Here is a 70,094-nt window from a genome sequence, read left to right as displayed (position 1 = left end):
CTAGAAAGAGCAACACTGCCATACTAGAAGGCAGGCCAGTGGTTGCCAGGGGCGAGGGGTGAGAGTCACTAGGAAGGGCCCCGAAGGAACCTTTAGGGTGAGGAAATGTTCTCCATCCTGATGGAGGTGGTGGTTACCCCACTGTACACACTTGAGGCTTGACAACTGGTGACTTTCATGGGTGTGCATGACGCCTTGATAGAGCCGACAACAGCAAAACTATCCATTCATGTACTTGTTGAACACCTACTGTGTGCCTGGCACTGGTCTAGGCACAGCAGTGGACAAAGCAGACAAGATCTCCTTCCTCATGGGTGCGGAGAGACGGCAGATGAAATAACCACAGGAACTATAACAGGCAGTGCTGCTATGGGGAACTTCAAAGCTGCCTGGGAGACAGGCGAGCCGGCCCATTTGGAGGCCTTCAGTGACCTGTCCCCTCCCCATTGCTCCCTCCCAGCGGTCTCCCTTTTTAAACAATTTTTATTGGAGTCTAGTTGATTTATGGTGTTGTGTTAGTTTCTGCTGTACAGCAAAGTGAGTCAGTTATTCATATACGTATATCCACTCCTTTTTTAGATTCTTTTCCCATATAGGTCATTACAGAATATTGAGGAGAGTTCCCTGTGCTCTACAGTAGGTCCCTATTAGTGATCTATTTTATATATAGTAGTGTGTATATGTCAATCCCAATCTCCCAATTTATCCCCATTCCCCACTTTAGCCCCTGGTAGCCATAAGTTTGCTTTCTACATCCGTGACTCTATTTCTGTTTTGTAAATAAGTTCACTTGTACCATTTTTTTTTCAGATTCCGCATATAAGTGATAGCATATGATAATTGTTTTTCTCTGACTTACTTCACTCAGTATGACCATCTCTAGGTCCATCCATGCTGCTGCAAACGGCATTATTTCATTCTTTTTCACGGCTGAGTGATATTCTATTGCGTATATGTACCGCATCTTTATGCATTCGAGAGGTCTCCCTTTGAGGCTGTTCCCCAGTGGCCCGGGGTGGAGCCAGGCTCTGGGAGTAGGGTCCCAGCAGGAGGAGGTGCCAGCGGGAGGAGGCATGTGCACACCCGGGCACACTCACACACACATACCTCTGGGCTCTACCACACACGTGATAAGAGCTGATGCGAATCAGTCCTCCCAGCAGCCCTTGGAGACAGGTCATGACCCCATTTTACAGATGGGGACCTGGGTAGTTGCCCCACCTAAAGACGGAGCCTCACCACAGAGGGCCGGGATCTGAAGCCAGGCTCTGGTGTCTGGTGTCTGTGGCTCTTCGTAGAGACCAGCAGGTACTGGGGCCACCGGTTTCCAGTGTCTCCTACCCATCCGGAGGCCCTGTGTCCACACGTGTGCAGCACCTCAGAGCTTACAAAGCTGTCTCCCAGCCTGAGATGAGAGTAGGGTGGGTCGATTACCCCTGTTCTGCAGAGGAGGAAACCGAGGGAGAAGGATGGTTATGGGTCTTGCTCAAGGTCACGTGGAGGTTAATGGCACAACCAGGGCTAGACTCCACTTCCCTGACTCCTGGTGCATTGCTCCGGCCCCGCCCTCCAGGAGTGCTGAGCGGCTGGTCACTGCCAAGTGCACCGTCCTCCTGCCGAACAGACTCAGCTGGAGTTTTCTGGAGAGCTGCGAGCAGAGGGAGGTGTGAGTGGGCAGTGGTGGATCAAGGGCACTGCGCGGGGAGCCTTTCCAAAGATGCGGAACGTCCAGCCTGGTCTTGGGGGGGCTCTGCGTTGGAACGGGAATCTGAGCCAGGCCCCGGTGAGGGGCCGGATGTCCCGGGTCCTACAGTCATTCTTGGGACTGGCCCTTGTGGGGACGCAAGCACAGCAGGTGTACCTCATCCAGGCCCATCTGATGGTGGCGGCTTTTCCCAGCCAGGGGAACGGGGACTACGGAAGACTCTGGAATCTGGACCCCTGAGGGAGAGCAGGGTCAAGGCCTGGGGCGAGAGGAACCCAAGCAGACTCTGTGCCCCTGTCGGCGGGAGGGCCACGTCCCCTTGGCACCTGTCTGGAGGTGAGGAGTGCCGGCCTCGGAAGTGCGGCTTCCAGCCCATCCTTGCTCTCTGTCCTCTGCAGGAGGCCGTGCCTGGCCAAGCATTGTCTGCAGGTTTAAAAATAAAGGCATCTTGGCCTGAGCCCTGCTGGCAGAGGGGAGGAGGGGGCAGCCCTGGCCCAGGCCCGAAGGGCATGTGGCTGGAAAAGGAGACCTCGCCAGCTCCACCACCAGCAAAGTTGGGAGTGCGGGGGGTCCCCGGAGAATGGCCGGCCCCTCAGCTTTCCTGCCATGAGAGGCACAGGAGGGTGGGTGTCTGGGTGCTGGCTGCTCTCTCCTCAGCCACTCCAGTGTGCCTCTCCCAGATGCTTCCTACAACCTGGGGCTGCTGGGGTACGCTAGCACCCCACTACCCTCTTTCCCCTACCTGCTAGCAATGATAGCTATGTCCCGACAGCCCTGGTGGGGAAGGCACTATTATTATTACCACTGGACAGGTGAGGAAATCAAGGCTCAGAGAGGTTTAGTGACTTGGTCAAGGCCACACAGCTCATCAGTGGAGGAGCCAGGACTCAACAGAGTTCTGTCTGACTCCTGAGCCAGGACCCTAACCAGGTGCTGCACTGCCCCTGGCCACTCCGGAGCTCCCTCGCTCCCCGTCTCTGGTCCCAGCACAGCAAAGAAGCTTGCTATTCCCCCTAGGCGGCCAGGGGACACAGGGATAGGGAAACCCAGCAGGAGAGGGGAGAGGAGGGAGGGAACCAACAGACAAGGAGCGCTGGAGAGTGCCAGGCGCTGGGGGTGGGGTGGGGGTGACCTTATTACATTCTCACCCCGAGCCCTTGTGCAGGGGGACCATCTTCATTTTGTAGATGAGGAAACTGAGGCCCAGAAAGTCCATCACTGTCCAGATGGGATTTGAACCTAGATCAGCTTCGGCCCACAGCTCTTTTCCTCACTCCTGGTGTAATAGGAATCTCAACGAGCACAAGCTCCCCTCACCCCCAACAGGGTTGCAGGGTGAACCCAGAGGCACTGAGGATGTGGGCCTGGAGTGAAGAGTGGGATGGGGGCACTGTTGCTAGGGAACCAGCTTCCCTGCTCCTGGAGGGACGGTGAGGAGAGAGACAGCAGGTCAGCCGTTCTGGGAGCCCCGGGGGGTCTGCTTCAGTGCGGGGATGGCCCCCACCTGAGAAGCGGCAGGCAGGGCCCAGCCCTCCCCTGGCTCCCGGCTGACAGCCACCCCATTCCAGACAAGATCCGGTGATTCCCCCATCCGCCCCCCGAGGCCTCTACCAAGGTTGGCACACCGCTGCTGGCACCGGAAAGCCACATTCCAGAGGCCCTCGCAACTCCCTGCCAACGCCAGAGTCTTGGCAGAGCAGCAGAGCGGGGGCTTCTGAGAGGGGAGAGGGCTGCTGCGGTGGGGGAGGACCACGGGAGGGGCTCGGCCATCCCTAGTTTACTCACCGCCTCCCCAACCAGAGCAGGCAGGGGTCACGGCACAGCCCACAGACTGGGAGAACTGGGCTGAGGGCAGCCTCTCAGACAGGATGCTCTTGAACAAACATACCCTTTTCAGGTGGCAAGGCACCTCTTACTACCTCCTATAAAAGGTTCTCCAGGCACAGCTCCAACTTGCTGTGTGACCTTGGCCAAGACACATACCTTTTCTGGGCCTCAGAGACCCATGAGAGGACTACAGCAGGTAAATTTGGAGGGCGCCCTCTAGAAAACAGCTTTAATTGTGCCACGATGTTAGGCTGCAGCATCCTCCCTGGTCTCCTTGCTGTCCTGTCTCTCTACCCAGATTCTCTTAAATCTGTGAGTCAGGCACGTGGCTCATCGTCCTGGGGGAGGGGAGCGCCTCTCACGCAGGGCACGTTACCCTGGCTTCTTCTCCATCTGGCCCCCGTTGCCTCCTTTGCCCGCAACTGCCCACCCGTATCCCCGCTGGGCGTGGTCTCCTGGCCCCCCGGCTGCCCCAACTCTACAAGTTTCTTCTCTCCAAGGCGTCCGCCCTTGTCCTTCCTCCGGCCTGGAGGTCCTGGCACCACCCAGATCTTCCAATAGCTCTTCCTGGTCATCCAAGACCCAGCTCAAATGTCCCCTCTAGAGAGGCCTTCCCTGCCCCCTTTCTCTAAACCCGGGCCCTCTGCCCACGTTTTGCGATCACATCTCTGATTTCTTTCCTTCATAACGTGTGTCACAATGGAGACGATCTTGGTCACTTGTTGTTTACTTGCTGATTGTCCTTTTTCCTCTGATCTGTTTACTCCGGGAGGGCAGGCTTATCTTCTTTCCCAGCACTGGGCCCAGCACAGAGCAGGCGCTCAATACGTCTTTTCTGAACAGGGTGATGAGACTTTGTGTTTCTTCCAACACATCCAGGCCCCTGGTTTGTCAATGTGAGCCCCTTCCCTGGGCGCTCGCTGCTGCCTCCCTCCGTGGCGTTACCCCCCCCCACCCCCCCCCCAGGGCTTGTGGTAAAGTTCCTGGAGACTCAGCTCTGGACCAAGCAGGCTGAAGGGCTGGGCAGGACAGGAGGGAGAGAGGGAACTAGGACTCATGACCCCTGATCTCCTGGCTTCTCGTTCCCCAAGAGCAAAAGCGCAGCCCTGGACCTGGAAAACCCCTGGGTCTGGCTGCTGGGCAGGCGGTTCCGGGGTGACCTCATCGCCTTGAAAGGAGGGCAGCAGGGGCAGGAAGCAGAGGACGCATCAGATGGGCTAAATTTAGAGCATTTGATTCAGCCCAGGCAGGACAATATTCCTGGAGTCCCCATTGTTCGTGAGGGGCCAGAGGGCAGACTGTCCACTGAATGGCTGGGTGTGAGCCATGCCAAGATGTCTGGGCATGCAGGGGTGGGGGGGGCGGCGGCCCCCTCCCTGCTGGAGGAGAAGCCAGGCCAAGGGGCGGCAGGGCAGAGCCAGGTGGGGTGCAGACGCTGGGGGTGCTGCCCTTGGGATGAAGGACCAAGGTGGGAAGGAGGATCCCTCGCAGATGAGAAGGGAGCTCTGGGTAGCCCTGATCGCAGCTGCGCCGCCGTGCGACCCTCTCAACAGCCAGGACAGCCATTAGTCTTTCCCACTGCTCCGCCATTTTACAGCCGGGGTGGGGCTCCGGTTTAAGGAATGAGCTGCCGAAGGCCACAGAGATGCCCTGTATCCTGACTCCCATCCAGGGTCCACAGCAATCAGCTGTGTCCCCAGCCTGCGGCCCTCCCACCGGGACAAGTGCCCTCTCCCCAGCATAGCCCTCTCCCCAGCAGGCCGGGCAGCCACAGGGGCACAGGAGAGGGTGGCTCGGCCTGCGCAGGCTCCAGAACCTGTTGCCACGGCAACATGGGGTCCAGGCCTGCCCTGCTCTGGAGATGAAGCTGAGGGCTTCCCTGGGCTAGCGGGCAGTGTGGGCTGGGGCTGCCTTCTGACCCCACCCCCGCCTGCCAGAGCCCGGGACCGGGCCAGCAGCCTGGACTGATTACACTGGCTAAGCCGGTGATCCTTGAGGGTGTCCTGTTTCTGAACCCACGCCTCATGTCCACACCGCGGCCGGGCAGCCAAAAGAGGGTGGGGATTGTCCCTCGTTCACCGCCACCCTGGTGGGGGAAGGCTCAGCAGCCCAAGTGTCCAGGAACCTTGTGCCCCCGTCTAAACCACAATCCATCCTGCAAGTCCTTGGAGGTCCAAGTGCCTTGGAAATGGGGGAAGGGGACCAGAAGTTCCGAGAGACCTGCTCTTCCCCTGACTGTGACAGGTGACGGGGAAGGACCCAATGCTTCGATGCTCAGAACTTGGCCCCGGCTCTCCGTCCTCTTCCCAGCTCAGGGAGCGCTTTGGAAATGAAGCCCACCCAGTCCACCCTGCCCCGTGTCCCAGGTGAGTGAACTGAGGGTCTGAGCTAGGAAGAGGCTTGTCTGAGACCATGCGTGGGATGGCAGCTTTGCCCATCCTCCTGGGCTCGGCCCACTGCGGGTCTGCGGGCACCAGATCTCCGCTGCCTGCAGCCCCGCTGCCCTGCCCGGGGCGGTGGCTCAAGGCTGTTCACTGCTCCTCTTGATTTCACGTCATGACTCATGTTATCATGTTCTCAGGAGCTGAGTAACCACCTGAGTTATTTATACCCTGGCTAAGCAGGCTTCCTTCCCTCCTCCCAGAACTCAGGCAGGCAGGACGGGTGGGGGTGGGGAGGAATCTGGGAGGGGGGATGTGGACTGGGAAAAGACAACTGAGCCCCCTCCCACCATATCCCCTCCCCTGGGGTACCACCCCCATGAAGCGCCCAAAAATAGCGGTGACTATCCCAGCACAACAGGATGGGCCTGTATCTATGGCATCGATTTATAGGTATTATGATGGTTTGGGGAGGGGGGAATTCCTTTCCAGAGCGAGTCACCCGTCTGGAAAAATAAAGAAGGAAAAAGCTGAAATTTTTTCCTTCCATCAAAACAGGAAGGAGCTGGGAGAGGTGGGGGATGGACGGAGAAATGATAGGTGGAGGCCGAGATGCATCCTCTACCCTGTGGTGGTCTTCTGGGAGGGGAAGCCCCCCCGGATGTCTGCACACAGGGCCCCAGTGACCTTGGGGGCTGGCGCTGAGTGTACCCCCATGTGGGCCATCTCCGGCTGCCCGGGGCATTTTCGTCCTCCCTGACTCCCAGGCCTGTGTGCTTTCATGGACACACACGGATGCCCACATGCACACAGACCCGTGTCCTCCCCCGACATAACACAGACACACACACGCCCATCTCCGCACGCACCCCCCTCCCGCCCGCCTCGAGAGCCCACAGGAGAAAAGATCTCACTCTGGGTGGGTGGAACTTGGGGAGGGGTCTGCCTTTCTGACCTTTGTTTTTCCCTCCCCATGAGCACGGCCCTGGGAGTCCTGTGACTTAAGTTCAAATCCTGCTTTGCTCCAACTCTAACGGGCGGGGTGACCTTACAGAAGTCAGTTGCCCTCTCTGAGCCTCAGTTTTCTCATCTGTCATAAGGGTATGGTCTTCCCCATGGTGCGTCCCGCTGGGGCAACCTGTGGGGAGCGCCTTGTCCGAGTGAGGGGAATCACGACCACAGCTCCCGTTCACCCAGCGCTCTCTCTGTGCTAAGCACCTACATTCCGTCGCTGCATTAACCGCAGGACCAAAGGTGGAAGGTTCCAGAATCATCCTCATCTATGGCCCGGGGGGGCAGGGACTAGCCAAGGGTCACACAGCTGGGATGTGGTGGAGGCTGGTTGTGAACTCTGGGCTCCTCAGAACGGTTCACATCCGAGGAAGAATGAAGGAGATCCCGAGCCCCGAAGCGTGGGTGGGGGAGGAGGAGGAGAGGGAGGAGGAAGGTGGCCCAGCTTCGTTGGGCCTCAAGTTCCCACTGGGTCCATTGATGACAGCTCCGTGGCTTCAGCAGGGTTGAGCTGGTGGCCAGGGAGCGTTATGCCCGCTGCCCTGGTGGTTACTATTAAGACGATTAGTCACTCCCGCCGGACTGCCCTCTGTTTGCTTGTTGACTTATATAAGCACCGCCTGAGGGTGTTTGTGCGGTTGTCCCGGTCTCTCTGTCTTCCACCCGCCTGCCTCAGCCCGTAAGCCCCTCAAGGGCAGGGGGCTCCAGAGAGGTGAGCTGGCAATGCAACAGCCAATGCCCTGTGAGGACAGCTCCGGGGCACCACACGGGCACGTCTGAACCTACTCCCCACAGCCAGATTGTGTTGGGACCCCATTAAGCAGATAAGCACGTTGAGGTCTTGGCCTGTCCTCCAAGCCCAGCACTGGACTGGCCCAGGACGGCTACCCCAGCAGGTGTAGCTCAGAAGCCCATAGCAATGGTTTACATCTGGCTTGCCCGCCTCCTGATCATGGGAATCGGGGAAGTTGTGTGATCTCTCTAGGACTCAGTTTTCTTGTCTGTAGAATGGGGATAATATACTTTGCTCTCCCTGGATTGTCAGGTGGTTCAGGGGTTGAGCAGTGAAATCACGATGTTGGACCATTTTGGACCCATGCTTTAAGTCAGTGCTCCTCAAACTATGCACACGGGTCACCACCAGGGGTCTTCTTAAAATTCAGATTCTGACTCAGCAGGTATAGGGTAGGCCTGGCACTGTGCATCTCTAACAGGCCCCCTGGGAATGCGGCTGCTGGTTGGTGGGCCTCATGTGAGGAGCAACGGTGGAGGTCTAGACCGCGATGAAAAAGTACTAACCGCACTGCGTGTTAAAGCGCGCGGTGCCGGGCACTGGGCCGGCGCCTTCGCAACATTTCTCCCGTTCCATCCTCGGAGGAGCCCTGCAAGGCGAATGTGGCTATCCCAGACTCCAGACGAAGAAACTGAGGCTCAGAGAGGTCGATGCCCTGCCCAAGGACACACAGCCAGTAACTGACACCTGCAGGGTCTCAAAGCCAGGCCTGCGGGGCTTACCCAGCAGGGTCCTTGTCTATCAATCCAAAGCCTTCCCTACCGCACCCAGCACACCCCCACCCCCCGGTGCACAGTCCCTGCCCTCAAGAAACTCGCCCTGGTGAGGACCTAAGACACACCTAAGGACGTGGCAATAGCCTCGAGTGGCCTCCAGGCGGTGGTGGGAAGGGACAACGTGCTAGGGGAAGGGAAGAGAACTCACCCCCAGGAAAAGCTCCCAGTGGGCAGGCAGGCTGGGAGAGGAAGTGGGGGAGACCTGGGATGGAGAAGAGCATGAAAGGCACCGTGGGAAGGGACACCACGAGTAAAGGTGTGATTTGGGGTAAAAATAAGCCATCGGCTATTCCTCGTGAACCCCAGGCTCACCCGGCCCCTTCCCTCCCACCCACGTGCTTCCGGCCCTCTCCCATGGAACCCCCTTCTAGAATCACTGCCCTGGGGGCCTTCTCCACTGCAGAGGAGGGCCAGGGGTCCCTGGAGTTGGCAGACTGTCACCCATTTCTGTCCCTGACTCACTGTGTGACTTCGGGCAAGTCACATGATGTCTCTGAACCTCAGATGTCCCTTGTGAATGCCCGCGGCTTGTACTGTGGGGTCAGGGACTTGAACGTCGAAGCCGTGTCAGACCTCCTCCCAAAGGGAAGCTTCCTAATGGCGGTGGTGGGAGATGGGGATGCGGGTGGTAAGCTGAGGCGAGGGAGAGAGGAGGACCAGGACAGGACCATGCATACCGCCCACGTGCATTTCCTTTCTAGCAGCCTCTAGGGTCCCCTGCCCGGTACGGTGGGCTGTCATTCATGAGGCTCCTTCAGCAAGGGGTCCAGACCAATGCCCCCCAGAGAGGGGTGGAGCTAGGCCAAAATCTGTGGGTAAGCGAGGGCAAGGCTCAGGTGAACTGGGCACTCGGGTGTTTTCCTCTTTGCCTGGCTGGCAGACGGGCGTAGATATCCAGAGAGTGATGCTGGCACAGCTGCTGAGGTTCAAACCCCAGCTCTGCCCTCACTCATCGCTGACCTTGCAGAGCTGCCCAGGCCTTGGTTTCCCCATCTGTAAAATGGGGGTGATCACGGCTCCTCTCTTGAGGCCTAACTGAGTGAATACACCTGAAGGGCTTGGAGCAAGCTGCCAAGAAAGTGAGTGCCATGTCAACATTTGCTCTTATGAATATTGATGAAAAACTTGTGACTTTTACACAGTGGCTGGGTTCCCATTCTTTGGACAGGCCCTTTATGTTTTCTGTAGTTCCAAATGTATTCCTCTGGAAAGCTGGTAAGGGTCTGTGTGCTGTCCTAGCTGGACCCCCACCAAGGGGGGCTGCCTGTTACCTGCCTGTCCCCATCCCTTCCATAATTCCTACTCAAATCTTCAGCACCCGGCAGCCAGGACACCCTGATTTGGAGAGGGCCGACTAACCCAGATCTTGCAGGCAGTTTCCCGGCCCCGGGGTGGTGGGCGGGTTCTGGGGGCCACGGCGTCCAGCCCTGCACAGCCTCCTTCATCTAGCTTGTGAAATTTGTTTACTTTTCTGCGTGCAAAGTGACATGAAAAGCTGGGCGGCTCTGATCCGGGCCACACAGGGAGGCATCATGTAACGGGGAGATGGCAAAAGTGTGGGTTTTGGCATCACAGCCCTGGATTCAAATCCTGGCACTGTGACTTCATTGCCGGGTGACCCTGGGCAAGCTAGTATCCCTCTCTGAGCCTCAGTGCCCCCTCCCCCAGGTATGAACACGATGACAAGAGCACCAGCCCTCCAGGAAGCAGGTAAGGACACAGCTAGCCTTGTGCCTTTGCTGCTAAAATGGTAAGAATTGCTGTACTTCCCTCAATGCTGTCAGTTCTGGTAAAGCTGCTGGCCCAGGGCGAATGCTCCGGAAGTGAGGCTGTCACGATTATCAGGGTGCTCCAGGCCCAGCAGGTGAGCACCCAAAGGTGCAGTGAGAATGACCCTTCTCTAAGGGAGAGCCAGCCAGGTCCCAGGTGGGGTCATCTCCCAGCCTGTGTGGCCCAGCTCCCCTCACCCTGGGGCGCTTCAGTCCATTTCCAGCCAGCTGCCAGGACAGGTAGATCAGAGCTGCCCGTCCAAACATCCTCTTCCTTGTCTGGAGACTGAAGGAGCTAAAAATGCATTGCCTTGGCCCCAGGAAAACAAACACGACGCTTCCCTTGCCTTTGTATACAGGACACGAGGCCCAAGGCTGCAGAGCCAGTGTGGTGGGCTCCTCCAGGCTTCCCTAGGCCTGAGGAGGTGGGCGGGGGGGTCTGTCTATCTGCCTTCCTGGGGTCTCCTCTGCCTCCTTGTTACTCAGGGCCACGGCGGCCAGGGCCTCACCAGGGCGGGGGGGGGTCTCTAACGGAAGTGGTGGGGCCCTAGGTAGGGACATTCCCCCCTCCCCCCCCCACCCCCGCCCCAAGGTGACATGCTTGTGGCCTTCCCAGCTGTGCGCTCCACTCCTAGCCCTGCCTCTGGAACTCACAGGTGGGTGTGTGCGTGCACAGACGAGTGCAGCTTGGAGTAATAATAGTGATCACAGGGATAGCCGACGACCTACTTGGAGTGCCCATTCCTGCTTTCAACACAGGATGTGGTAACTCATTTGACTCCATAATTACTATAGTCATCCCCATTTTACAGATGAGGAAACTGAGGCTCAGAAAGGTCGAGTGACTTGTTCAGGGTCACAGGCTAGTACATGGTAGAGCGGGGGCTTTGAACCCAGGCAGTCTTTGCCGGGAAGCCTTGTCCCTCGCCCTCTCTAAGCCTCAGTTTCCTCATCTGTGAAATGAGCACATGTGATGTAATACCTCTCTCCCTGGGTGACCGTGAGGGTGAAGCAAGGGCAAAGGCCTTGCTGATGGGGAGTCAGGGGACCGGCCAGTGAGGGGGCTGGGGGAGCTGATGGCAGCTACAGGGCGTGGGCGTAGAGGATGCACTTTGCCATCATATAACCTGGGCTGGGGTCTCGGGCCATTTGTGGCCTGGCCTTGGACCGTTCCCAGTTTGGAGGTCCAGTTCCTCTTCTGTCAAGCTGGGAAAAGCAAACTTGCCTGGCGCGGGTGTTCCCAGGGCTCCCTCAGCAGAGCGGCGATGCCCAGGACACATCACCCCCACTCTTCTGGACTTGAGGGCACAAGTCTGCCCGCGGGATCGAAGCCAGCTCTTTCCTCAGCCCCTGGCCCCCAATCCCATGGTGTGAGATGCTTTAAACGGATGAGAGCTTAGATTGCTCTAAACACAGTCCAAAAGCCCCCCAGCCTTGGGCAGGCCCCCTCCAGCACCTAGCTGAGGGCTGTGGCCCCTCGGTTTTCCACGTGGCTCAGACCTACTGGGAGTGGAAGGGGTGCGAGTTATGGGAGTGTGCCCCCCACCGACCCTGCAAAACGTGCTCCCAGCCCTCCTGGAAAGCCTGATTCCTCAGGGGTCCCAGTGCCATAGACGGGTTGGGGTCTTCCTGGGTCTGTGAGGGCAGTGCCCCTCAGATATCCTGCGCATCTCAGTTTAGAGGCTCACGTCATAAGCTCCCCCGCCAACTCTTTCCACCCTTCAGGTGGGTGGAACCAACAGGCCAGGAAGAAACAGGCAAGATGTTTACTCATTCATTCATTCCTTCAGCAGACATTTATTGAGCAACTATTGTACGGTTGGAGCTGGAATGGGTGTCAGTCTAGTGCTAGACCCATATGCGGACAATGACAAATGTGGAAGACATGCTCTGGGGACCCAGAGCAAAAAGCACCAAGTCCGGGGGCTCTTCCTGGAGGAGGTGTCGGCTAAGCCGAGCCCGACAGGAGGAAAAGGAGGGGGCGTTCTTCCCCCACCCCCAACATTCACAGGGCGTCTGCAAGGAGAGGTGCTACAGGAAAGGGGTTCTGCTCAGCATGGCACTCAGGCCCAGGTGCCATGTGGTTCCTGCCGCCTCTGCTGTCCCAGTCCTGCCGCTTCTAACCAGTGCGCAAAGCCATCTCAATGTATGTCTACCTCACTCAAGAGGCTGGCGGTCCCAGAGTGCCAGGACTGGCTCTCCTTCCCCTTTCCATTTCCCAGTGCTTCACACAGGGCCCGCAGACCGTAGGTGCTCGATGCTGCGGCTCCCAGGAGCCTTCCCTCATCACATGCCCCCTGAGGCTGAGCTGTGTGTTCCCTCTTTGTGCTCCTACGGCACTTTGTATGTGAGTCAGAGCTCCTATCGGTACGGCACTCTCAGCTGGCAAAGTGCTTTTGCAGGTGTTCGCGTGTTTGATGCTCACCGAAGCCCCGTGCAAGAAGTGTCATGGCTGTCACCGTCAACGCCGCCAGGACACAGCACAGCATGGTGGCTTGAAGCAAGTGCGTGGGCTCTACAGCTGGACTACTTGGGTTCCAGTCCTGACTCCACCACTGTGTGACCTTGAACTCTGTGGCTATGTGACCTTGAACAAGTTGCTTCACCTCTCTGTGCTTCGATGTCTCCATTCATAAGAGTAAACATATCTCATTGGAGCACTGAGAAACCACATGCAGAGTAAGAAGAACACTACCAACCATAAGGACACCTCGATAATAACAGTGGTAGCTCTTGTCAGTTATAAATAAGGATACAGAAGAACAGGGTCAAGAACACCTAGCTGTCCAGTGGAGCAGGGTTTTATCTCGAAGTCTCTAGACTTCAAATCTTGTGTTTGGGGATTATCTTCCTATCTCCTCCACCCCATCTCCCTTGTCACCCTGTCTCCTAATTTATCTGTTTATGCATCTGTCTGTCCTTCTGCACGGGGGCTCCTCCAGGGCAGTATCAGCATCATGCGGTCTCCCCAGTGCCTGGAACAGTGTCTGTTACGGTGTCTGAGGGAACACGCCAAAGCCTTGTCGAACGAATGACGTACCCCCGTGTGCCAGGCCTCCTGCTCTGTGCTTCCACATGGATTACTTTGTCCGAGCCGCCAGACCACTCTATGAAGTAGATAAAAATCTTTCTACAACTGTATTGAGCTACAATAAAGCACTTATCAGTCTAGATATGTGTGAATACTCGTGAACTCATCATCACCGGCGAAGATGGTAAACATTCCCACCACCCCTAAAAATTTCCCTTGCCTCTTGGAAGTCCCTCCCTCCCTCTAATTTACTTGTCTCTCCAGTGTATAGGGAAGGAAATCGAGGGACTGAGAAGTTAAACTTCCCAGAGACACTTGGCCAGCAAGTGGCCATTGCATATTTGAACCAAGGTGACCTGCCCCTGGCCTGCCTCTTGGCCACTGTGCCATGCTGCCTAGGCAGCAACGGGCAGAGGGCGGGTGCGTGTGGCTGTTTGTAGAGAGGCCCTGCTGGGACATCCTCCCTCCCTGCTGCCCCTGCTCAGGCCCAAGAAGACAAATCATGAAGAGACGGTGAGTGCGCCTGTCTCAGTGACTAAGGGTGTGTGCACATGTGAGGAGCAGGCTGCCGCTGCCCCGTAGGGATGTTTGGGTACAAAGGGCAGATGACACAGACAGCACAACGGGACCAGATAAAGGTGTCCTAAAGCCAGGGGCTGGGCCATGCGGCGAGTGGGTCTCGTGGTGGGTGCTGGGCTCAGCGTGCGAGCGTGTGACTCTGTGACTGTCAGCGTATGACTGCTGAAGGAAGGGACACAGCAGCTCCCGGAACTGGCGGGTGGAAGGCGTTAACTGTGTGAATGCTGGCATGGGTGGGGGGTCCTGGGTCTCCAACCTGTGGACTGAGAGAGGTAGTAAACACCAGGGTGACTGGAGGCTCATGATGGCGGCCCTGCAAGGATGCTGCAGGGTTGTGGAGGTTTGTGTGACTCTGCAGTTCAACAAATTCAAATTCAACCAATGCCAGCAACGCCTGTTGTGTGCCAGGCAACCAGCTAGGAGGAGGAGACGTGCACCCAGCTTTCTGCTGAATGGTACTCGCTGCAGGGTTTGTGTGATCACCTTGTGGCTTTTGGGGGGCTGGATGCTTTTTGCCCTTTCTGCCATTAAGTCCTCACGATAACCCTATCCCACTTTGAGGCGAGACGGAGGAGCACAGAAAGGAAGTGACTTGCCCAAGGTGACCCAGCTACTCAGCACCAGGGCAGGATCTGCAGAGCCTGAGCCCTTCACCACCATGCTAGCACCTGTGCTACGGTGTGCAAACGTCTGGTCCTGGAGGTGCGGCCTTGCACTTCTGCAAGCCAGCGGCCTTGGAGACACCCCTGCCCCCCAGCCACGTGGGCTAGAAACCAGGCCACAGACACTGTGCCGAGGGGCCCAGCGTTTGGTTGCTCCTAGTTCTCCCTTCCCGGGGACCATATTCCTGGGCGGAGGGGCTGCTGGGCTTTTGGAAACCCCTAGGCACCCCATCCTCGCCTCAGGCCCTCCCTGAGCTCCCGCCCCCCTTCCCCCCTCCCGGTACTGACTCTCGGCCAGAAGAGGAAAGGCTGTCTCCACCCACCTCTCGCACTCTCCCTTCTCCTTTATAAAGGCCGGAACAGCTGAAAGGGTGGCAACTTCTCCTCCTGCCGCTGGGAGCAGCCCGCCTGCCTCCCCGTGCGCCCGCAGCCTCCCCCGCTGCCTCCCTGAGGGCTCCCCTCTGGCCGCCAGCGCCCTTCTTTCATTCCCGAGATAGGGATATTTTGCGCGCACACACAGACACACACGCGCAAAAAGGGGGAAAAAAGCCCACCCTCCAGCCTCGTTGCAAAGAGAAAGCCGGAGCAGCCGCAACTCGCAGCCCGCAGAGGACGCCCAGAGCGGCGAGCGGGCGGGCAGACGGACCGACCGACTCGCGCCGCGTCCACCTGTCTGCCGGGCCCGGTCCAGCGCGCAGCGGGCACGACGCGCGCGCGGAGCAGCCGTGCCCGCCGCCCGGGCCCCGCGCCAGGGCGCACACGCTCCGGCCCCCCCCCCCGGCCCGGGCGGGAGTTTGCACCTCTCCCTGCCCGGGTACTCGAGCCGCCGCTGCAAAGCCAACTTTGGAAAAAGTTTTTTGGGGGAGACTTCGGCTTTGAGGTGCCCAGCTCTGCGCTTTCCGACTTCGGGGGCCTTTCCAGAAAATGTTGCAAAAAACCTAAGCCGACGGGCAGAGGAAAACGCCTTTAGCCGGCGAGCGAAGACGAACCATCGACTGCCGTGTTCTTTTTCCTCGTTGAGGTTGGAGTCCCCTGGGCGCCCCCACACGGCTAGACGCCTCGGCTGGTTCGCGACGCAGCCCCCCGGCCGTGGATGCTCGCTCGGGCTCGGGATCCGCCCAGGTAGCGGCCTCGGACTCTGGTCCGGCGCCCAGGTCCTCCCCAACCCCCCAACGACGGAGCCCGGGCTGGGGGCGGCGGTGCCCGGGGGCCATGCGGGTGAGCCGCGGCGGCGGCTGCAGCGGCCTGAGCGCCTGATCGCCGCAGACCCGAGCAGAGCCCACCTCCCTCCCCAGCCCCCGCCCCCCACCCTGGCCGCGGGGGCGGCGCGCTCGGTCCACGCGTCCGGGGCCCCGCGGGGCCGGGCCCGGAGTCGGCATGAATCGCTGCTGGGCGCTCTTCCTGTCTCTCTGCTGCTACCTGCGTCTGGTCAGCGCCGAGGTGAGTTGCGACGGCGGCTGGGGCTGCTTCGCTTCATTCATTACCCCCGACCCCTACCCCCTGATCGCCCCCTCCTTTCGCTGCAGTGAACTTTGGACCCGTGCAGCCCCTGGGTCTGGCGCCGGGCGCTAGGTGACCTCCGAGGGCTGGGACGCGAGGTCCGGGGACGTGCCCGGCTCTAAGAGGAGGGGGCAGCGGTGCCTTTCTTTCCCAGGGGCGATCTCAGATCTCCGAGCTTTGGGGCGTCAGGGGAAGGTGTGTGTGGTCCTGTCTCCCACCCCTCAGGAACCCGAGAATAAGCCCCCTTCTAGCCCAAGGGAGAGGGCTGGGGTGGTGCCGAGGCAGCAGGCAGCGCGTCCTCCCGAGCCCACTTCGGCTACAGCTTAGGTCCTGTCCAGGACCCGGCTTGCACGGGAGGAGCGAGCTCGCGCACCGGTGGTGGCAGCCACGCCAGTCTTCGGCGGGGGTTTCCGTCCCACCCTGGCTCCAGCTCCCGGCCGAGCTGGGTGCCCTCGGGGCCCGTGCAGGTCTTGCCCGGCCCCAGAGTGCGGTGCACGAGCAGCCGGTGTCTTGGGCGCAGTGGGTGCCGAGAGAGGTTTGGGGCACTTGGGATTAGGGGAGGAGTGGGGGTCTTAGGGAATCCAGCCACCAGGGCGGTGTGTGCCTGAGGTCGCGCCATACCTGCGCCCGCACCCTGCGAGAGAACGCACCTCTCTCCCCCGCTCGCAGGGAGCGGAGCGCGCCGCCTGTAAAAGCCTAGCAGAGCTGGGGTGTAAAAACGTCTGCGGGAGCTATCAGATTGTATTGAGTCCCCCGCACCCCTCCCAGCCTCACGTAGCAGTGAGTTGGCAAGTCTACCCGGAATCCAGGTGGGAAAGGGGGCGGGGCAGGGAGGAGGCGCGAGGTGCCGGGGAGAAGAGGGCAGCGGGGAGTGCGGCGTGCCTGGGTCCCGTCCCGCCTCTGCTCGGCCGCGGCAGGGAGCCCGCACCTCGCCCGCTCCCGGGGAGGGCCGGCCCCTCTCGGCCTCCTACGAGGCGCAGGAAGGAGGAGGCGGCGGCGAAGGGGTTAAGGTGAAGAGCTCCGAGGCCGCGGCCGGGCCTTGGGCCGCCGCCAGCGCAGGTTGTTTTGACCACGGAGGAGCCGTCGCCGTCTCCTTTTGTTCTCGGGGCTCCTCGAGGGCCGCCGGCCGCCCGCCCTGGGGCCCCGCCCTTCCGCGGCCACCCCCCGCGGCCAGCACCCGGGAGGGAGGACGCGGGGCTCAGCCCGGCAGCCTACAGGCCCCTCCCGACGCCCCCTCCTCTCCGCTCCCGCAGCCCCCCGGGCCGCGTCCAGCTGTTGCGAAGGGGGGGCGCCGGCCGGCCCCAGCTGCCGCTTTGCCTCGCCGCGGGGTCTGGGGGCTGGGCCCGGTGCCAGGGCGTCCTGGGAACGGCGGCGTCCTCGCCGCGGCTCTCCGCAGCCCACCCCACCCGGCCCCCCGACTCGCTCACTCACCCCACGCATGCACACTCTTGGCCGGAGGCGATGCTGCGCTCCGGCGGGCGGGCGGGTGCGCAGAGCGACGGGCACGCACTACCGCGGCCGGGTCGCGCGCCCGCCGCCGCCACGCCCGTGCACACGCGGGGCACACGCGCGCGCACCGCATACACACGTACGCACGGCCCCCGAACACGCAGCCTGAGCACACGTGCGCGCACACCTACGCACGCACAGAGGCACGCACGGCCCCTATACCCCCAAACACCAGGTGCCGCCCGCGCGCAACAGGTGAGCCCACCGTGGGCCTTGGAACCTAGTTATCTCTGCAGCGACCCCGTTTCCTTCCTGGGTACTATGTGGGAATGGAAACAGGGACCCTCCCGTCAGGTCCCGGCTCCACAGCACCCACTGGATTTTGCCCGGTCAGGTCAGCTCTAAGCCCCTCAAGCATTATCCTTCTGTGATTGTTTTTTAAAACCATACTCATGTGGCCGAAAATGGGGGGCGCTGTGATGTCCAGAGCGTTTCTCCCTTCAAATAAGCCCTTCATTGAACCTCCAAGACTGGAGGACCCTGAATGGTTGAGGGGGTTTCCCACCCCTGACTGTTCTATCCTCTTTGGGGATCCCCGCAGGCTCTGGAGAGGCTGGGTGACAGCTGGAGAAGGGCTTCCCAGGCCTGCCCTTTCCATTTCCAGCTTCATCCAGCACCTCCTCCTCCTTTTCCAGAGCTCCAGGGCTATGTGTGTTTGGTGGGGAGGCTATGGCATGGAAGCTGGTGCCTTTCTCCTCACTTGAATCACAGCATCATGGCCTTCAGGAATCCACAGTTGTGTAGTGCTTCGCAGTTTACGAAGCAATTTCCTGCAGAGCCTGAGTAAGCCTCAGGAGTCTCTGAGGGAGGAGATCTAAAGGGAAAACCTATTGACATGGGAGCCAGTCCAGGAGGGCTTGCTGGTGGAGGTCGCCTCGGGGTTGGTCGTGTCCTTGGCACGCTTGTACTGAGCTTCAGGTGGAGGCCTCAGCAGCTGGGAAGGAGGGATGGCGAGCTCTGCGGTGGGGCCTGGCTGAGGGTCGGCTGAGGACCATAAGGTTCCATCTCCATCAGCTGAGCTGGCTTCCGGGAGGGTGACTCTCCTTGTCACGTGATGTCTCTGGCCTCTGCACCCTTCTCCCGAGAAGTGAAGGGGCCCGCAGACCTTCAATCACCCAGCTTCTTTCTGGTTTGCTAATGGCCTTAGGTAGTGGGAGACTGACTTGCTGCAGGTTAGGATCAAACAGAATTTGGAGGCTCTGGTGCAAGACCTACGAACAGTGTGTGTGTCTGTGAGAGAGAGAGAGATTGATTCAGCAGGAATGTAAAAGAGGTGCTTGCCATGGGCCTCATAAGTCCCTTTCAGAGTCTGCCCTCACCCGCCACCCCCCCCCCCGCACTGAAATGCCCTTCTAGCACAACTGTTTTCATTTTCTGATTTATTTAGTTGTTTATTATATGTTTCTCCTCACCGGAGTATAAACTCCACTAGAGAGCTTTTGTCCTGGTCACCACTGTCTCTCCTGCTTAGAACGGTGCCTGGCCCATGGTGGATAATCTGTAAATATTTTTGGAAAGGACAGTGAATCCTTGCGGGGGGCGGGGAGGGAAGGACCAGACATGTGTCTAGGGCTTGCTAAGTGCTTTATAAACGCGGCCTCATTCAGTCCTCCCGCAGGGCAGGGCCGCCCGAGGCATCTTCACTTGAGTCCCCCTGCATCGCTCCCTCCCCCATCTCCATCTTGAGAGACAAGCACTTCTTTCTTTTCCATGTCTTGGTACTTGGACTGCCAAGATTAGACTGGATAGAGAGAAAGAAACAGAAGGAAAATTAGATTGCAAAGGTTCTGGGTATCTGGAGCTGGGCCTCAGTTTCTACCACCTTAAAAAAAAAAATGAGAAGGTTGGATCAGCTCAGAGTTCCCCAAGAGCAGCAGAATTAACTGGCCTTTTGAAAATGCAGATTCCTGGGTCCCACTCGGTGCTGGGCGTTGGGACCAGGGCTGGCTGGGGTCAGTGATTGCGATGCGCTGCCAGGATTGTAGCGGCTGCCCTGGCCTCTCTCTTCCTGGTCTGACAGTTTTTCTGCTGGAGGGAGACGTGGGAGCCCAAAGGGGCAGTGGGGACGGCGGGGGGGGGTCCCAGGAGCAATAAGGCAGCGAAATGCTAGGTGGGAAAGGCTAGTTCTAAATGGCTTCCGTGGTCTGCCCAGAGAAGGCTTCTTTAGAGGGCTTGGCTTTGGCATTGACTCTAAATCAGGCCTGCGACTCCCAGGCAGGCGGGCGCTCTGAGGCCTTCTCGTCTGCCAGACACTGACAACGCCCCTGCTGGCTTGAGCCAAGCCTGTGTTGTCTCCCTCAGCTGAACGGCAGGCAGGCCGGGGAGTGTATAGCTGTGTGTACAGCTGGGGCCCAGGCAGAGGGTGGGGTCCAAGCCCCTCTAATCTGCCAGCCTGGCTGGAGCAGGTAATTCACCTGGCCTCAGCTAGCTTGTGCCCTTCCTACCTTCCGCAGCTGGCGTTAGGGGTGGGGTGGGGAGGAGGCTGTTTGCCTTGGCTCCCACAGCTGGCCGTGCCCCAGCTGCCTTCTTGCCACGCCCTCGCCCTGCCAGGAACCCCAGGCCTGAGATCTGGGGCAGCTTCATCAGGGTGCCAGGCCTCCTTTCCTGTCTCCGAGGGGGAGCTGCCCACCCTAAGGAGGCTTCTAGAACCTGTGCCCAGGAAACCCGGGCTGCTCACCCTCCCACACCTCGAATAACCTCTGACCCCCAGCAGGTGCCCATGTGAGTCTCTCCCAGGGCATTGCATCCTGGAGCTGACCACAGGCTGAATTTGCCCACCTCTCGGCCACCCCCAGCCCCGGAAGGGACCCACCCACCAGCCCACACGGCCCCAGGCAAGTGCCAGTGTGGGGCTCAGGTGTCATTTCCTGTGGCCCGGCACAGGGGATGATGCAAAGCCTCATACTCTCCACCTACCCACTATCATCTTCAAAAATGTCCTGCACTGCAGGCCCCGCGCATGCGTGCTGCTCGCTGCTGCCCTCAAGGAGCCACACTGAAGGAATGCATGGGGATCACAGCAGGGCTCATTAACTACCCATCTTTTGCTGGCTGCTCTGCTAGGTGAGATTCCGCCTCCCAATAACGCCGCCGAGGTATTATTAGCCCCATTTAAAAGAGAAAGAAGCGGAGGTTGTGTTCGTTTCTGCTGTATAACAAAGTGAATCAGCCATATGCATACATATATCACCATATCCCCTCCCTCTTGCACCTCCCTCCCACCCTCCCTATCCCACCCCTCTAGGTGGTCACAAAGCAATGAGCAGATCTCCCTGTGCTATTCTACTCCAATAAAGATGTTAAAAAAAAAAAAAAAAGAAAGCAATTCCATTTATAACAGCACCCTAAGAATAATATATTTAGTCATAAAATTAACAAAAGGAGCGTAAGATTTATACATTGAAAAGTACAAAGCATTGTTGAAAGAAATGTTAAAATATCTAAATAAAAAGAATGACACCCATGTTCATGCGTTAGAATAGTAAATACTGTTAGGATGGCATTAATCTTCAAATTGATCTACACATTCAACTCAATCTCTATCAAAATCCCAACTGGCTTCTTTGCAGAAGCTGGCAATTCAGAATTCAGCGTTATGCAACCATCGCCCGTTATTTAATTTTAATTAGAGTAATATGCACCCAAATAGAAATATAAGAATTTTAATAACAGCCCTATTGATAAGAGCCTCAAAATGGAGACAACCCAAAAATATATCGAGTAAAACGTATAAATAAATTGTGGAATACCTATTTAATAGAATGTAAGTGAATGAACCACTACTAAATACAGCAACCTGGGTAAGTCTCACAAATATAATGTTGAACAAAGAAGCCCATTACCAAAGAGAACATAGTTCAGAATCAGACAAACCTACCAGTAATGGAAAATGGGACAGTGGTCACCCTTAAAAGGAGATGCAAGGAGAGCACCTCAGGTGCTGGGATGGTCTGTTTATTTCTCAAGGTATGTGTTTACTTTGTGAAAATTAATTAAGCTGTATACTTATGACCTCTGTACTTTAATGTGTGTATGTTACACTTCAATAAAAAGTTCGACTTAAACAAAAAAGAGAAGCTGAGGGTTTAGGTTGTTAAAAGCCTGACTCCGAGGACCCAGGTTTCCCTGGCAGCTGAAGCCCTTGCTTTGTCTACTACAGAGCTTTTCCGTCTCTTCACTGTGGATGTTTGGGACCAGAGAATCCTTTATTGTGGAGGCTGTCCTGTGCATAGAAGGACGGTTTAGCGGGCTCACTCGCCTCCACCTACTAGATGCCAGTAGATTCCTCTATTTGTAACCACCAAAAATGCCTCCAGACAGGACCAGTGTCCCCCGGGGGCCCACCCACCCTGACCTGGGCCAGCTCCCCAGGGCCCACCCTGACTGAGAACTGCTGCTCATGAGCCCTGCAGGGTGGGGAGCTGACAGGAGCTGAGGTTAATGCCCCGGCAGCTCCATGGTGCTGCGAGAGAGGCGTCCACTCTGCTACTTACGAGTCGTGTAGACCTGTAGCTGTTTACTGAATTTTTCTAAGCCTCAGCTTCCTCATCTGGAAGACGGGAATACAAAAAGCACGAGCCTCGTGGGGCTGGTAGTTGGTACAGCATTTAACTCGGTGCCTGGCCTGCAGTGAGCACTTCACAGACGTTAGCTGTGGTATTCGTGTCAAATCCAGGGGCTCTCAGGGTGTTCTGGGCATCCAGTGGCCAAATTACTGAAAGCACTTGCAGGCATGGCATCTCTGCTTAGAAGAAAGTGGACTCTTTAGGAGGCAGTGTGCTCGGGGGTGGTCCTCCTGGTGGAAGAGGGGGAGAATCATACAGGAGACAACTCCAGAGACAAGGGGAGAGTCCCTCATGCATTTTACCAGTATTTATCGAGCACCTACTGTATGCTTCTCCCACCTCTCCTGTCTCTATCCTGGCCTCTTCCCCACTCAGCCTGGGAGGTTGTGGGTTTGTTTCCATGAGACGGCGTCTCCTTTGCATCATAGGCTGGGTCTGGGGCATCTGCTAGGTAGGCCCGTTTGGGAGTCTCCCTACTCCGCCTTTAGCCAGCTCTCCAGGGGGCAAGGAGGTCTTGGCACGAGTGCTATGTGCCATTTGGTCCTGGGCCTTTGGGCCCCTCTCCTGGGGGGTTAATTGAATCATTACTCCACAAGCAGCCTGGGAGACCTGGCCGGGGACCCCGCCCTGGGCTTTCCTCTGCTGCTTCTACCGCGACCCCCAGGCAGCATTAGAATTGAATCAGATGTCTTCAACCCCCCTCAATTTGCAACTGAGAGCCAGGATCAGAGAGGGGCGGTGGCCAACCTGAGTTCACGGGGAGGTTAGTAGCGGTAGAGGTAAAATCCTGCTCTTTGGACGACCAGATCTGGGGCAGACAAAACCCTCAGGGGCAGTGGCCTGCCTTGGGCTTCACTGGAGACCGGCCAGCTGCTTTCCGTTCCGTGGGTTGGGTCCTGTGTCCACATTTGGAGACCACCAAAGGCGTGGTCTCTCTGGGTTGGAGGAGGCAGGCCACGTGGAGGTGGGGGAGGAAAGTGAGGGGGCAGCTGAGTTGACATCCCTCCCCATCTCACACACACATCCCCTGGTTTCCCGGCTGTGCCGTCGAGGACCCCAGCTCCCAGCCAAGCTTACTGCTAGATCCCCACCCCTCTCTCCCTCATACCTCCCGACCGCCCTAGGCACCAGGCAGGCTTATAAGCTCCACATGCGAATGAAGAAACTCAGCTCAGAGCTCTCAAGGAATTTGCTTTAAGAGCGGACAAGGCCACACGCCACCCTGGCCCTCTGGCTCCAGGGCTGACTCCAGTGGCCAGGCCCGCGTGTGGTGGGACCCCTGGAGGAGGTGTTGAGAAGTGATGAGGAGGCGGAGCTTTGGGGGAAGCTAGAACCTAATCAGTCACCAGGCTCCTAAAAGACCGTTCGGGGAGCACCCCCGGGACTGGCCACGAAGCAGGGAGAGGGCGGCGTTCCTTCCTCGAGGCAGCCTGTGGGAAGCCTCTCAGCACTCCAGTCTTTGGAGTGTTCAGTGCACCAGCTCGAGCGGGGGCGCCTCCCTTCTAAATCCAGGGAAACTGAGGCACAGACTTGCGTAACCCAAGGTCAGGCAGTAGTAAGTCAGGTCTGCTGAAACCCTCCCCAGGGCTCCTCCCACAAGGCGGAGCCCTCCTGTGTGTTTGTGTGTGCACGTGCAAGCGTTGAGCATTTTCTTTGCCCCGAGGCACAAGAAAGAGGCCCTCACCTCTTTTTCAAGACCTTTGGCATCAGCCCCTCAGGTCTCCCTGCCCTTGACCATGGGGGACGGGGCCGTGACATTCCTATTAGGGTTGCTCTCATGTTATTGTAGGACCTGTGATTTCCCTGGAGGAAGCCCGGCTCCAAATGGGGCCTGTTAAAGTGCTTATTAAGTTTCAAGTGTTTTGGGCAACAGGCCAGAGGGGGTCTAAAAATAGGGTTTGGTTGGGCATGTGGCACCGGTGAGCTTTCAGGTTTCCCCGCTGTATCTGAGGATTCCCTTCCCTCCTCTTTTGAGTGAGAGACTAAACAGATAACGCTAGTACATGTGGCCTCCTGAGACCGTCCAACTCTTCAAGCATCTATTAAACACCTTGTGTACCCAGGAGGCTGGGGGTACAGGCTCTGCCATCAGAAAGACTTGGATTTGAATGCAGGTTCTGCTGATAATCGGCTGTAGGAGTCCGACAAAGGATATCGCCTATTTGAGCCTCTGTTTTTACCTCTGTCAAATGGGGATAATTCGATATTCCCATGACAAATGCTGGCTGCCTTTAGCTGTCAGGCGTGGAGGGGAAGCGGAGAGAAATCAGACTGTTGGAGCCTCCAGAACCTGTAGTGTGATGCGGAGACAGATACATACGATCAAATCTAACTTAAAGCAGGCTGAGGTTCTGTTTGGGGGTGAGGGATGCAGATCTGAGCTGCATCTTAGAGCTTCCGCAGGTGCTGCTCCCGGGCCTTTGTGCTCCTGGTTGTCAGGCCTGGAATCTCCCCCCGACCCTGCCTGCCCCCGGCCTGGCTGCCCATTTGTCCGTGGCCAAGGGGCCCTATGGGAACTTGCCATAGGAGGGAGTGTGTGTGTGTGTGTTGCGGGGAAGAGGGCCACGGCTGGGAAAGCCCTTTCTCCCAGCTCACTTGGCCCCCCTGTGTCTGCCTGGCAGGGGGACCCCATTCCCGAGGAGCTCTACGAGATGCTGAGTGACCACTCCATTCGTTCCTTCGATGACCTCCAGCGCCTGCTGCACGGAGACTCCGGAGGTGAATTGAACCCTCGTCCCCTGCTCCGGCCCTCCGCTGAGTCCTGGGGAGCCGGGCGGGCATCCCCGCTGCCAAGGGGGCAGGGCATCTGGCAAGGGCATCCCCACTCCCTTGGCATCCAGAGACCCAGAGGCCTGTGGCAGCCCCACAGGGCTCGGCCACACCTGTCCCGGGCAGGGCTGAGTAGGCAGACGGGTTGCTACCTGGGATGTGGGGTGTGGCGGGAGAAGCTCCCACATGTGGCTCTGGCGGGGTGCAGAGGGCGGGGTGCCGAGAGGAGGGGGCAGGGAGAAGGTACCCAGGGCACCTGCCAAATGTGCATCCGGGTGTGGACTCAGCCGGGGGGTGGTGGTGGTGCCAGTGGGGCCCTCTCCCTGCTCCTCTGGCCGAGGGCCCAGCCTCCAAGGTCTCCGGGGGGCACCTGGCCCATACTAGTGGGCAGCCCTGCCCTTGCCCAAGAGCGCGCTCGGTGCATGGGCACGTGCTTGGTGGCACACACGTGGCGGGGCTGGCGGGCTGGGTCGGGAATGTATTTATAAACGCTGCCTTCAGAGCAAATTCCATTCTATTCTAACCTCTGGCCTGTTCCCTGGAGCCCTGGTCGGCAGCCCCCCTGCACCCCCAGCTCCCCTTCCCTCTGGGGGTTTTGTCTCTTTGTCACTTTGTAATCCTTGCCCAGACTGCTATCTACGGGGGACAGCATTTCCTGCCTTTGTTTCCTCTCCCCGTTGGGCCCCTGGCTCCCTCTCAAAAGCATTCCCGGGCCCTTTCAAACCCGCCTGTGCTGGGGGCTGGCGAGGCAGGCGGGAGGGGGCCCCAGCTGGGCCCACCTATTGTTCACCAGGCCCCCCGCCCCACGTCTCCCACACCTCCCACCCCATGCCCGACTGGCCAGCCCTGGTCAACACAATAGGGCAACTTCCAAATTTAGCTTCTCTGCTGTTTCTTCCCAAGGCCCTTGGCCCTCACCCTTGGGCAGCCCCTGTGTACCCCGGGCGGGAGTCGGTAGCTCCGAGATGAGGTCTTCAATAGCGGGCCTGTTTCAAGGCAACCGTGTGGCTATTTTTTCCTAATCAACTTAACCTTTCCACAAAGCACATCTTTTCCCCATCTCCTCCCCACCAGGGACATTCCAGAGATGGCAGAGAGAAAGGAAGGGAGTGAGAAGGACGGACAGACGTGCTGGCGCAGGAACAGTAGGCTAGATGGAAAGGCACCAGTTATAGCACAGGCTCCTCCAAACAGGACCCACCGGGAGCCTGCACGGATGAGCGGGAGCTTTGCCATGGGCAGGGCCAGTGGGCTCGTGGGCTGGGGAGACCGTGGGAGCGTGAGGTGCTGCGTGGAGGAAGCAGGAGCTGGTCCTCAACCCCCGTAGTGTATTTGCTGGCGCTTCAGCCATCAAGAGATGGAAGGGGCTGCCCACGCTTCGGTGAGGAGCTCCAAGTCTTCTGCAACCCTCACTTCCCGCAGCTGCTTCCGGCTGCCCTCTGCCAGTGATGCTGAGATGAGGGCCACCCAGGATAGAGAAGGGATCTGTGGCTTGTGACTTTAGGAATAAATGGACAACTTAGGGTAGAAGTGTGGCAAAAGGTTAGGGGGAGAGGGAGGAACACGGTGAAAGACTGGGGGCTGGAGAGAGACTAGGGCCGAAGAGGGGGCAGGGCAAGGGCTACCCCAACACCCACCACCCCGCCCCACCAGGCCTGGCCCTTCACCCCTGGCTCTGCCTTCAGCCTCCACCCCCGTCCCTCTCCTTCCCTCCCTCTTCCCCGCCCAACTGGGCCATTGTCCGGGGCTCCAGAGGGGCTGTGTCCGGGGCATGCCGGTCCCCCCTGGGGATTCTGGGAATTTCTCCATTCAGCACTTCCTATGGGAACGCTGGGTGGAGGGGCACTGGAAACTGGCCTTCGGAGTTCTGGGTCCTCACCCTGCCCTGGAGGCCAAGGAGGGTTCTCTTACAGTAGCAAAGGGGATGGGTTATTTTTAACTCCATTGACATGGGTTCTGTCCAAATATGTGGTTGAAGGGCCCGGAGTGGAGCTGATGATCTCTTGGCGATGCAGTCAGGGCCCCACCACCCTCTGAGCACCCTGGCCACGCTGGGGTTTGTCTGGAGGGGCCCCTCCTCAGAGCTAGGACCCTCGGGTTTACAGGGAGCCAGAAGGGGAGACTGTTTTCTGGAGTGGCGTGCCAGCGGGGGGATGGGGAGGGAAGCAGTCCTCCCGCCTGCCCTGGAACCCACATCAGAGGCCCCAGAGCCGTGGTCGAGCCAGCCAACAGTTTTCAGCGTGTGTCTGACCTCCCCTTACAGATGAAGACGGGGCTGAGTTGGACCTGAATTTGACCAGGTCCCATTCTGGAGGCGAGCTGGACAGCTTATCCCGCGGGAGGAGGAGCCTAGGTAAGACTGAGGGTGAGAACGGTGGCCTCTGAGCCAGGGAAGAATTGGGGATGCAGCCAGCCCGAGGCCGGAGGGTCTGCTCCTTCGTCCTGACACCTAGGACCGGGTGGAAGCTGAAAGAGCACAGCCACCCTTAAATACCCTCTATCGAGGGGCTAAGTCATCATCCTCCCCTCCCCCAACACACACTGTTTTCTGAATATAGCTCGTTAAAACCTCATTGGTGGGGCTTCCCTGGTGGCGCAGTGGTTGAGAGTCCGCCTGCCGATGCAGGGGACACGGGTTCGTGCCCCGGTCCGGGAGGATCCCACATGCCGTGGTGCGGCTGGGCCCGTGAGCCGTGGCCGCTGAGCCTGCGCGTCCGGAGCCTGTGCTTCGCAACGGGAGAGGCCACAACAGTGAGAGGCCTGCCTAGCACCAAAAAAAAAAAAAAAAAAAAAAAAACCTCATTGGTTCATCAGTTCAACCTTAGAGGTAGAGATTATTAACCCCATTTTATAGAGTTGAAAACTGGGGCCCAGAGAGGGTAAAAAAAGCAGCTGAGGTCACACAGCTAGCAAGTGGTGGGGCTGGGATCCTAAGCGGCTCTTCTTGCTTGAACCCCGTGCCGCCGAAGGGCTGCATGTCTCCTCTAGGGCGAAGCGCTGTGCCTATGACAGCAGGCTTGAAGCAAAGGAGGGTGCAGGTCACTGGGTCCCCCAGAAGCTTTCTTAGGGAGGCGGTGCCCCTCCTCCAAGCCCCTCCTCCTCTCTGCCCACCTGCAGTCCCCAAAATTCTGTAGACCGTGGCTGGGGGCCCCCGCCACATAAGAGTCAGGTGGCCCGAGTTTCACTCTTTGCTCTGTGAATTTGGGCAGCTAATTTAGCTCTCCGAGCCTCAGTTCCTCTATATGTGAATAATGACAGATGACAGTTGCCCCAGCATTGACTGTAAGCCTGCTGTAGGCCAAGTTTCACTTACTTCTTTGATCGGCAAGTACAGTAGAGGAACTGTTATTTTCCCATTTCATAGGTGAGGAGACTGAGGCTTGAAAGAAGCAAAAACATAAGAATAGATTACAGTGTAAACAGCAATGTGAGAGTGGCTACAAGATAATACACAAGTAAGGGCCACATGCCGGGCAAACTCATAAGTGTGCGAAATCATCGAATAAAATGGTTGAGGGCTGGCGGGAGGAAACTGACGTGTACCCCACCCCAGCGCTCTCGGAATGATCTCACTTGATCCTTACAGTGGTTTTGGGGTGTAGATCTCATCATCCCCATTTTTATTTATTTATGGGGCGGCATTGGGTCTTTGTTGCGGTGCACAGACTTCTCATTGCGGTGGCTTCTCTTGAGGCAGAGCACGGGCTCTAGGCTCTCGGGCTTCAGCAGTTGTGGCGCACGGCATGTTGCTCTGCGACCCGTGGGATCTTCCCGGACCGGGGCTCAAACCCGTGTCCCCTGCGTCGGCAGGCGGACTCTCAACCACTGTGCCACCAGGGAAGTCCCTGATCATCCCCACTTTGCACGTGGGGAAACTGAGGCCTCAAGCGTGTCAGCAGCCTGCCCAAGTCCCGTGGCTGGTAACCCTCCATGCTGGGGTTGAAGGAGATGGGACAGGCCAGCGTTTCGGAGGGCGAGCAGCCCCAGAGGGGCTCCGTGCTGAGCTTTGCGGTTGGTGGGGCTTCTGGACAGGCCCACCACCCTGATGGAGGTCCCCGCCCCCTCCAGGTTCCCCGACAGTCGCTGAGCCAGCCATGATCGCCGAGTGCAAGACACGCACCGAGGTGTTCGAGATCTCGCGGCGCCTCATAGACCGCACCAACGCCAACTTCCTGGTGTGGCCGCCCTGCGTGGAGGTGCAGCGCTGCTCCGGCTGCTGCAACAACCGCAATGTGCGGTGCCGCCCCACGCAGGTGCAGCTGCGGCCCGTTCAGGTACCCAGGCCTCGGCCAGCCCAGGGTAGGGGGCGCGGGACTCGCTGACCAGGCTTCCAGGGGGCATCCAGAGGCCTTCCTGGCGGGCTCCGGGGCTCCGTCCAGAGAGGGCCGATCTCGAGAAGCTCCCTCCTGACAGGTGTGCAGAGGCCGCCCATGGGTCCGCTGAGGCCATCCAGGCTGCGGTGACCATGAGCCACAGACAGGCCCCCGGGGTGGGGCCGTGTGTAAAGGATGCTGCCTCCTCCTTTACAGGGATCACATCCCCAAATGTCCCTGGAACAGACAGGTCCACGTACATATTGGGCACTCAGAACGTTCTGGGCAGCTGTTCAACTTCCCTCAAAGATCTCCCCTATTCAGGGCTCTCAGTTTTCTTCAATCCACACAGAGAGAGGCTCAGCTAGTTGCCCCAGCATCTTTAACACCCGCCCATCTCCCTTTGACAGGTCGTGTCTTTAGCAAGGAGGGCAGAGAGACCCCCCCCCCCCCCCCCCCGCGCAGGCAACAGACCCTGCAAGAGCTGGGGCAGCCCCTGGCAGAGAGCCAGAATGCGGAATCCCGTCCCCTTTCTGGAAAGATTGGGTGTACACTCTGACTCAAGGGAAATTTTAGAGTAGAGGCCGTCCTGGGGAGCTCCTGGTCTCACACGGGGCAGGGCCGGGCCGGAGACGTCTCAGCTGTCTTCTGACTTATGTGGAAAGGTTTCTGCACCCCTGGGGGCAGCTTCGCCCACACACCAGCTCAGGCTGGGCCGAGCTGCTGCTGGGCGGTGGGCACGCTTCTCCAGGGCTCAGGACCGGCTTGGAGCTCCCTACCTACGCTTGCCGAGTGCCCTGCCTGCCTCATCACACACCCCTCCCCTATGGTCAGCCGTGGCCTTGCCTCGTGCCGGCCTTCCATCCCAGGCCTGGGCCTTGGGCCCAAGATTACCAATGTCACTTTCTACCCCGGCGCCCACTGTCATGGTATCTCCTGTCCCCAACGCTGCCAGCTCTGTGGATGGACACCTGACAGCTGACCTCCCCCTTCCCGCCTCCCTCCTGGATAAAGCCTCCCCCCACTTCCTTCCAGACAACCATCTCCCCGCCTCTGCCGCAGCCCCTGACCTTGGCTGGCGCTCAGGGAATGAGGACACCACAGGCCCCACGCTTAACCGGGAAATGCCTTTCTCCCTCTCTGGGGGATCTGAGGGGGGCTGCCGGAGACCAGGTCAGGAGGGCTTGTTTTGATGGAAAAGCTACGAGAAGAGCAGAGGGCAAGGTCCTGCCATTGTTTGGGCCAAAGCCTCTACCCTGCTGCAATCCAGGCTTTCGAGGAAAGATCACCGCAGGGGATGCTGGGGGGTAGAGCGTGCAGGCAGCTCTCTCGGCCCCTGCCTGGGTGGTCTTACGGAGGCGCTTTGGTGGTTCTGCCTTCCAGGTAAGAAAGATTGAGATTGTACGGAAGAAGCCAACCTTTAAGAAGGCCACGGTGACCTTGGAGGACCACCTGGCGTGCAAGTGTGAGACGGTGGTGGCGCGACCCGTGACCCGAAGTCCCGGGAGTCCCCAGGAGCAGCGAGGTAACCGCCCAACCAGGGTCTGCCTCTCATTGCTCAGCCCCCTTCTTCTGTGGCAGCTGCTCGGGGGCACGCTGGGGGAATTGGATCTGGCGTGCCCCTGCTTAAGTTCACCTGAAGCTTTCCATGTCGCTGATAACAGTCCAGATTCCTCCCCTGCCTGGGAGGCGTTATGTGAGGATGTAGCCCCCCGGTTGGCCCCTCTGGCCTCGTTGCCACCCAGTCCCCCTCAATTACGCCACCCCAGCCAGGCTGGCCTGTTTGAGTGGCCAAATAAGTTTCTGCCTCATGGCCTTTCTTTGTACATGTCACTCTGGCTGAAATTCACTCCTCCTGGCTCTTCACAAGCCTAGGTCCTAAGGTCAGAAGTCACCTCCTCCGAGAAGTCTGCTGGCCGCCCCATCCAGAGCGGCCCCCATCCCAGTCTTGCTACCGTAGCCCCCTACTTTGTTTTGTGAGTGCGTGAAATGGTGGGAGGAACCATGGCCTGAATGAGAGAACACCCTAAGGCATATGTCGTAACCAGATATTTGACGACTTGTCCTGGGGAGGAGAAATCAAACTAATTCCTTGTAGCCTTGATGAGGGAGTTAGGACCAGTTGGGGGGGGAGAATCACCGGAGAGAGATTTTAACTACATATATGCGAAAGCTGGTGACCAGTCAGGGGTCCAAGATGGAATTGTCTGCCTTGTGAGGTGGTGAGTTCTGTGTTCCTGGAGGTATGCAAGTAAAGACTGGGCCACAATGTAGCAGGGATGTGACAGATAGGGTTCAAACACACGGATAAGTTGGAACTGGAGTTCTGTTCCTGTCCTTAGATTTCACGAATTCACAACTTCAGGGGCAAGTTTGACTTAAAGAGTTGAAAGGGACTGAAAAAATGGTCCAGTTGCCTCCTCTACATTTCATGGAGGAGGTGCCTGAGGCCCAGATAAGCTGAGGTCTTGCCCAGGGTCACACAGACAGTTGCAGGTAGGGGCATGGCTAGAATTCAGGTATCCTGAAGTTCTGTTCTTAGCTCTTCCCTCACCCTGACAGCTGTCACTGGCTCTTAACTTGCCTCGTCTTTTTTTTTTTAAGGATTTAAAAGTTTTAGAGCTAGAGATGATCTTACAAGTCAGTCTTTCAGTGTTACTAATGGGGCTGCTGGAGCACAGAGAGGTTAAGGGACTTCATGAAGGTAGCACAGCGGCAAAGTTGAGCCTGGAACCCAGGTCTTGGAACATCTAGTTTTGGGTTCTTTTGACTGTATCTGCTGCCTTTTCTCCCTCGAGGAGAAAAGTAAGGATCAAATGAGACTCATTAAGTTAATAGGATTGGATGAGCATAAAAAAATCATGCAACTGACTGTGTGGATTTTCAATAACTTTCTATGGTTAGGGGACAGGACAATCTCACTGTCATTTCTTACTAACAAGCCTCCTGAAGACAGGGCCATCTCAGCCTCTTCCTCCTGTTCTAAGAGCTGAGTGACGGATGACCTAGGAAGGCTGAGAATTTGACAGCTTCAAACTGACACGCTGTAAATTATTTGTGGAGTTAATATGGAGAATGACTGCTGTTCAGGAAAAATTATATTCTTCTTTATGTTTAGAATGGGGTTCTTTTCCCTGCCTTTGTTTCACGTGATTTTCTGAACCAGTTTCTTAGGAGGCACGTTCGACCACTTGATATGTAGGTCTTGCCATTTTAGTTTCAGCATTTTGGCCCTGGGTGACAGACAGTTCCTGTGGCCGCTGGTGCTGTGGCACGTGTGATAGTCAGTGTCAGACCTCCTGGGCTCAAATCTCTGCCCTGTCACTTATGAGCTGAGTGATGACCTTGATCTTGCTCCGGCTTTTCCCAGCCCAGCGTCCTGCTGATGGCCGTCTCTGGCCCTTCAATGGGCCTGTCGGGCAGCCTCCCTCAAGGGGGACCTGGGACCCCACTGAGTCCCTAAATTTCCTACTTGCAGCCGTGAGGTAGCTGCCTCATGGGAGCCTGTGTCTGTGAGGTGGGAAGTCAGGCATTGGCCCCAAAGTAGCTGGGTGGGCTGGGGAGAACTCTGAGGGCTCCCAGGAAGAGGCAGGTCTTGAGCTTGGCAGAGAAAACCTTCGTTGCTAGGGTGTCTACCTAGGAGCCCAGGAGGAAGGGAGACATAAGTGCTAATCTTGACCAAGACTGGCAGGCACTGTGATTTACAGCCCAGTGGTTGAAAGCATGGATTCCAGGGGCAGATCCCTGCATTCAAGGCCCAGACTTTCTGCCTCAGTTTCCTCATCTGTCAACTGTACAAACCTATACCTGCTGTGAGGATAAATAAGCTTAGAACTTTGACAGGTGCATGCTAGCTGGCGATTTCCATGTATTATCTCCTAAACCTAGGGGGCCAGGGCTGCTGTTCTCAGTTTTAAAGATGTGGGAACTGAGGCACAGAGAGTGTATGTGACTTGCCCCAAAGCATACAGCTAACACCTGGGAGAGCCCAGTTTGGACCCAGGTGGTCCGGCTCTCGGAGTGGCTAGGGCCAGGCAGACGACAGGTACAACGGAGGGAAAGGCCCAGGTCAGTGGTGGAGGGGTGTGGTTATGCCCGAAGCCTAGTGGCTCCCCCATCCCATGACCGGAAGAGGCTGAGGTTGGTGGGAGGAAACCTCAGTAGGGGGTCAAAGGAAGGAAAAAAGAAACAAGTGAATAAGAGCAGCTGCTATTCACTGATCACTTCTCTAAACCTAGTGGCTTAAGACAATAGTCATTTTCTATGCTCTCTCCCGTCTGTGGGTTGAGCGCACTCAGCTGGGTGGTCCTGGTGGCATCTCTTGCAGTTGCAGTCAGTTATCTGGAGGCTGCACTAGGAGAGCTGGGCCTCTCTCCCTCTCCCTGTAGTCCAGGGCCTCTCCTCCCCACGTGGCTCCCACATGTGGCAACCCCAGCAGGCGAACCAGACTTCTTATGTGACAGCACAGGGTTCTCCAAAGTGCAAAGGTGGGAGCTGCCAGGCCTTCTTAAGGCTCATGCCTGGAACCGACCAGCACCAGTCTGCCTCCTTAAATTGGTCAACAGATCCAAGTCCAGTCCAGGTACAAGGGGCGTGGAAATCAGGGTCATATCACTGGGGTAATGACAAAGAACTTGAGGCCGTAGTTTATCTGCTCCCCTCCGTGTTTGCCAGCATATTGTCAGCTATTCCTTCCACCAGCCCTATGAGGTGGGCGGTTTGTTATCCCCATTTCACAGATGGGGAAGCAGAGGCACAGAATGGTTCAGTAATTGTCCCTAAGGTACAGCTGGTGAGCGGTGGAGTTGGGGTTTGAACCCAGGAGGTCTGGCTGGGTTCAAATCTAGACTCCCCTCCCACCCCTCCTCTCAGCCCAGAGGATATGGGGAGGTCTGTGGCGGGCCTTAGTCAAGGGGATAGACACCCCCAGATCCCCGCCAGTGTTCATCCACCTGCTAACCAGACCTTTCTTTCTCTCAAGCAGCCAGGACGCCCCAAACTCGGGTGACCATTCGGACGGTGCGAGTCCGCCGGCCCCCCAAGGGGAAGCACCGGAAGTTCAAGCACACGCATGACAAGAAGGCGCTGAAGGAGACCCTCGGAGCCTAGGGGCATCTGCAGGAGAGTGCGGGCAGGTGAGGGCCCGGCGGGGAAACTGAGGCCCAGCGCCCTGTGTTCCTTCTCCCTGGCCTGTGGCTTTGGCTGAGGAAGGGGTGGGGGGAGAGGCATTTTCCCGTACAAAATCCAGGCTCTAAGCCTTGATCCCCTCTTCCAGTTATCAAATGGAGTTTTTCCACGGCACAGGTTGGGTGAGGGGCTTTAGGGACCCCTGCCCAGCTGTGTCTCAGTATGCCCTAAGAGAATGGGAGGTCTAAACGTCAAATCTTCCAGCCCTGAGCCCTGCTGGAAATCAGGGGCAGCTGGTTGACCCCAGCTCCCTGCCCCTGGTTGCCTGTAAGAGTGAGATAGAGCCCTAGGCTGTTTCTGACCCCCATGTCCCTCTGCTTGGCCTACAGGGTTATTTAATATGGTATTTGCTGTATTGCCCCCATGGGGTCCTTGGAGTGATAATATTGTTCCCCTCGTCCGTCTGTCTCGATGCCTGATTCGGACGGCCAATGGTGCTTCCCCCGCCCCTCCACGTGTCCGTCCACCCTTCCACCAGTGGGTCTCCCCTCAGTGGCCTCCAGCGTCTTGCCCAGAAGCTCAAGAAGGAAATGAAGGACCTGGACTCCATCGCTGTCTTCCTCTCCTGACCTGGAGAAAATGGGATGAAAGTGCAAGAGAGACTGATGGGGTCGCTGGTGGGGGAAAGGAGCTTCCTTCCCCAGCGCTGTGGACTGGCCTGAAACCCTGCGCGTGGGCCTGAGGACCTCTCAGCGTGGCCTGCCTGCTCCCTGGACCCGCAGCCAGCTCTGACGGGAGCACCCCCAGGCAGGCCAGGGCACTCGTACTCCTGTGGCTGAGACCGTGTTGGAGAGCATAGACTGGAGAAAACCCCCTCCTGCGATGCCCAGGCCCGGTCATCCGCCCTTGGTTAGCTCTGCTCACAGTGGCTTCTTTTCATTTTATACGTTTGAATTCTCTGAAGATGCGGACTCCTCCAGGCAGGTGTGGCCAGAGCACCAGGCAGCCAAGTGCCCTCTCCGACGGGTTAGAGATGAAGTTTGCTCCGGAGGTGGATGGAGATGGTGACCTGGGCATGCTCTGCCTCCTTCCACTCCCCCTGTTCACTTTTTCCTCTGTTTCATCTCTCTACCTCCGCCCTGTGTCTCCTCCTGTCCTGACCCTTCAGTCTGCTCCGCCAAGGGGCTCTTGGACCCCTTCCTGAGGCCGCAGATAACCCCAGTCACTGCTCTGTAGGACAGAAGACCGGGGCCCAGGGCAGCAGAGGGCCTGCCTGTCGTATCCCAGCCCAGCCAAGACTGCCATGTAAGGTTGTACCGGGTGTGCACTGCACAAGGGCACTGCATGCAGGGAGCACAGGTGACACACAACCGTAGACGTGACCAATTTGTATATTTATTATGACAATTTTTTGGCAGATGGAGGTAAAGTGTCTTGAGGAAAGGGATCCTTTTCCTAATTGACACAAAGGCTCTGTGTGGACTGGCTGTGCTTCTGACCCAGCCCACGACTTGGAGCGGTCAGACAGGACTGAGCCCTTAGTGGGGGACAGGGGAGCAGCACTTGTCCCTGTGGCCTCCATTTCCCCAAGTCCTCAGCTCAAGCAGTCTCCCCTTTAGGCAGGTGTGAAAAACCCAAGAGAAAGTCTCCAAGGGTAGGGGATAGCCCTTGCTCCACCCCTGCACACACCCCTCTTCTTAGATCTTTTTGAGTTCCATCTCTGGTGGCTCCTCCCAGGAAACCAGCTCTTGGGCTGGGAGTGGGGGAGAAAAGGGAAAAGATCCCCAGGGCCCCCTAGGGGTGGGGTCTGAGCTCCCACCTCCCTTTCCACCTTCTACTGCACTTTCCCTCCTCCCCCCATCTCCTAAATCTGCTTCCTTCAGTTTGTAAAGTCGGTGATTATATTTTTGGGGGCTTTCCTTTTATTTTTTAAATGTAAAATTTATTTATATTCCGTATTTAAAGTTGTAAAAAAAAAATAACCACAAAACAAAACCAAATGAATCCGCTGGAGATCTGTCTGTTGGCACTGCATGTGACAATTACCCTTTGCGCATTGGCAGGATTTGCCGACAGCTTACGACGGGTTCCTCTCGCTCTGGGAGACTCAGGCGCAAACTCATGCGCGCGCGCACGCGCCCCCACACATTCACACATGCATGCGCACACGCCGGCCCGCTGCTCTGAGGGAGGCCTCTGTCTGGGAGCCGGTGAGAGCCAGACAGCCCACTCTGTATGGCTTGGTCCCGCTTGCAGCTCCTGATACCTGGACCCCACGTCCCTGTGCTTGGCACTGGCAGTGACAAGAGATGGGTTTCTCCAGCCTGAGGGTCTCCACAAGGGAAACAGAGCCTCGGCATCATGGGGTGGGACTGGCTGTGGGGAGGGGATACCCAGCGTGGGGAAGGCTGGAGGAGGTCCTGGAGGAGCAGTGGGGTTTAGAAGGAACACAGCTGAAAGTTGGGGCTGGGGTCTGATCTTGGCTCAGCCCTTAGCCAGCTGTGTGGCCTTGGGCAAGTCATAGCCCCTCTCTGGTCAGAATACCATCTGAAACAGAAGAAGATGGCCAGGAGATCTGTGGTCTCCAAGGTCGTGCTGTGTGGTTCTGTGCTTCTCCTCATCCACGAAGACTTGGGTCTGATTCCATGAAAAAGATGCCAGATGTATTCTGGGGCTTACCTGCTGGCAGACTAGCGCTGATGGGGAAACCTAGGGGGTGGAGAATCTGACTCATCATACGGACAATCTAAAACTAAAACCATTTTGCCCCTGGAAGTAGTGAGCTCCCTGTCACTGGAAGTATGTAAGTGGCAGCTGGGTGACAAGTTGGCTGAGGTTAAACTGAATAACATTTGGGCTCCCCGTGATTGATTGATTGGTTGATTGATAGACTCATTCATTCATTCATTCACTCACCTTGATCCCCTACCATGTGTCTGTCTCTACCAGGGGCTTTTATAGCAATTTGGTGTAAATTCACCCTGGGATTCATAGCCCTATGCTTGAGGTGGTGGTGGTGGGCAGTGCCAATCAGAGGGATTTACCTGAAAACTCCTACCCCCTCCTGCCCGACCTGTCTGTAGGACCCTCCCTATTCCCCAAACCCCCAGTGTTCTGGGTTCCAGGGCACTAGAGAAGGCTCAGGCTGGGAGGAGGAGGGGATGGAATTTCGAGGGCAGCTGGGGGGCCAGTGCATGTGGCATCTTGGCATCTGCAAACAGCTGTGCTGTTCCATGGATGGCTGCAGGAACTTCCTGGGTGAAACAGGCAGAGCTGCCTGCATCTTTCCCTTTCCCAGACACCATCCCAGGCGGGTGCCAAGCCGGGCGGCAGCAGCGTCCAGCCTGTAGGCCTCCAGGGTCCTGGTGGGCCCTCTCTGGGTTTTAGAACCACCAAGCTAAAATGGCATTCTTCCAGAATCCCTTCTGCTGGGAACAAGGCATTCCCTTCTTCATCCCTTTTTCTGCCCTGCTGGCTGTAATACAGGCGCGGTGTCTGGCACTTAAGCAGCCATCTTGAGCACTGAGGTGAAAGCCAAATGCTGAGATTGGCGGAGCACAGTGGGAAGGGCTGGGGTCCCTGGCACCCGACTGCCTAGCTCAGGAGTTCTTACATAAGAAAGGAGGAAATGTCTGTACTTGAGCTACTCTTATATGGGGTTTTCAGTCCTTCATAACCAAACCCAATCCTAACAGACAGCCCCATTCACTCTGGGAAAGAGATGATGTGGCCCCCTCGCTGGTCCATTTATCTTCCACAATCCTTGGGTGCTTAGCATCATGTTATGAACTCTCCTTTATTCAAGGCCCTCTCAGATGTCAGATCTCATTCCCCCCTGCCCTCCCCACCCACCCTGCCCGGCCCAGGAGCCTTCTCTGTCCCAGCCAGCAATCCTCTCTCAACCAGAGCAGAACTGTAGCCCTCTCTGGAGGCTTAGCGTCGGCTGTCTCCATAAAATAACAAAATAATGGCCTCTTTCGCTTATAAAGTAAAATATCTATAACCTCTTAATACTCTCAGGATTGTTTTCAGGAATGGAGGAGAAAATGAAAGGCAAAGTGATGGCAAACAGGCTTAGAGAGATTAAGTGACCTGCCGAAGGCCACGTAGCTCCTGAGTGGCTGGATCCCAGCCCCATCCTCCTCTGCTGACACCACATCTGGTGTGTTTCCACTGTTTTGTAGCATCAGACCAGGAACCCCAGAATCCTAACACCTGTACAGAACCTGGGGTATAGTCCCGATTCAGGCACGTAATTACCATGTGATCCTAGGAAAGTCGCTGCTCCTTCCAGATCTCCGCCTTTCCTTCGGGCCTTCGTGCAAGTGTCAACCCACCAGTGAGGCTTGCCCTATCTGACCTTTCCAAAAGAGCAGGCCCCTGTCCCACAGCCCCCCTTTCTTACCCGCTTTATTTATCTCCATAGGACTTATCCTCTTTTGGCTCACTCTGCAGGTTTAGTCGACCCCTGAACAACACGGTTAATCCACATATAACTTATAGTCAGCCCTCCCTACCTGCCTTTCATCCACGGTTCCTCCTTATCCGTGGACTCAGCCAACTACGTGCTACTGTAGTATTTACTTTGGGAAACTATCTGTGTATAAGTGGACCCACACTGTTCAAACCTGCATTGTTCAAGGGTCAACTGTACATCTTTCCTGTCTCCTCCCTCCCCCCACGGAGTTATTTTGTTCACCTCTCTGTCCCCAGAGCCTAGAAGAGTGCCTGGTACATAGTAGGTGCTCAATAAATGCCTGTTGAATGAATGAACATGAAGGTCTGTCATTGGAGCAATCAAGTGTGTCTGCCCCATGTCTCAGCTTGCCTGGCCGATCTTCATCGCATATGCTGTGGTGTGGCTGGGAAATTGCACTGACTACAGATGAGATATTTCAGCTTCTCAGCCAGCTCCATGCTTAGTGCTGCATCTCCCTTGATTGGAAGATCCTTGAGAGCTGGGGTCACGTCGAATCCATCTTCCAAACTATCCAGCCCTCGCCTCTCTCCACATCTACATCTCTCCATCCATCGATCCATCTGTCCGCCCACCTACCCTGGCATCCATTCACTCATCCATCCACCCACCCATCCACACACCCATCCGTCTACCCATCCATCGACTCTGCCATCCACCCATCTCCCTCCTTCCTCCCCTATTTCTCACTTTTACCATGTCCCAAGCTCTGTACTTGCCACCTCATTTTATTACCTTCCGAGGAGTGTGGTGCCAGTGAAGAGAGCAGAGGTTTAGCACAGAACACGACTAGCCCCATCCCAGCAGCGCGCACTAACCCCACTGCATGGCCTTATAGAGCAGCGGCACAGGTTAGAGACACTAGAGCCAAGCACTGCTCCTGGCACGTGCCTCAGCTCCGTCAATGGCAGGGGCGTTATTAACTCTCAGCAAATGGCTGATCGTACTCCAATGCAGTGGAGTAAAGGTGGAAACAAAGAAAGAATGAGCACAAAACTACACAGGGATGAAAAGTTCAGCTGCAGCCAGCGCATGCATTTATATTCCAGGCACTGCCCCATTATTCTACTCAATTAACCCCACAATCCTTTCAGGCAGATATTATTGTCCTCCGTTACAGATGAGGAAACAAAGACTCAGCGAGGTTCAGACCTCCCTCCCCACTGCTCCCCGGGGCATAGTTCTTCCACAAATGGCCACGGTCCCCTTGGGGGAATGTTGCAGGGAGATTCACGGGGACAGACTTGGAATGTAATGTCAGGTCCTTTCCTCACTCAGGGAGCTCTGGGTCTGCGAAGGGACTCCGGTTTGGGATGGGGGAGGGACCACACATGGTCTCCTGTCAAGTCAGACCTGGTTACAAAAGCCTTAGGTCCTTGTGGGTGGCTGATCCATTTTTACCCTGGAGACTTTGGGATCCATTAGCCCCACTCTTCCTCGCTGGTCAGACCACTGGGACCACCACCCACTCCTGCTGTGACGGTGATGCACCCGCCCCACCCCTGCCAGTCATCGCTGCCGTGGCCTCTGCCCTGCCCCCCACCCCGCCACCCCCAGAAATCAGGATTCGGATAGCCGGTAGGACCCCCAGCTAGACGCTGAGGCCTTTGAAGGCTGTTGGGCTGCCTCGGCATCATGGTTCTTACCCTCTTGGTGAAGGAAGGCACGATGGTGTTTGGGAGCTTGCTTAGGAGCCGCAGGTCACCCATGGTTGATTCATACAACTCTGTCTCTACGTTACACCTCGGCATTTCTGTTATCCCTGCCTCAGCGAGCGTGGGCCGCCGCTGAGTCAGGCTTCCGCGTACCTGCCAGCCGATAAGTTAACCCTGGAGATAATTAGAGCCACTCCAGCTGATTGATCAGCCTGACACCCTGAATCCAAAACTGCTGCTTGGTACGGCCGTATTAAGTTCAGCTCAGTCGTCCCATTCACAGATCGTCTCCAGATTTCCGATGATATGTAACAGCAAAGCTTTGCCCAGATTTTGATTTGGGGGTGATATTCAATCCTGCCCCATCCCACTGACCATCTGGGGACCCCACTCTGATCTGAAGACACTGAGGGATGGTGGGACACAGGGAGCTCATTAAAGGGGCCCCGGGCAGCGCCAGCATCATCAGAGAGCAAGGAGAGGCTGCCTCAGCCCACAAGGGGGCTCAGTGAGTATGGGGGTTCGGGGGGGGTGTTCAGCATCACCCCACACCCTCCTGCATGGCTCCATGCGAAGGCTGAGCTCACTCTTTCCCGGTCAGGTGTCCATGGAGCAGAACTGGTGAAGCCACGGCATCAGCGAATGACGTAACTTGCCATGCTGCTGGCTCAAATTTTTGAGTGTCACCTTTGGCTGTCTCACCCTTATGGCTGCAAGAATTGAGATACTTTCAGGATAGAAGTCCTCGGGTTTTGATCTGGCTCTGGAGCCAAGGATTTAGGATTTAGGAGATCATCTTCTGTTTCTTCAACTGTCCAGCACTGTAGGAAACAGCAGCCCATTCCCACAGTCTATTTCCTCATTCCTCACATTCTCTTCTAAGGCCAATGGAGTCTCAGTCTCAAAACCCCTGCTCTCAACGGGCTCTCCATTCCAGGTGATTCCTGGTGGCAGATTGGAATTCCCATTTCCCTCTGCATGCCGTAGGATTCCAGGTCTGCTCTGAATTTTTAGTGTCTCCAGTCCCAAGCAGTCCAGATAACCAAGCTCAGCTTCTCTAAATATCCTCCAACATCCATAGCCTGTAACACCTCCTGGCACCAGTTTCTAAATAAGGCAACATTCTTAGTTGCAGGCAATAGAAACCAACTCACGTTAACTTAAGCAGAAAAGGATGTTCAAAGAACAGATACTCAAAAGGATAGTCGAAGAATGTCGGGTGACTCATGAAATCATGAGTGAACTGGAGAGCGGAGCTTGTGGTATACGAAAAGGATCAATACTTCCAGACGACCCATGAGGTCAGCACTCCAGACACCTGCTGAATGCCACAGCCCCTGTGACCTGCACGTCCCACACGCAACACCCAGCCCTGGATACTGCTGCCCTAGGGGCTCAGCAGGGAGGGGCTCTCTGCTTCTTGGGAGGACGAGTTTTGTTTTTAAATCTTGGGTTGGCGCATCTGATGGGTGAGCCTTGAAGGCCTCAGCTGTAAGGAGTCTGAGAGTGTGGGTGGCTGGTGTTTTTAGTTTCTATAGAGGGGGGTGGTCCACGGGCCTAAGACCCATGGGTTCAGAGAGTGGGTGGGCAAAACACTGAAGCAAACCAAAAGTCAAATGTCTGTGTCTCATTCTACGCGACACTTCATTCGTCTCTTCCAGGCTAGCGCAGGAGGAGTCTGCCTGCCCAAGACGCTCTCCCCTCTGATTTATTATCTCGATTTGGCCTTAAACTTGAGGACAGAGAACTACAATTATTTCACTGACTTCGGGATCCCCAGATCCTGTCACAGTTGCAGACACATCCCAGGCTCACAGCAAGTACTGCTGGATAATTGGATGAATCTGTCCCACGGACCAGGGTGGGGTGAGTGAGAGGCCCCCCTCAGGTGCACAGTTTCAGGGAACGCCCAAAACTTAATGATCAAGATAAGTAATATTTCAACACGAGTTTAAAAAATTTTATTGAAGTACAGTTGATTTACAATGTCATGTTAATTTCTGCTGTGCAGCAAAGTAATTCAGTTATATACATATGTGTACTATTTTTCATATTCTTTTCCATTATGGTTATCACAGGATATTGAATATAGTTCCCTGTGCTCTCCAGTAGGACCTTGTTGTTTATCCATCCTAGATATACCAGTTTGCATCTGCTGACCCCAAACTCCCAATCCTTCCCTCCCCCGCGGCAACCACAAGTCTGCTCTCTATATCTGTGAGTCCGTTTCTGTTTGGTAGATATGTTCATTAACAGAAAAAAAAGTTTTAATCAAAATGAATGCAAAAAAATATCCATGATGAGCCAAATATCAAATTTCAATTAAAGGGCTTCCCTGGTGGCGCAGTGGTTGAGAGTCCGCCTGCCGATGCAGGGGACGCGGGTTCGTGCCCCGGTCCGGGAAGATCCCACGTGCCGCGGAGCGGCTGGGCCCGTGAGCCGTGGCCGCTGCGCCTGCGCGTCCGGAGCCTGTGCTCCGCAACGGGAGAGGCCACGACAGCCAGAGGCCCGTGTACGGCCAAAAAAAAGCCTTCTGTGGCTCCTGGTCCCAAACGAGAGTCACAGGAACACATACAACGTGCAAAGGCCTCTGGCCTGATCAACATTCTGGCCTCTTCCTCCCCAGCTGCTCTGTGCGCAGCCTGCCCTCCTGCCCGCAATTGGGGCTGCACCTTCTCCCTTCATCCCTCCTGTGCCGTGCCTTTCCCCACATCTAAACCTCGCTGACCATCTTCAAGGTCAACCTCAAATGTGCTGTAAAACTGCCCCCGCAGGAATGTAAAATAGTGCCACTGCTGAGGAAACGAGTATGGCCGTTGCTCAAAAAAATTAAAACAGAATTACTGTATGACCCACCAGTTCCTCCATTTCTGGATATACACACAAAAGAACTGGAAGCACATTCTCGAAGAGATGTTTGTACCGCATGTTCACAGCAGCACTATTGCACAATAGTCAAAATGTGGAAGCAACCCAAGTGTCCACTAACGGATGAATGGATAAGTAAAATGTGGTGCATACACTCAGTGGATTATTATGCAGCCACATTTTTTTGGCCATGAAGCTTGTGGGATCTTAGCTCCCTAGTCAGGGATCGGACCCGTGTCCCCTGCAGTGGGAGTGTGGAGTCCTAACCACTGAACCGCCAGGGAATTCCCATATTCCACCTTGAAAAGGAAGGAAGTTGTGACACATCCTACAGCATGGACGAACCTTGAGGACATGCTGCTAAGTGAAATAAGCCAGTGACAAAAAGACAAAAACTGTATGATTCCACTTCAGTGAGGTCCCTAGAGGAGTCAGATTCATAGAGACAGAAAGTAGAATGGTGGTTGCCAGGGGCTGGGGAAGGGGGAATGGGGAGTTAGTGTTTAATGGGTATAGAGCTTCAGTTTTACAAGATGAAAATGTTCCGGAGATGGATGGTGGCGATGGTTACACAACAATCTGAAGGTACTTAAAAGCACTGAATTGTACACTGAAAAATAGTTAAGATGGTAACTTGTATGTTACGTATATTTTACCACAATTAAAAAAAGAAAAAACAAAACTGAGGGAAAAAAGACTGTCCCTGTGGCCAGAAGTGAGCTTTTTCTCCACTGAATCCCTTAATCATTCTACCCAAGATTTCTTTAAAGTAGGAGAGACAGGGTAGCAAGGTCTCTCCATGAGGGCGGGATCTGTGCCAGAGCCACCCATCTGCTCCCCCCGAGGTCTGGCTGGGTGCCTGGCACCAGCAGATGTTGGATGGATGAAGGAACAAGATGGGGGCGATGGGGGTGAGGGTCAGCCTATGCCTCTGGCCAAAGCACAGTGGCTGCAGTGAACTGTGGGCACCACCCTCCAGACATGGGTGCAGCCACCTGTCAGTACCTAGGCACCCAGGTACTCTAGCCCTGCACGCTCGGAGCCAAGGGAGGGCAGGTGTGGGATGAGGTTGGTGGTGAGTGGGGCCTGATGTGGTCCCATTGGACAGTCTCCTGCCTTCCTGGCATTCGAGTCCCTCCATGCCCGGCAGTCTGGTAGAATAGCTAAGAACACAGGCCAGCTCTGCAGCTCGCTAACTTTGTCTCTTCGTTTGATAACTTGGCATAAAACAGTCCCAGCTTCATAAGGCTGTAAGAGGACCAAGTGAGATGTTGTATGTAAACTGCCTGGTGTCATGTCTGGAGGAGCACACCTTGCCCATCGCCTCACCTGCCCAGCGGCCATCCTCCCTTTTCCCGACAGACAGAACTCTGACCTGCTAATGGAGCCGGCAGAAATGCTGTGATCTCAGCACCAGAAGATGAATTGTGATTGGTGGAACCCAATCATGGACATCTGATCCCACTGGATCAGTGATTGGTCTAAGTGTGGTCAGGTGACCCTATTTTGACTACTGAGATGTAAGAGGAAGCATGTTAAGTATGGAAGGAGGGTGACAGTGGAGGCTCTTTCTCAATAAAAAGACAGAGACTTCGAGGGAGAGCGCCTTTCCCTATTCTCCCTTCTTCCTGCTTTGAATGCAGATGTGGTGCTTAGAGGATCAGCAGCCATTTTGCAGTAATGAGGTGATGAGGATGATGACAAGGTCAAGGGAAGACTAGGAACTCCAGCCCTGACCTTGTCAAGCTATGGAACAATGCCAGCGTTACTGATACTACCTCTTGACTTCTTATGATGGAAGAAAATTAAACCCCTGTTTTTCTTCCCTCAGCTGATATAAATTGGATTTTTCTTTCTTTCACTTACAACTGAATTTATTCTTACAGAATACACTGTCACATAGCTCAATATATGTTAGCTTTTATCTAACCTCATATTCTTTTTTACCCTTGGGCAAGATGTACAATTCTCTGAGCGTCTCATCGTGTATAAGTTGGAGGTAGAGACACCTGTCTCCCCAGGCTCCCGTGAGGATTAAATGAGACACAGGCTGTGAAATTACTCTGTGGATTGTGAAAGCTTCAGCTGGGAAGGACGGCTGCTGTGGTCCTCTCTCCTGGAGACCACGGCTCCCCTGGGTGAGGAACAAGTTAACTGTAACAAGAGAAAAAGCACAGCCCGGCCCCAGCCAGTGGGTGGCCTCACCCCTGTTTCTGGGGCAGGAGGTTTGATGACAGAGCATGATGGGGTGGTTAAGCAGTCAAGTTCTGGAACTTGCTGCCTCTGCCCCTCCCTTAGCCTTGTGGTACCCTCTCTGTGCCTCAGTCCCCTCATTGAAAAAGGGGGCTAATGATAATAGCGAATCAAATAAACTTAGTGAATCAAGTGAAAACGGACATGTGAGTTCAGCCAACATCAGCTGTTACAGTCAGCAACTGACATGCTAACACCATGTAACAAACTCCAAACTCAGTGGTATAGCGCACCGAGCATGTGCATCTCCCTTACCGGTCTGAGAGACGACTAGACTCGGTTCCAAGCTGCAGGTCGGGTCTAGATTCCCTCCCCCTGTCTCTCGTCCTCCTTGGACCCGTGGCCCTCTGGTCTTCCTTGGCGCAAGGCAGGAGTGCAAGAGGATAACTGTCAAGCACGTTTCAGACTTTTGCTCATGTCCTGTCCACTGACATCCCTTTGGTCCGAGCAAGTCCCGTGGCCAAGCCCACAATCCAGGTGCGGGGAAGCCATGGCACAGGGCAGACATGCAGCCTCGCTCCAGGGCAATAAGGGCTGAGGCCAGCACTCCAGTCCGGCACGTTTGCTGTGTCATACAGAGCATGGCATGTGGTGGACACTGGGATAGCAGGAAGCTTCTGGTGATCAGGTGAGGAACTGTAGCAGAGATAAGATTAAGTGGAGACACCATTACCCTGCCCCCCCCCCCCGAGGACCTGACACCAACGTTAATTTGACTCCACTGTGTGCTGAGCCCTCACTGGACCTCGCTGGCACTGGGGCATGGAGACCAACAAGACAGAGTCCTGCCCTCAAGAAGCTCACGGGCCACTGGGGTAGACAGGCAGGCAAACCAACTCCAGATGAAGAGACAGGGCTGTGATGGTGGGAGGCGGGGAAGCTGTGGGAACATCTGGATGGTCTCTAACTTTGCCAAAGGATGGAGGGGGTGGGAGAAACTGGGAGAGAAAAGACGCCTAAATGTAGGCTTTGGGCGATGGGGTGGACATTAAGCAAGTGGACAAAGGAAGAGGACATGGACAGCACGTGCAAAGGCACCTAAGAGGGAGAGAAGGAGAAGATGTACATTTCGGAGCTTGGGGAACAGAGTCCTGCATGGCTGGAGGGTTGGGTGTGGGAGGAGACGGGGGTGGGGGCGGGGGGAGATGCCATGACACTCACGGACATGCGAAGTAGGGGCTTAGCGAAGCAGTCCATAGGAAGAGGCAAAGCAACTCTTGAAGTGAGCTGGGTGTCACCTCTGCAGGACCCCACAGATGCCTGCATGTCCCCCATCATGGCACTCATCTGCATCCTGTATCGTCATAGCCTGTTTGCCCTGGGACCCTAAGGCAGTGACTGAGGATGTCCTGTTCCCGGAACACGGGAGTTTGGAGCCTGGAGGGAGAAACTGACATGGCCTGACTTGATTGGGGAGGACCCGATCTGTGGATCAGGACTGCTGGGAATTGAGTGTGGCCAGGGGCAGGAGGTGGGGTGGGCAGGACCATGTCCTAGGGGAGGGTTGGGGGCAGGCAGGGGAGATGAGGATAGAGGGTTTGGGGGGGGGGGTCAGATGGGGGTCACATGGTGGCACCTCCGAGCCAGGTGATGGAGGAAGGGCTGGGGCACCCTGGGTTCTGGGAAGATGTTGAGGTTACATCTGCTCTCCTGGAGAATCAGGCAGCTACTTGGGAGCCTGGCTTGGAGAGGAAGGCGATGACTGCAGGGCTTTGGGCAGGGGCGGGCCTGGGGTGGGGCTGCCCAGACATTCAGTCAACAAACAAACGTTTAATGAGCACCTATTGTGTGCCAAGCCCTGTGCTGGATGCTGGGACACAGCTGTGAAAGGGAGAAAGATCCTGCCCATGCGGAGCTCATATCCCAGTAGGGGGAGAGGGCAATGGAAGCAGGTGGAAGAAGCAGGTACACTACACCAGAGGTCCAAAGGTGAGGAGTGCCGAGGGGCCACCTGATGTGGACCTATTGTGCGCTACTGTGTGCCGGATACGGGAGAGCTGAGATCTCTGCTGCAGACACAAAGCTGTGTGTGTGCATTTGCACCCGCTTCTCTATGGGTCTGTGGTCAGTGGTCTGTGTGTCTGTGTGCACGTGCACAGCTGTCTGTGGGTGTGGCTGTGAGTGGATCCGTGTTTTGCTGGCAGCTCTGTGTATTCGTGAGTGTGAGTGTGTGTGTGTGTGTGTGTGTCTGTGTGTGTCTGTGTGTAAGGAGGTAGGCGTGACTCAGACCTTCCCTGGCTGTGGCAGAAGCTGAGATCTGGTGGGGAGCTTCTCCCACACGCCTGCTCCCTGGCGCTGGGGGCCCGCATGGTGCCCATGGCTTCGTAGGAAGACGGTCTGGGCACAGTCAGAATGTGTTTGCGTTTCCTGGGTGATTGGCGATGGGGAGCAGGCTGCCTTCCCGTGACAGATGTAGGAATGTTTCTGCTAATCAAGGCGGAAAGCAGGGGCCTGGGGGTCGCCTGAGCACCCCCCACCCCCCAGCCTGGCTCCATGGCCACCTGTTTGGGGCCTGGGAAGCAGGTGGGCAACGCGAGGGAGAAGGTCCCAGACCTGCATCCCCGCTCAGACACCACTGGCCGGCCCCCAGCTCCCGCCGGGGCAGCTGGGAGAACGGGGTTGAGGGTTCAGCCCAGAGGACGATCTGGACTTGGAGGGGCTTTTGCGTCGGGGAGGGAGACATTGGGCCCCAGCAGATGGGGGCGGGGCAGGGAAGGAAAGCGTTCATCTTTCCAAGGTTCCTCTGTGTGAGCCCTCTCCCCCCAGCCCGCTCCCCCCCATGTCTTTTCTGAGTCGTGGGATAAAAGAACCCCAGAACAGTCCGTGATGCCAGGAAATTGCCCAAATAGGGAAACTGAGGTGCCCCCAGGTCTCAAGGGGGTGGCATCGTTGTCCCAACCTCAGCGTTGCCCCCAGGGCCCCACATCCTCCCAGCCCATGGCTCTCCGGCTCCGGTACTCACGAAGCTTCTGTGCTGAGCAGGGGCGGCTGTAAACACGATCCCCCAGACCAGCGTGGTCTAGGCCCCCGCCACTCACCCACGAAACGGGTGACTCGCTGCCCTGTCTGCACACATCCCTGGGGACGGATGTGGGCCCCGGATACGTGAGGACTCTGTCAACTGAGGGCCGGGTGGCCGGTCTGAATGGCTCCCACCCCCAGGAGTCACCGGGAGGCTGTAGGTGGGGTGTGATCCTGGTGTCTTGTGTGCGTGTGTGTGTGTGTGTGTGTGTGTGTACGTGCGTGTGTGTCCTCTCTTACCCGTTGCCCTCCCCCCACACTCATCCAGTAACTGTCTTGACACAGTCCTGTGGGCTCGTGAGGGAGGGAAGGATTTGCTGACCCAGTGACTTGCCTGGTTTCCCAGGCAGGACCCCTTGGGACCCAGCCCCTGACCCTGGCGGTCCCTTGGCCCAGCTGGTCCAAAGTCACTTTCTCACGTTTGGCTCAGAGACACTTCTTCTCCCTCTCCCTTTCCCAGTCAGGGAGGGGAGGTGTGCCTGTGAGTCAGCCCATGACTCACAGAGACACAACCCGGGCCTGGGAGGGGTGCGTGCGTGTGTGTGTGTGTGTGTGTGTGTGTGTGTGTGCGCGCGCGCGCGCTAGGGCAAGAGTGCTTGCATGTGTGTGCCTTCAGGCAAGTGTGCGTGTGCACGTGTTAGCGGGGGGGGGGGGGAGCCTGAGCTGGGCTGGGAAGGACACAAGCCTTGGCTTTCTCGCCTTTAAAATAGTTGAGGTCATTGCAGCTAGACCGCCACTTAGGGGGCCACTTGGTCACAGGACAGGATGGTCACCTCCAGCAGATGGGTGAGGCCTGGGTACCAGGTCTGTTTTGCCCAGACAGGGGCTGACCCTGTGTACGTGGGAGCCCAGTGGCTGCTTGGATGGTTGCCTGGGTCCCCAATGGGAGGCACCAGCAATAAGAGGTGCTAGAATTCACTTAACAAGCATTTTACTGATTGATTAATCTATCGATTGAACAAATATGATTGTGCTGCTAGGGGGATTTGGGGTTCTATGCTATAAGGCAGTGTTTCTCAAACATTAATGTGCAAAATAATCCCCCAGGGATCTTGTTAGAATGCAGATTCTGCATCAGCAGGGCTGGGTAGGGCCCAAAACTCCGCATTCTAACAAGCTCCCAGGCGAGGCCAATAATGCTGGTCCAGGAACCACATTTTGACAAGCAAAAATGGAAGGGGGGGCTTCCCTGGTGGCGCAGTGGTTAAGAATCCGCCTGCCAATGCAGGGAACACGGGTTCGAGCCCTGGTCCGGGAAGATCCCACATGCCGCAGAGTAACTAAGCCCGTGCGCCACAACTACTGAGCCCACATGCTGCAACTCTTGACGTCCGCGTGCCTAGAGCCCATGCTCCGCAACAAGAGAAGCCATTGCAATAAGAAGCCTGCGCACCGCAATGACGAGTAGCCCCAGCTTGCTGCAACTAGAGAAAGTCTGCATGCAGCAACAAAGAACCAGTGCAGCCAAAAAAAAAAAAAAAAAAAAGAAAGAAAAACAGAATGGCAAAATGTTAGGAAGGGAAACTCTAGGTCAGCTCAGCAAAGTGCCTGCCCTGTGAGTCTTCCGGCAGGCCCCACGCCACAGCTGCGGGATGGGGTCACCCAGCTCATGCCTGAGGTCCAGGGGTCCTGGCTCAAGAGACATGGAGGTGACCAGAGTTCCCAGAGAAGAGAAGCTTGTTCTATGACTGAGCCCTGACAGCAAGTAGGTTAGGTGACTTGAAAACTCTGTGTCCTGCACCAGTTTCCTGAAGACCTACCGGGTGCACCTGAGGGGCATGAGATGGGGGGAGTCAGACCTTAGGAGTTGAAATCTGGTAGGGGAGCTCCTGGAGTTGGTGCTGGCAGGAACCACTGAGGCTACTACTCTGCTCCCATTTTACAGATGGGGAAACCGAGGTCATGGGGGCGGGAGTAGACTCAAAGATTCATGAGTAATTGACAGAGCCAGGACTTGAACCCTAGCCCTCTTGCTCTTGGGGCAGGATTCTTTCCGTCCCCAGAGGAGAGCTAAGGGGAGGGACGGGGGCCATGGCCGGGCCGGCTGGGGCCAGATTAGGAGGGAGCTGGCGACCTGGACCTCATGCAGGTCCAGAGAGGCCTCAAAACTTCCATTTTATTGAAGCTTTTGGTTATATTGAATGCATGAAGAAATATCCAGGGACTTCCCTGGTGATCCAGTGGGTAAGACTCCACGCTCCCAATGCAGGGGGCCCAGGTTCGATCCCGGTCCAGGAACTAGATCCCGCATGCATGCCACAACTAAGGAGTCCGCATGCCTCAACTAAGACCTGGAGCAGCCCAAATAAATCATAATAAAAATAAAATAAATAAATATTTAGAAAAGAAATATCCACATAGGGTTAGCAAAGTCAGGCTGTGTTTTAAATATTTTACATCGATCAAACTAACACTTATGAAACAACCTACCACGTGATGATTGTATGTAGATCCTTATTTAGAAATAATCTCAAAAGTCAGTGTAGGTCTTCCCTGAATATGAGGCCTAAGCCCACAAGTCTCCTGACCCTCACCGGTGACAGGCGCCTCTGTGTACAACCAGGAGTCTGGGATGGATGCAGATGGAGGGCGGGGAACGGAGGGCAGGAGGAGGTACCAGATGCTTGGCGTGCATGTGAGTTCCAAGGAGCCAGTATATCTGTGTCTATTTTGTCCACTGTCCTTTCCTCAGAGTCTAGAATAGTGCTTGGCACACAGTAGGCTCTCAACATGTATTGTTGGATGAGTGATGCCTGAGCTGGGGTGTGGCTGTGGGCATGAAGACAGGGCACAGGGGCAGAGAGCTCTGGCCGTCATTTGTCCGGGTGCAGTGGGGCCTCTTGTTTCCTCCAACTCTGACCAAGTGAAGCCGGGCAGAGCCCCATGCCTGGGTTCTGATCTGGGCCTGCCACGTGATAGGACAGGTCACTTCCCTCCTCTAAGCACAAGTGTTCTTGTTTGTAAAACGGAGATATGTCACGTCACACTTTTGGGGTCTCAGAGAGCACCCTCAATTCTTTTTATTTTCTTAAAATGTATTTAATTTATTTATTTTTGGCTGTGTTGGGTCTTCGTTGCTGCGAAGGCTTTCTCTAGCTCACCCTCTTCGTTGCAGTGCACGCGCTTCTCGTTGTGGTGGCTTCTCTTGCTGCGGAGCACGGGCTCTAGGTGCACGGGCTTCAGTATTCGTGGAGCACGGGCTTAGTTGCTCCACGGCGTGTGGGATCTTCCTGGACCAGGGCTCGAACCCACGTCTCCTGCATTAGCAGGCGGATTCTCAACCACTGCGCCACCAGGGAAGTCCCAGCATCTTCAATTCTTTGAGGTCCTTTTTAGCTCAAGGATCCAGAGGAAAGATTTGGGAAAGGAGGGCCCAGAGACAAAGGGGACAGAGGGACGGTTTGTGCCCCAAACCAAGTGTCCTGCAGATGCAGAAGTTTTATGGTAATGATTGATCAACGGAGAGCTTGTATGAGGTCTCACACGGACCAGCACACACCAAACATAGCTACAGTTTTCCTACCATCCCCACAGTTCGATCTCACATTTTCAACAGTTATAACCCCCCAACCCACCCCAAGCTGGGCTGTTAGCCCCAATTCTTCATCTTAGCACAAGGATGTCTGCGAGTGACATACACGTGCTGTAGCAAAATTTCCACGCAGGGTCCCTCACTTTTCCTTAGATCCCCATCCAGCCGGTCCTGCACAAACCCAAATATCTGGCCTGCCACCCAGAACTCGAGTTGGCTCCTGTGATTTAGGTATCTCCGCTAGACCTCATCCACCCTGGAAGTCTGCCAGGGCTCGTGTCAAGCCCTCCAATTTATATTTTCTGGTATCATTTCCCCTGTTTTCATGTGAAACCACATTTGCCTGCCTTTAGCATCTGGCTTCAGTCCCTTTCTCTAAGCTTCCTCAAAGATGACAACGGTGGTTCTGGCGCTCTGGTACCCCAGCCACAGCTGTCCCCGGAAGCTGAGCATCAACTACAGTCTCATGGAATGGGGGCTGGGGGAGGGGAAGAGGGAAGCAATTCTGGCTAAAATCTCTTTTTTTTTAATTAAACTTTTAATTTTGAGATAATTGTAGATTCACATGCAGTTTTAAGAAATAATGCAACAAATAAAAGAAAGAAAGAAAGAAAGAAAGAATACAGATGGGACTTCCCTGGCAGTCCAATGGTTAAGACTTCACCTTCCAATGCAGGAGGTGTGGGTTAGATCCCTGGTGGCGGAGCTAGGATCCCACGTGCCTTGTGGCCAAAAAGCCAAAAACATGAAACAGAAGCAATATTGTAACAAATTCAATAAAGACTCAAAAAATGGTTCACATCAAAAAAATCTTTTTAAAAAAAGAAAAGAAATAATTCAGAGATACCTTGTACCCTTTACCTAGTTTCCCCAAATGAGAACATCTTACAAAACTGTAGGACAAGAGCAACCAGGATGTTAACATAGATACTGTCAAGGTAATGAACATTACCATCCTCACAAGGACCCCTCCTATTGCCCTTTTATGGCCACACCCACTGCCCTCTAATCCCTACCCTTTCTTGACCCCGGGCAAGCGTGGAATTTTGTCATTTCAAGAATGTTGTATAAACAGAATCGTACAGTATGTAACCTCTTGGAGTTGGCTTTTCTCACTCGGCGTGATTCTCTGGAGAGTCATCCAGGTGGTTGTGTACATGAATGGTTCATTCCTTTTTGTCACTGAGTAGTTTTCCATAGTGTGGATGTCCCCTAGTTTGTTTAACCACTTATTCGATGAAGGACATCTGGGTTGTTTCCAGTTTGGGGCTCTGATGAATAAGGTTGCTATAACCATCTCAGGACAGGTGTGTTTGTGAACATAAGTTTTCGTTTCTCTGGGATAAATGCCCAGGAGTGCAATTGCTGGACCATATAGTAGTTGCTTATTTAATTTTTAAAGAAATCGCCAAACTGTTTTCCAGAGTGGCTGTACCATTTTACATTCCCACCAGCAATGTATAAATGATCAAGTTTCTCTGCATCCTCTCCAGTGCTTGGTGTTGTCACTATTTTTTATTTTAGCCATTCTGATAGGTGTGTAATGATACCTCAGTGTGGTTTAATTTGCATTTCACTAACGGTTAATGATGTTAAACATATTTTCATGTACTTATCTTCCATCTGAATATCCTCTTCAGTGAAGTGTCTCTTCATGTCTTTTTCTGTTTTCGAGTTGGATTTTTTCTTTTTTTTACTGTTGACTTTTGAGAGTTCTCTACATGTTCTAGACACTGGTCCTTTGTCAGATAAGTGGTTTGCAAATATTTCCTTCCAGTCTGTAGTTTGCCTTTCCATCTTCTTAACAGGTTCTTTCACAAAGGAAAAGTTTTCAATTCTGATGGAGTCCAATTTATCAACCTTTCCTTTTATCAATGATGTTTTGGTGTCAAGTGTGAGAAAGTTTTTCTCCTGTATTTTTTCTGAAAGTTTTACTTTTCCTTTTTTTTTTAATGCCATGCCGTGTGGCATGTGGGATCCTAGTTCCCTGACCGCGGATTGAACCTGTGCCCCCTGCATTGGGAGTGCATAGTCTTAACCATTGGACTGACAGGGAAGGCCCTAGTTTTACATTTTACATGTAAGCCCATGGTCCATTTTGAAACTTTTGTATAAGGCGTGAGACTTAGGTTGAGGGTCTTTTTGTTTTTATTTATTTATTTATTTTTAATTTTTTCCCGTGGATATCCAATTGCTCCGACACCATTTGTTTAAAAATTTGTCTTTCCTCCACTGAATTACTTTTGTGTTCTTGTAGAAAATCCGTCAGGAATATTTGTGTGGTTTCTGGGTTCTCTAACCTGTTCTACTCACTCAGCCAATACAACACAGTCTTGATTGCAATAGGTATATAATAAATCCTACATGCCTTATAAAAAGTTATAATAAATCAAGTAGACTGATTTCTCTCATTTCGTTCTTCTTTTTCAAAGTTGTTTAAATGATTCTGGCTCCTTAGCTTTTTCATATAAATTTTAGGATAATCTTGTCTATAGCTATAAAAAATCTTGCTGAAGTGTTTAAAGGAATTGCATTAAATCTGTATGTCAATCTGGGGAGAACTGACATCTTTACTATGTTGAGTCTTTCAATTAATGAACATGCTATGTCTCTCCATTTATTTGTCTTCTTTGAGTTATGTGACCAGCATGTACTTCTCAGCATGCAAGTCCTGTATACATGTTTTGTTAGATTTATACCTATGCATTTTATTTATTTATTTTGAACGATTGTAAATGCTATTTTAAATTTTGGTGACCACCACTTGTTTCTAGGATATAGGAATACTGTTGATTTTTGCAAGATCTTGTATCCTGCTACCTTGCTGAATTCACTTATTAATTCTAGGAGGTTCTTTTGTAGATTCCTTGGGACTTTCTGTATAAACAATCATGTCATCTGTAAAGAGAGACAGTTTTATTTCTTCCTTTCTGATCTGTATATCATTTATTTATTTTTCTTACCTTGTTGCATAGGTTAGAACTTCCAACATTATGTTGAATAAAAGTGTGAGAGCAGATATCCTTGTTTTGTACCTGATCTTAGGGGAAAGGCATTTAGTCTTTCATTATTAAGTATAATGTTATCTGTAGGGGTTTTGTAGATACTTTTCCCCTCTATTCCTATTTTTTTCTGAGAGTTTTTATCATGAATTATCATAATTTTGTCAAATGTTTTCTGTACATTGATTGATATGATCATGTGATTTTTCTTCTTTAGCCTGTTAGTATAGTGGATTACACTGATTGCTTTTCAAATATCAAACCATGGTTGTATCCTGGAATAAACCCCACTTGGTCATGATGTATAATTCTTTTCATATTTTGCTGAATTATATTTGCTGATGTTTTGTTAAGGATCTTTTCACCTACTTTCATGAAGGGAATTGGCTTATAGTTTTCTTTTTTCTGTACTGTCTTTGTCTGGTTTTGATATTGGGATAATACTAGCTTCATAAAATGAATTGGGAAGTATTTCCTCCTCTCCCATTCTCTTGAACAGATCATGTAGAGTTGGTGTTAATTAAAACGTTTGGTAGAATTCTCTGGTGAAACCGTCTGGGCCTAGAGACTTTGGAGGGGAGGGGAGTTTTAAAATTACAAATTCAATTTCCTTGATGGTTATAGGATTATTCAAATTATCAATTTTATATTGAGTGAATTGTGGTAGTTCGTATTTTTCTAGAAATGGGTATATTTCATCTAATTTGTCAAATTTATGTGTGTAGAGTTGTTCATAGCATTTCCTTATTATCCTTTTGATGTGTATGGTGTCTGTAGTGACATCCCGTTTCGTTCCTGATACTGGTAATTTGCATCTCCTTCTTTTCTTCTTTTTTTTCTCTTTCTTTGCCAGTCTGGCCAGAGGCTTGTCAATTTTATTGATCTTTTCAAAGAACCAGCTCTCTGTTTCATTGATTTTCTCTAAAATTGAAAAACATTGTTCTCCTGTTTTCAATTTCACTGATTTCTATTTTTGTCTCTATTATTTCCTTGCTTCACTTGTTTTGGTTTTATTTTATTCTTCTTTTCCTAGGTTCTTGAGATGGGATACTTTTCCTCTTTCCTAATGTGTGCACTTAGTGCTATAAATTTTCCTTTCAGTACTGCTTTAGCTGTGCCCCACATTTTTCTATGTTGTATTTTCATTTTCATTCAGCTCAGTGTATTTTTGGAATTCCTTTGAGACTTCCACTTTGATCTGTGGATTATTTAGAAGAGTTTTATCTAATTTTCAACTGTTTGGAGATTTTTCTGTTACATTTCTGTTATTGATTTCTAGTTGATTCCACTGTAGGCACAATGTAGAACAACTTTGCATGATTTCAATTATTTTAAATTTATTGAGTTTTTAAAAAAATGATCTATCTTGGTATATGTTCCAAAGGTACTTGAATGTATATTCTGCTATTGTTGGGTGGTGTGTTCTACAAATGTTGATCAGATGTTGCTGGTTGATGGTGCTGTTGAGTTCTTCTATATCTTTGCTGATTTTCTATTTGTTCTATCACTTATTGAGAAAGGGTGTTGAAGTCTCCAACTATAATTGGGGATTTGTCTATTTTCTCCTTTCAGTTCTGTAAGTTTTTTCTTCACATATTTTGCAGTCTACTGTTCGACGCATGCATGTTTAGGATGCTGTGATTTCTTGGTGGATTGACACTTTTATCATTACAAAATGTTTCGCTCTGTCTCTGGAAATTTTCTCTGCTTTGAAGTCTACTTAATCTGATGTTAATGTAGTCACATCTGCTTTCTTTTGATTAATGTTTGTGTGATATGTCTTTTTCAATCCTTTTACTTTCAAAGTGCCTATATCACTATATTTGAAGTGAATTTCTTGTAGATATCACACAGCTGGATCATGTTTTTTGATCCACTCTGCCAATCTCTGCCTTTAGTTAGTGTTCTTAGACTGTTAATATTTAACGTAATTATTAATGTGGTAGGGCTTAATTTTGTCATTTTGTTTTGTTTTGTTTTCTGTTTGTTCTGTTTTTAATTTCTCTGTTTTCTTTTCCTGCATTCCTGTGGGTTACTGGAACATTCTTCAGCATTCTATTTTGATTTATCTATGTTGTTTTTAAGTGTATATCTTTGTATAGCTTTTTAGTAGTTTCTCAAAATATCATATTATATATACATAATATATCACAGTTATACCAGTGTCATTATTTTACCAGTTTCAGTGAAGTATAGAAATCATACCTCCCTTTAAGTTCCTTTACTTTCTCCCATTTGTAATATAATTGTCTTAAGTATTTCCTCTAGATACATTTAGAGCCATGTCAGATAGTGTTAAAAGTTTTTGCTTCAATTCTCAAACCCAGGAAGAGAAGGAAATTCTAATGTGTTTACCCATATTTTTTGCTTGCTGTGTTCTTTTTTCCTTCCTTATGTTCCAAGATTACTTCTTTATCATTTCCTTTCTGTTTAGAGAATTTTTTTTTAGCTATTCCTTTAGAGTGGGTTTGCTGGTGACAAGTTCTCTTGGTTTTCCTTCACACAAGAATGTCTTGATTTCCCCTTCATTTCTTTCTTTTTAAACAAAACATATTTATTTATTTGTTTATTTATTTATTTTTGGCTGCATTGGGTCTTTGTTGCTGTGTGAGGGCTTTCTCTAGTTGCGGTGAGTGGGAGCTACTCTTTGTTGTGGTGTGCGGGTTTCTCTTGTTGTGGAGCACAGGCTCAAGTCGCATGGGCTTCAGTAGTTGTGTCTCACAGGCTTTAGAGCGCAGGCTCAGTAGTTGCGGCACACGGACTTAGTTGCTCTTCAGCATGTAGGATCTTCCTGGACCAGGGCTCAAACCCATGTCCTCTGCATTGGCAGGCGGATTCTTTACCCCTGCGCCACCAGGGAAGTTCCTCCCCTTCATTTCTAAAGGATATTTTCTCTGGATATAAAATTCTGAGTTGAAAGTTCTTTTTTAATTTTCTGCAGTTGAAAAATGTTGTGCCACCACCTCCTGAACTCCATAGTTTCTGAAAGAAAATCCACTGTCTTTCAAGTTGTTTTTCTCCTATGGGTAACATGGCATTTCTCTCTTGCTGCCTTTAAGACTTTTTCTTAGTTTCTAGTTTTCAGAAAAAATTTGACTGTGGTGTCTTTGTGTAGATTTCTTTAGGTTTTTCCTGTTTGGTGTTCACTCAGCCTCTTGAATCTATAGGCCTACATCTGTGGCCAAATTGTCAGCCCTTATTTCTTTGAGCACTTTTTTAGCCCTGCCCTCTTTCTCTTCTCCTTCCAGGACTCCAATGACACAAATGTTAGACCTTCTGTTGTAGTCCCTCAGCTCCCTGAGGCTTTTTCCCTTTTGTTCTATTTTCTCTCTGTTGTTCAAGTTAAGTAATTTCTATTGTTCTGTACAGATGGTCCCTAACTTATGATGGTCCAACTTATGACTTTGACTTTATGATGGTGCTAAAACAATACACATTTGGTAGAAGCCATACTTTGAATTTTGACCTTTTCCAGGGCTAGCAATATGCAGTACAATATTCTCTCATGAGTCTGGGCAGTGACAGCAAACCACAGCTCCCAGTCAGCCATGTGATCACGAGAGTACACAACGATATACTTACAACAATTCTACAGACCATTCAGTTTTTCACTTTCAGTACAGTATTCAATAAATTACACGAGATAGTCAACACTTTATTATAAAACAGGTTTTGTATTAGGTCATTTTGCCCAGCTGTAGGCTAATGTAAGTGTTCTGAGCGTGCTTACGGTAGGTTCAGCTAAACTATCATGGTAGGTTAAGTGTATTAAATACATTTTGACTTATGATATTTTCAACTTACAATGGGTTTATTGGGACATAAACCCATCATAAGTCAAGGAAGATCTGTCTTTTGCTGGTTCTTTCCTCTATCCCCTCCTTTCTGTGGTTGACAGTCTTCTTTATACTTTCTATTTCTTTGCTGAGGATTTTGATTTTTTCATTTGTTTCAAGTGTGTTCCTAACATTTCTATTATCCCAGTATTGGCATTTGTTTTCCATCTTGGTTTTTTTTGTGTGTGTGTGTTTTTTGTTTGTTTTGGCTGTGCCACGCAGCTTGTGGGATCTTAGTTCCCTGACCAGGGATTGAACCCAGGCCCTGGCAGTGAAAGCACCAAGTCCTAATCACTGCACTGCCAGGGAATTCCCTTGGCATTTGTTGATTGTCTTTTTTCATTCAGTTTGAGATCTTCCTGGTTCTTGGCATGATGAGTGATGTTCTACTAAAACCTGGACATTTTAGGTATTATGTTATAATAACTCTATATCTTATTAAACCTTCTGCTTTAGCTGGTTTCCTCTGACGCTGCTCCAGCAGGGGAAGTGGGAATGCTGCCTCACTGCTGCCAGATACGGTTAGAAGTCTAAGTTACCCACTTGACCTCTACTGATATACGAGGCAATGGGGCTCCTTATTACTGCTTAGGTCAGGGTGAAAGTCCCACGTCCCTACTTGGCCTTCACCCCTGTGGGGAGATTGGAGCACCTACTGTAACAGTTAGAGGGTGGAAGTCTATTTTCCAAACTTGCTCTTTGCTGGCATGGGTGGGGCTACAGATTTTTCTGAGGTGTTTGGCTGGAATAGAGCAATTAATGTCTAACTTTTTTCCGTCTTGCTAGGCTGCCTCTTTTCTGTTTTTTTCTTTTTTGACTAGAGAGAATAGGCTTTTTTGGGGGATGGAGGGCTTTTATTGTCTAAGCCTCTTGGCGTTTCCAGGTTGCTGTCTTCTTCAGCTCCAAGTCTGGGATGTATGAGACAAATTAAAAGAAAGAAAGAAAACTACAGCAACCAGGAAACTCATCACTGTGTTGTTCCTTGGGTTCTTTCATCCTGAGCTAATCTGCCTTCTTCTGCCCTCCTTTCAGAGTCTCCTTGTGCTTGTTTTATACATTATGTCTATGGTTTCTAGTTGTACTTAGTGGGAGGAATAGGGAAAAGAGTGTGCCTCCTACATCTTCCCAGAAGATGTAAACTTTTAAAATTTAAAGTTTAAAATTTAAATTTTATTTTTACCTCAAGTGGAGATTGTTGAATTAATTAAAGTCCTTGGTTCTTAGTATACTTTCATTGTCCATGCAAGGCTCTCCCTTATTTTATATAAAGTATACACATGCGTGTGCGTGTGTGTCTCTGCGTGTGTGTGTATGTATAAAAAAATCTCTGCTCATCCCTGAACCAACTTCTATTCCCCTCCCTCCAAAAGCTCCACATCTAGTGTACTCAATGTATGTCCTTAAGTACGTATACAGCTTCAAATCTATATAGCTTTGGTGTGTGTATGTGTTTTATTTTATTTTATTTATTCATTGAAGTATAGTTGATTTACAATGTTGCACCAATGTGCAACAAGTGAATCAGTTATACACAAATAGACATTCTTTTTTAAAAATATTCTTTTCCATATGGTTTATATATGCATGTGTCTTACGTTTACAAAAATGGTAACATGTCGGATATCCCATTTGATTTATTTCCCTTTTTACCCAAAATAGGTCTTTTGGTTTGACCCATGTTGTCCTACAGATGGGCTACTTCTAACCACCACATGCATCCACCACCACCTTTTACTTACCTATTTCCCTAGTTGGGGAAATCTGAGTTGCCTCTGCTTCACAGCTGCTGCAACAGTGTTGCCAGGGATATGTTGGGTGTGCCCCTGTGGACCTGGGTGTGAGGTGCTCCAGGGTTTACACCGAGATGAGGGTGGTTAGTTCACGTGCACATGCTATCATAGTTGCTCCAAATCCTGGCATATTGCTTCTAGGAGGGCGGTACCTGTTTATGCAACTGCCAACAGTGTCTGAGAAATCCTGTTGGGAAAACTAATTAAAATAGCTTTGAGAATTCTTTGGTAAAGCAGACATTATTTTGCCAAGGTGAACACTGCCCCCACTAAATCATGTTTGGGCTTGTAAATAACTAGGTAGCATAACCCACGTTTCCCCTGGATTTCCCCTGGTGATCAGGGAAGAGTCCTGCTTGGCCAATGGAGGGGGACTGAGGTTTGAGGTGGGGAAACAGTTTGAAGCAGGGAGAGACTTGAACCCCCAGAGATCCCAGAAGTTAAAATAGCCGCTGGGAATTTGGCATCACTGGGAGGCAAAGGGGACAGCCCCTACTATGGGGCCTGGCACTCAATTAATATGTATCAACTGAATGAATGAAGGAGTGATGGGCCTGTGTCTCTACACTCGCTGGGGGTGGTGTCTGTTCTTCTGGGAACCCCAAACTTTATTTCCCACATTGGCTCTGCCAGCTGGAGGTGCACACTTGTGAAAGGATACCCTGTGTCCTTGAGGCCACCAAACCCTTTCTTATGATCATCCAGCCCATCTCTTCCAGCCTCCCGTCATTCATTCATTCATTCATTCATTCACAAAATACTCCCAGACACCTAATGGGCCAATCCTTGTGCTAAGCACCTGAATGACACAGTCCTGACCCCAGGACATTCACAGGTTATTGCTCTCCATTCGCATGGTGCCCTCGGGCTGGATACTTCTCGGGAGTAATCTTGGCCTGGCTTCCCTTTGTTATCTGGGCTTCTGCACTAAAGACCCTTCCCTGATCATCCAGGGTAAAAAGCCCCTCCCACTCCCCCATCCCCTGCATTATTCTCCACTGCTTGTCTGGACTTCCCTTTGGGGGCATTTATTGCAATTTGTCCGTGTCCATTTATTAAAAAATGAATATAGTTATTTAAATTTTTTAATTATTTTTATTATTAATTATTAAATAATTTAATAATTAATTAATTATTATTTTAAAATATTAAAATTTAAAATAATTACATTGATTATTAAAAATTATTTATTGATTATTAAAATTAATAAATTTAATTTTTATTAAATTAATTATTTAAAATATTATAATTTAAAATTATGATTAAAATTAATTATAATTATGAAATTTATAATAATTATTTTAAAATTATTATAATTATTAAAAATTATTAAAATTTTAATAATAATAACAATTAGTTATTATTATTATTAAATTATTATTATAATTTAATTGTAAATATTAAAAAATCTAACGTGCCTATTCACAAGCGTATGTGCCTGGCACATAACAAGTGCTCAGTAAATACTGTGAAGTGACTGTCAGATGAATAAGGTCTGAAATGAAGGTAGCTATAGCTTTTTGAGGAGGGAGAAACCACCTCTGTCTGTGGCCAGAAGGGAATGCTTCCTGCTGGTGACGGTGACCCCAGAGCAGAGTGCTTACCAACTGGACACAGGAATTCCAGATGGAGAGAACTACATGGCATGTCCAGGGAACCGAGGATAAGCTGGTGGGAACCACCACAGAGGACTTCGGGCAATGTAGGTGGAGGGATTTGTTTTGTTTTAACTTTTTACTGAAGAGTAATATATGTAAAGAAAAGTGCTTACACTGTAAGCTTCCAGCAGGATGAATTTTCACCAGCTAAACACACCTGTGTAACCAGTGCCTAGATCAAGAGACAAAACATTATTGGCACTCAGGAAATCTCCCTTGTGCCTCCCCTCATTCCTCCTTTTTCCCCAAAGATAATCACTGTCCTGATTGTGGTGCAGTTTCATCTGTTTTTGAAGCTCACATAAGTGGAATCACACAGTGCATACTTCGTCGTGTCCAGCTTCTTCCCCTCAACACTGTGACACGTATGTAATCCCATCTCATTCCATTGTGACAGACATTCAGATTATTTCTGGGTTTGTGGCTGCTTTGAATAAAACAGAAGAAAAACATCTGGTACATGTCTTTCAGTGGACATATGCATGCATTTCTGTTGGACCTATGCCCAGGAATGGAATTGCTGGAAGTAGGGTAGGCATATGCTCAGCTTCAGTAAGACAATGCCAAACAGTTGTACCAAATATGCTCCCTGCAGCAGCAGTGCTCTGAGAGTTCCAGTTGCTCCACATCCTCACCAACACTTGATATTTTCTATGACTTTTATTTTAACAATTTTGGTAGGTATGTAGTGGTATCTGTGGTTTTATTTTGCATTCCCCTGATGACTAATAATGTTTTCATGTGTTTATAGGCCACTTGGAGAACCTCTCTTATGACAGGACTGTTCAAAGTCTCTTGCCCATTTTCTACTGGTTGCCTCCCTTTTTCTTATTGATTTGTAGAAGTTCTTTGTATATGCTGGTTATGAGTCCTTTGTCAGGTACATGTTTTGCAAATATTCACTGAAGGATTCAACACCAGGGGACTGATGTGGTCAAACTGTTTTTCTAAAAGCTCCCCCTGGCCGTGGATGCAGGGCAGACTGTCCGTGAGACGGGGAGGAAGGAGTGCAGTGGTGGAGGTGACCAGGGTAGCGGCTGTGTGGCTGCATGGCAGGGACCAGGGTCTGGAGATACTTCAGAGGCAGCATCGACAAGCAACATCTGTCATGTCATGTCATGACAAAAACAAGATATGCGTGGTGACAGAGAGAGGGGGTGTTAAGGCTGGCTTCCAGGTCTCTCTGGCTGGCTGACAAGCTGACACACTCTGCCCACCCGCCCGACGGCAGCCAAAGGCGCCTTTGTCCTCCCGCCCCACCCCGGCCCACTGGTCAGAGATGCTCTGGGGTCACGGTCGGGACACTGGAGAGAGTGCCCAGTATAGAATCTGGGTCTCCCATGGCAACTGGGGGATAAACACCCCAACACACACACACATGGCTGGGCTGGTCCAAGGAGACTCTGAGCCCCAGAGGAGTTGGCAACTGCAGGATCTGGGCCCAGCCAGGGTGGACAATGAACCCCTGTCCGCAGCCTCCTCGCCCCTGCTGAGCCCAGGCTCAGGGGATAAGGGTCCTAGTCCAGTTCCTGGGCAAAGAGTGGAAACAGATCCCGCAAGGTCTGGGCTTCCTATGAGCATCAAGGATACGCCTTGAGTCCCTCCCAGAAAGCCAGGACTCTCACATCTGTTGCCACGGTTAATTTCTTGACAAATGCCCCACCCCCGCTCTGTTTCTCAGGGTTTCCTTGAGGTAGCCCCCCACCCCCTGCATCTTGCAGCATTGGGTTCAGTGGATCACGGCCTTTCCGCGGTTGTATGATAATTAACCCTGACAAACTCTTTCCTTCTGTGCCACGAGGCATGGAGCAGTCACCGTGTGCTGCACTGTGTCAATTGCTTTACATATGTGAGGTAAAGCAGGCAGATTCTTAACCACTGCTCAACCAGGGAAGCCCAGTATTCATTACATTTTGTAAACGAGGACACTGACTTGCCCAAGTTCACACAGCCAGAGTGGCGGAGGCAGGATTTGCAGGTGGGCCAACTTGGGCCGACGGGACCCTGCAGCCCCCTTCCTCTATCTCCACGTCCTCTGGGACGGTGGGGTTCGTGGGGGGATTTGGATGCCCTCCCAACCCGTGGCCTCACCATCATGTTACTCTTTGCGTGGGAATGGGCCTGACTCATCTGTGCCATGCAGAGAAGGGGAGCCCTGAGAGGGCTCAGGTTCATACCCTGGCTTGGCCCTGCTTCTCAGGGTGAGTCACTTTTCTCGGGGCCTCCACCTTCCCATCTGAGACAACGAGGTCATCCCTACGCAGCCTTGCTCCTGGGCTTCTTGGGCGAGCCAGGTAAGGGAGGACCCAGCAGAGCTGAGCCCAAGTGGAAGGGGCTGTTTGTTTCCGTCACATGCTACTTGTTTGGCTCTTTCCTGGTGCCTAAGCTGACCTTTTCTGTTCCCTTTTTTGGCGTTAGGGAAGAGTCAGATCACTTCCCCACCCTAGCCCTCTCTAGCCTGCACTTTTCCAGCTTAATTAGTCTCCAGCTGCCCAAGTGTCCCAGGCAGGCCCTGGGTTCCGGCCAATGGTGGCTGTCCCCATCCCAGGGCTCCAGGCTGGCCAGATGGGCAGCTGGTACTGGAAATAGCCTTGATGGGAGATTCCCGCGCCCCCCCCCCCCATTTCCGGTGCTCAACCACTTCCTCTCTGACAGAGCACGCAGTCTCCAGAAGGTTCTGCTGGATGGACAGAGGGACCTGCGTTGGGGCCTTGTCCGTTGTTCTCCAATGTCCTGTAGTAGCAGACACTGGGGGGCTTCCTCTTGGCACCCAGTCCCTTTCCTCCCTCCTGTCAGGACCCCACATTTCCCAGCCCATGGCTGGTGGGGTAGACAGCATCCCAGCTCCAAGTGGGCCCTGATTGGTTTAAGCCAGTTACTACATCCCATCCCGTGGCTGCTGTGATTGGTTCAAGGATAGACCCATGACTCAAGTCAGGCCAATCACAGCAAACGCCTCTCCCTGAGGTCTTCGGGAGGTAGACTTTCTCTCCACTGGACCTGAAGAGAAACAGGTAGACCCTGACCTGATTGGGGGACATACTGAGACCCCCAGGGAGAGCAGCAAATGTGAGAATGCCGAACTCAGAGACGGAGGCAGAGAGACCAGGTCCCATCACCCTGTTTGCATGGCTGGATCAAGCTTTGCCTGAAACCTCCAAAACTCCTATGTTTTTCAGTTACTACACAGCCCATAGATTTTAGTTTTTAAAGCCACCTTAAGTTGGATTTTCTGTTCCTTGGAACCTAGAAATCCTGAACAAGGCCTATAGCATGACAAGGGCCAGGCCTCAAGTCCTTTTCCTCATGTCCTGTTCACAGGATGGAGCCCAGGGCCCAGCCCAGTGCCTGTTCAAACCGCAGGCAATGCTTGCATGGAAACGGGACCAAAAATGTCCCTGTCCCATCTTTAGTCTCAGAGCCAGAAGATCACTTAGAGGCCTTAAGTCCAAGGCCCCCATTTTGCAGATGGGAGCACTGAGGCTCACCACTCCCCACCCTTTTTCCAGTCTACTGGCCAAGGCCTCAGGCAGATGGGAGGAGCTGAGGATCCAGCCATACCCAGAGTCTCCAGGCCTTTCCTGCCCCAACTCCAGTTCCTCTGACGATGGTGGCTGTATTCTATATTGCTAAAACCAGAGTGGGCCTGCATGTGCACAGAATGTAAGTAGCTCTCACTGGGGTACCCTCAGTAGTCTATACGGTCAAGACCAAACACTTTATCCTGACATCTGAGACCCAATCCCCTCTACCTTTTCTTCTTCATCCTCTTTACTCCTCCCCTGAGGCAAGGAGAGGAAACGTGTGGCAACTGCGCAGGCTTTGTCCCTGCAAAAAATGTGTTGGATACCGCTGAGTGGAAGGGGTGCGTCACTTCCAATTCATGACCGTGAATCTCTAGGTCCTTGGTGTTTGTTCCAACTAACTATTTCTGCTTCATAAAGTAAAAGCTTAAGACAACGATCATTTTATGATCTCTCAACGATTCTGTGGGTCATGGATTTGGGAGGGGCTCAGCTGGGTTGTTCCGTGTCTCCCAGAGTGGCTGGGGCTGGAGGATCTGAGCCCTGGCCAGGCATCTCTCTCCCTCCATGGACCTCTCTCCTCTCCATGTGGTCTCTTCCTGGGCCAGCTTGGGCTTCCTCACAGAATGGCTGCTCAGGTCTCCAGCATGGGTGTCCTACAAGGTGGAAGCTTTTCTTACGTAGCTTCAGAAGTGTTACACTGTCATTTCCATCCATTCTGTTGGTAATGAGCGAGTCACAATCCTGCCCAGGTTCAAGAGGAGGGGAATTAGACTCCACTTCTTAGTGGAGGGGTGGAAGGTTCTAGAAGAGCTTGTGTGGTGGGAGATGTTCCCATCTTGGGAAAATGCAGTTGACCAGAGTGTTTATGGGTGATGCTGGTCCACGTGCTTCCCCTTCCATGTGAGAGGGCTCTTTCACACCTTCTCCTTCCTCTGCAAACATCCAGGGCCCTCTTCCCTTATTTATCACCCATTGCCTTGCTGCTTTGTCACTGTAATAACAGAAGGAATCATGGGCGAACTCCCACATGCTCCTACCGCTGGACCCTGCACCCGCTCACACTGATGTCTCCCCAGTCTAGTGGGTGGAGTCTCTGAGAGTCTCCCTAAGACCCACCTGTCACGTGTGCCCTGGATCCCATCCTTCCTGCAATTTGCATCCCCTCCTGCACCCTCAATTTTCTCTCTCTGGGATCATTCTTCAGGAGAGAATGCTAACTCTTCTCCCACCTTGAAAACAAAACAGAAAATGAATTAAACCCCAAAACAACCCTGTCTTCACCCCACCACTCAAGTTCTCTACTCCCAGCTCAGCCCTAACATTTGTAGAGCCTGGGACAAGAACACAGAGGGAGGCCCACAGACTCTAAGTCTAAATATCAAAATGGTATAAACACATTAACCAACTGTTAAATCACATATGCCCTCTCTTTCTACTTGAGAAGTAGAGCTTAATGAAGGCTTTGGATTCAGAATTCTCCCACTCCTGGAACATGGTGGCATGGGGACAGCCTTGGCCTTGGCCTTGGCCCTGGCCCTGGTCCCCCAGCCCAGCCCCCTTCTTTCTCACCCTTGGCTCCATCCACATCTTGAACGGCCTTGAGCACCTGTGTGTGGACAGCCCAGACCAAGCTCTGTCCACTGCCACCCCGCCCCCAGACTGGCAGCAAACACTTGCCCCTTGGTCACCACTTGGGAGGGCAGGTGGGAGGAGTCTCCTGTGAGGCTCTCTGAGCCTCTTGCCTGGGTTTCAGCGCAGCACAGCTGCTCCCCTATTCAGCCACACTCCCGGGGACCATCGTCTTGACTTGCCTTTTTAACTTCCTTTCCCCCGTTCTTTCCCAAACCCTCTCTTTTCCTAAGAGGCTCAGCCCCACCACTCTGCAGGAACTAGATCTGTCGCGTCCCCGTCCGCCTCCGTGCTGCGGAGGGCTGCGCACCTTGGCTGAGGCCCCTGCTCTTCTGGGCCCGCACCTCCGCGGCTGCTCCTCTCGGGCTCCTCTGCTGGTCCCTCCTCATCTCTCTGACCTCCAAATGTTGAGGGAAGCCTGGGGCTCAATCCTTGCATCTCTTCCTTGTCTACACTCATTCCCAGGGTGACCTCATCCTCTCTCATGGGTTAATTACCACCCACAAGCCAATAACACCTCAATGTGTGTCCCCAGCTGGAACCTGAACTTCAGGCTCCCGGATCTGGTTGCCTGCTCCACTGCTCCCCGTGGATGGCTTGGATTTACCTCTGGGCACCTCCGCCTTAACTTGTCCAAGCTCAGCGCCTGCCCTCTCTGCTGCCACCCATCCCAAACCCGCCCCGCCCAGCCGGCCATGCTCCCAGGGCTGGGGCCCAAACCTTGGAATTAGCTTTCCCTTTCCTTTATCCGTCCCCCGTGCATTTTTTCTCCAGGAATGCCCACTTATCTTCAGAGTCTCTCTCAACCTAGCACTGCAGGCTTCTGGTGAGTTGCAGCCTGTTTGTCGCTCCTGCTCTGTAGTTAAATGATGCTCCAGACGAAGGGCAGGTCCCCTAATCTCTACACTGCCGCGCTTCCCTGCATTACCCCTTGCCCTCCCTGAAGCCCTTCTGTGAGCAATCACCTCCTCCCTGAAGCCTTCCTGATTCACCCATCTCTCTCTTTCTCTGGTGCCCTTCCAAGGGAAGCCACATTCCACCTGTGTCAGCGTTATCTGTGGCTGCTGACTGTCCCACCCTCCCGAGGGGCAGTGCACTCGCCAGGGATGGCTGAGTCTTGGGCGTTTCTGTAATCCCTCACTCCGCCCAGCCTCAGCACACAGTAGGTGCTCACTCAGTGTTTGCTGACTTGAGTTGAACATTTGGCTTGGTTTTATGGTCAATATTTTCCATTAGGCCTTAGTTTCTTGTATTATATTTTAAATCATGTTTATTTATTTTCTAGTTCATCTTGAAAGTATTTTTTTATTACCTTAATCATTCTTTTTCTGATTATAAAACTGACACGTGCTTACTGCAGAAAACATTGAAATATGCAAGGGTATAAAGGAAAGACAAGATTACTCGTAATTTAGCAATCTAGAGATAATCATTATTAGCATTTATTAGCTAATAATCCAGAGATAAGCATGATTAGCATTCAACTTTTTCTTCTGGGCACCCATTTTTTTCTTTTATTAAATTTTATATTGTGACCGTTTCTTATGTCATCACTATTCTTCAAAGACGTCGTATTTAATGGCTGCATAATATTCCACTGTGTCAGTTTATCATAGTTTATTTCACCAAGCGTTTCACACACAGATGTTCATGACACGCATACTGCCCCCCGTCCTCTACACACATGCACAGCCCCCCCCCATGCATCCTCACACTGTGTGATAAACACGCTGACACACACTCCCGTGGCTCCCGGTCTCCACAATGGAGGTGATTTCCCAGCACGGGGTGAACAGTGCACTGGTCACGTGGACCCAGCAGGGTGGGGTTCCAGCCTTTTCCTCTGACTGTCCCTCAGACAGACAGCTGTCGGGACAGACACAAGACAGGCAGACAGGGAGAGCAGACAGGAGGCAGAAAGGGGTCAGGGGAAGAGGAGACAATGGCTTTGGGGGAGTCCGGGCTTTCGGGGGGGGATCGGGGATGGGGAATGTGGGGTCGTGGGCAGCAGGGCCCTGGCTGCACTCTTGATGGGAAAGCCCCAGACAAGAGCAGGTGACAGAACGGGGCTTCCTCTGCTTAAGACTCTCAAGGGTATATACAGAGGGAGGTCACAGAACGGAAAACTTGAACCTCAGAATACTGGGAGCATGGAGGTTCTGCCCTCCAATGGTCAATGCAGGCGCTGAGGCCCAGTGCTGGGACCTCTCAGGGCTCCTGACTCTGGCAAAGAGCCTTTTCTGCCTCCCCGTGTGGCCTGGACCAGGTTCGCCTGGTCTCTGTCCCCAGAGCCGGAATGAGCTTTTGAACTGCAAGAAGGCATGTGGAGGGCAGACCACTCAGGAGGGTCTCTAGGGTTGGGCAGAAGGGCTTGGGGCAGCCCTTGAGCTGCAGGAGAGAGGGATGGAGTCCAGACTCTGGCGCCCCAGGCTTGACCCCAGATGTGTCCACGCCAGTGCAGCCCCTCCTGCCCCTCCCCCACCGAGCACTGAAGGATCCCTCCGGGTCCCCCAAGTGCAGAGGGCAGCT

General features: G+C 53.2%; 1 protein-coding gene across 4 annotated transcripts; it reads left to right on the top strand.

Annotated features, from left to right (window-relative positions):
- The first annotated feature begins 15,810 nt into the window (after positions 1–15,810).
- Positions 15,811–36,338, top strand: PDGFB (platelet derived growth factor subunit B). 4 transcript variants are annotated; one of them, XM_067010231.1, is made up of 7 exons: positions 15,811–15,974; positions 24,730–24,826; positions 27,141–27,230; positions 28,946–29,151; positions 30,574–30,715; positions 34,175–34,325; positions 34,856–36,338. In XM_067010231.1, exons 1-6 carry the CDS (start codon positions 15,912–15,914, stop codon positions 34,297–34,299), a joined length of 723 nt encoding a protein of 240 aa, XP_066866332.1. In that variant the 5' UTR covers positions 15,811–15,911; the 3' UTR covers positions 34,300–34,325; positions 34,856–36,338. The 4 variants fall into 4 exon arrangements, with proteins under 4 accessions (XP_066866332.1, XP_058938416.1, XP_058938413.1 ...); XM_059082433.2 differs by having other exon boundaries at positions 34,707–36,338; XM_059082430.2 differs by having other exon boundaries at positions 34,172–34,325; positions 34,707–36,338.
- The last annotated feature ends 33,756 nt before the right edge of the window (positions 36,339–70,094 follow it).

The sequence above is a fragment of the Kogia breviceps genome, chromosome 12 (genome assembly GCF_026419965.1).
Source record: "Kogia breviceps isolate mKogBre1 chromosome 12, mKogBre1 haplotype 1, whole genome shotgun sequence".
Taxonomy (NCBI): domain Eukaryota; kingdom Metazoa; phylum Chordata; class Mammalia; order Artiodactyla; family Physeteridae; genus Kogia; species Kogia breviceps.
This window is presented reverse-complemented; position numbering and strand designations above follow the sequence as displayed.

What these genes read in the sequence shown, in the direction of transcription:
- PDGFB (XM_059082430.2), top strand. Translation starts at nt 15,912, where the DNA reads ATGAATCGCTGCTGGGCGCTCTTCCTGTCTCTCTGCTGCTACCTGCGT. An exon ending in TGCAGCTGCGGCCCGTTCAG is followed by an intron (nt 29,152 to 30,573) that starts GTACCCAGGCCT and finishes TCTGCCTTCCAG; the next exon opens with GTAAGAAAGATTGAGATTGT. An exon ending in GAGTCCCCAGGAGCAGCGAG is followed by an intron (nt 30,716 to 34,171) that starts GTAACCGCCCAA and finishes CTTTCTCTCAAG; the next exon opens with CAGCCAGGACGCCCCAAACT.